General features: G+C 39.5%; 6 protein-coding genes across 8 annotated transcripts; 3 read left to right on the top strand and 3 right to left on the bottom strand.

Moving 5' to 3' along the window:
• Nucleotides 1–9,731: 9,731 nt before the first annotated feature.
• Nucleotides 9,732–11,233, bottom strand: atp6v1f (ATPase H+ transporting V1 subunit F). Its single transcript, XM_056237262.1, has 2 exons — nucleotides 10,968–11,233; nucleotides 9,732–10,563 (listed from the first exon to the last, which is right to left on the bottom strand). Exons 1-2 carry the CDS (start codon nucleotides 11,123–11,125, stop codon nucleotides 10,362–10,364), a joined length of 360 nt encoding a protein of 119 aa, XP_056093237.1. The 5' UTR covers nucleotides 11,126–11,233; the 3' UTR covers nucleotides 9,732–10,361.
• A 149-nt stretch (nucleotides 11,234–11,382) lies between these two features.
• On the top strand, nucleotides 11,383–13,327 carry lamtor4 (late endosomal/lysosomal adaptor, MAPK and MTOR activator 4). The gene is made up of 4 exons (XM_056237263.1): nucleotides 11,383–11,540; nucleotides 11,758–11,838; nucleotides 12,260–12,377; nucleotides 12,516–13,327. The coding sequence occupies exons 1-4, from the start codon at nucleotides 11,538–11,540 to the stop codon at nucleotides 12,611–12,613; spliced, it is 300 nt and encodes a 99-aa protein (XP_056093238.1). The 5' UTR covers nucleotides 11,383–11,537; the 3' UTR covers nucleotides 12,614–13,327.
• Nucleotides 13,328–17,365: 4,038 nt separating this feature from the next.
• Nucleotides 17,366–22,415, top strand: gcc1 (GRIP and coiled-coil domain containing 1). The gene is made up of 3 exons (XM_056237253.1): nucleotides 17,366–17,406; nucleotides 17,968–19,116; nucleotides 20,405–22,415. Exons 2-3 carry the CDS (start codon nucleotides 18,016–18,018, stop codon nucleotides 21,716–21,718), a joined length of 2,415 nt encoding a protein of 804 aa, XP_056093228.1. The 5' UTR covers nucleotides 17,366–17,406; nucleotides 17,968–18,015; the 3' UTR covers nucleotides 21,719–22,415.
• A 909-nt stretch (nucleotides 22,416–23,324) lies between these two features.
• On the bottom strand, nucleotides 23,325–32,780 carry dennd6b (DENN/MADD domain containing 6B). 2 transcript variants are annotated; one of them, XM_056237258.1, is made up of 21 exons: nucleotides 32,545–32,780; nucleotides 32,302–32,340; nucleotides 32,108–32,150; nucleotides 31,896–32,008; nucleotides 31,458–31,538; nucleotides 31,221–31,326; nucleotides 30,995–31,074; nucleotides 30,805–30,867; nucleotides 30,649–30,704; nucleotides 30,434–30,556; nucleotides 29,445–29,540; nucleotides 28,533–28,627; nucleotides 28,366–28,431; nucleotides 28,151–28,215; nucleotides 27,957–28,046; nucleotides 27,820–27,873; nucleotides 27,613–27,716; nucleotides 27,329–27,431; nucleotides 26,241–26,277; nucleotides 26,072–26,146; nucleotides 24,439–24,562 (listed from the first exon to the last, which is right to left on the bottom strand). In XM_056237258.1, exons 1-20 carry the CDS (start codon nucleotides 32,695–32,697, stop codon nucleotides 26,100–26,102), a joined length of 1,614 nt encoding a protein of 537 aa, XP_056093233.1. In that variant the 5' UTR covers nucleotides 32,698–32,780; the 3' UTR covers nucleotides 24,439–24,562; nucleotides 26,072–26,099. The 2 variants fall into 2 exon arrangements, with proteins under 2 accessions (XP_056093232.1, XP_056093233.1); XM_056237257.1 differs by lacking the exon at nucleotides 26,241–26,277 and having other exon boundaries at nucleotides 23,325–24,562; nucleotides 32,545–32,779.
• Nucleotides 32,781–33,980: 1,200 nt separating this feature from the next.
• ppp6r2a (protein phosphatase 6, regulatory subunit 2a) lies at nucleotides 33,981–50,134 on the top strand. 2 transcript variants are annotated; one of them, XM_056237249.1, is made up of 24 exons: nucleotides 33,981–34,331; nucleotides 36,235–36,394; nucleotides 39,125–39,388; nucleotides 40,825–41,011; nucleotides 41,132–41,269; nucleotides 41,683–41,748; nucleotides 41,862–41,974; nucleotides 42,120–42,233; nucleotides 42,362–42,488; nucleotides 43,257–43,409; nucleotides 43,529–43,762; nucleotides 44,572–44,636; nucleotides 44,791–44,906; nucleotides 45,012–45,097; nucleotides 45,631–45,711; nucleotides 45,803–45,900; nucleotides 46,057–46,114; nucleotides 46,219–46,346; nucleotides 46,431–46,570; nucleotides 46,656–46,791; nucleotides 46,938–46,990; nucleotides 47,322–47,493; nucleotides 47,824–47,925; nucleotides 48,011–50,134. In XM_056237249.1, exons 3-24 carry the CDS (start codon nucleotides 39,162–39,164, stop codon nucleotides 48,057–48,059), a joined length of 2,643 nt encoding a protein of 880 aa, XP_056093224.1. In that variant the 5' UTR covers nucleotides 33,981–34,331; nucleotides 36,235–36,394; nucleotides 39,125–39,161; the 3' UTR covers nucleotides 48,060–50,134. The 2 variants fall into 2 exon arrangements, with proteins under 2 accessions (XP_056093224.1, XP_056093225.1); XM_056237250.1 differs by having other exon boundaries at nucleotides 42,120–42,227.
• Nucleotides 50,135–52,531: 2,397 nt separating this feature from the next.
• On the bottom strand, nucleotides 52,532–57,453 carry fam3c (FAM3 metabolism regulating signaling molecule C). The gene is made up of 9 exons (XM_056237261.1): nucleotides 57,372–57,453; nucleotides 56,674–56,778; nucleotides 56,495–56,521; nucleotides 55,827–55,950; nucleotides 55,628–55,686; nucleotides 55,460–55,510; nucleotides 53,237–53,321; nucleotides 53,022–53,148; nucleotides 52,532–52,912 (listed from the first exon to the last, which is right to left on the bottom strand). The coding sequence occupies exons 1-9, from the start codon at nucleotides 57,385–57,387 to the stop codon at nucleotides 52,823–52,825; spliced, it is 684 nt and encodes a 227-aa protein (XP_056093236.1). The 5' UTR covers nucleotides 57,388–57,453; the 3' UTR covers nucleotides 52,532–52,822.
• Nucleotides 57,454–59,045: the final 1,592 nt, after the last annotated feature.

The raw sequence follows: 59,045 nt of genomic DNA on the forward strand, positions 1-59,045 counted from the left end.
AAGTCTGTTTGACGCACCCACCGCTAGCTGCTACTTGGGCGGAGTGATAACCGCAGCACCTGAGACGCGCTCTCTGCTCCTCACCACGGCGCGTCTCAGGTGCTGCGGTTATCACTCCGCCCAAGTAGCAGTGCTTCGCCTTCAGAGAATATAGTTCCCAGTATTTATACGGTTAAAATATGTCTGTGTCTCATGTGACTTTGTTTTTTGTACACTCTGTGACTATACAAATCACAACATGTAAATAGGAAAATGTTTGCGCTATTTTGTCACTTATTTGGATTAGTATGCTAGCTGCAACCATTTACATCCAGTCTTTGTGCTAAGCTAGGCTAGCGGTGGGTGCGTCAGATAAGAGTTACAGCACGCACGGAGATGAAAAAGGTATGTATGGACTTATCTAACTCTGGGGGACAAGGTGAATAGGCTAAAGTTTCAAAAAGTCGGAGTGTTCCTTTAAACATGATGGTAGGTACATGCAAGTTGATGAGATGAATTCAGCTAACATGTATCCACTAACCATTCAGAAACGTCCAAGTGCATAAGGCTGCACTCCGCTACTGGTTATTTCTGAAATTTCGGATGTGTGAGATAGAGGTTTTGTTACTGCCGAGTATCCGAAGCTTGTGTAAATGATCGTTTGTCTTCTGAACGGAGGCGGGGAGCAGTAACTCATATAGGGACAAACACAAAAACGAATCGGTTACCTAACGTAACCTCGGTTCTCTCTAGAAGAGGGAACGAGTATTGCGTAAGCTAGCTTACGCTGCGGGAAAGATTCATCTTTGCTGAGAGTTTGAAGCCAAAAAATTATTTCATAATTTGTATCCATTGACAACGCAGTTCCTCTGCGGCAGACCTAGAGCAGGCTAGCTAGCAGCTCATTGGTTCGCTCAGAGAGAACTGCTTAAGCCTATGGGAGAGCGGGGCTGAACCCGCTGCCAATGAGAAGCGCCCGCGCACTCATTGCATCATGGCCCGCCAGAATGGGCGTGGCTATGGTGTATATAACAGTCTCTCCCAGGCTTATATGTTGATTTATTTCAGCGTGAAGCGAAACGCTAGTAGCGCAAGAATCCCAGAATCCACTCATGAATCCCAGGGTGATACCGGGGGATTTTTAACGTGGAGTGAATGTAATATGAGGCCGGCAGAGCGTGCACATGAAGTATATACATAAGCATCTAAGGAGAGCACAAGGGGCGAACCGGTTGTGTGAGGGACTCCCAGTAATGCAGCTTCTTAGGGAGCTGGTCGTTAGACAGCTAGTAATTTTGCCTGCAAGGCGGGAACTTCCAAGTTGTAAAATCTGACAAAAGTGGACGGGGAGGCCCATCCCGCGGCCACACAAATGTCATGAATGGAAATTCCACAGGACCATGCCCACGATGAGGCCATGCCTCTAGTGGAGTGCGCCCTGATGCCCAGAGGGCAGGGCAGGCATTTAGATGCGTAAGCAGAGGCGATAGCGTCTACTATCCATCTAGACAGTGTCTGTTTAGAGGCGGCCAGACCTTTGGTGCGCCCCCCAAACGACACGAAAAGCTGCTCAGCGCGTCTGAACGCGACAGCGCGCGTAGTGTACAATCTCAGAGCCCGCACCGGGCAGAGGAGATTGGCGTCGCGCTCACTATCGGATGAAGGCAGAGCCGATAGGGAAATAATCTGAGCCCTGAACGGGGTACCAATCGCCTTCGGGACATAGCCATGCCTAGGTTTGAGAATGACAACAGAATCATTCGGTCCAAACTCAAGACACGCGGCGCTGGATGAGAGCGCGTGAAGATCCCCCACGCGTTTTACTGAGGACAGAGCCGTCAGAAAAACGGTTTTGAGCGAGAGGTATTTTAGGTCCACAGACTCGAGCGGTTCGAACGGGGGTGCTTTCATAGCTTCGAGAACTATAGAAAGATCCCAGATAGGAACCGAAGGGGGGCGCGGAGGGTTCATCCTCTTAGCTCCCCTGAGGAAGCGGATGACTAACTCGTCTTTGCCCAGGGACTGAGCGCGTCGGGGTTCAGAGAACGCCGCGACGGCTGCCACGTAAACCTTGAGAGTGGAGGGGGACCTGCCCTTGTCCAGCATCTCTTGAAGGAAAACAAGCAAAGACGGCACCTCGCATGACCGTGGGTCCAGATGTTTGTCGGTGCACCATTTTGAGAACACAGACCATTTAGACGCATAGAGCCTTCTCGTGGAAGGTGCTCTAGCCTGTATGATAGTGTTTCTTACTCCCTCTGGCAAATCGACGAATAGTCGTTGATCACCCATGCATGTAGCGCCCAGCGCCGTGGATGGGGGTGCCAGATCGTGCCGCGAGCTTGAGAGAGGAGATCTGCTCTGACTGGGATGGGCCACGGGGCTGTCTGTGACAGCTGAGTGAGCTCCGGAACCCAATTCTGACTCTCCCAACGCGGGGCTATGAGGAGCACCGAGTGGCGTGTGTCCCTGATCCTCTGAATTACCTGTGGTAGCAGAGCGATCGGAGGGAATGCATAGAGCGGGCGGCGAGGCCATTCCTGGGCTAGCGCGTCCTCGCTCCTTGAAAAAAATATTGGGCAGTGAGCGTTCTCTTCTGACGCGAAGAGGTCCACTTCTGCTCTGCCAAATAGCCGCCACAGTATTTGGACCGTTTGTGTGTTCAGGGACCATTCTCCTGAGGAGATGAGGTTCCTGGACAGTATGTCTGGACCGTCGTTCAGATGGCCCGGCACATGCGTCGCTCTGAGCGAGAGCAGGCGGCTCTGAGACCAAACTAAAATGCGGTGTGTCAGTAGGAAGAGATTCCTGGATCTGACACCGCCCTGACGGTTGAGATAGGAGACCACAGCCATGTTGTCCGAACGGATCAGGACGTGGTGTCCCCGAATGAGCGGGAGGAAGCGCGAGAGCGCGTTCTCGACCGCAAGCATTTCCAGACAGTTTATGTGTAAGGGGCTTTCCTGTGTCGACCAATGGCCGAAGGCCGGTGAGCCCTCGCAGACTGCACCCCAACCCGTGTTGGATGCATCTGTCGAGATGACTTTTCGGCGGGAAAAGGTCCCCATCGTGACGCCCTGCCGAAACCATTCTGCTACTGTCCATGGCTGCAGCGCCGTGAGACATGTCTGCGTAACTCTGATCAGCTGGCGGCCCGTGTTCCACGCGCGGTACACGGCTGTTTAACCAAAGCTGAAGCGGGCGCATGTGCAGAAGGCCCAGCTGAAGCACAGCGGAGGCTGAGGCCATGTAACCCAGCATCCTCTGAAAAGTTTTCAGAGGTGTGCGGGTGCCCATCTGAAACAAGGCGGCCAGTCGCTGAACACTGCGCGCGCGCTGTGTGGACAGGCGAGCCGTCATCGTGACCGAGTTCAAATCTATTCCTAGAAAGGAAATCGATTGACTGGGTTGAAGGGAGCTCTTTGTCCAGTTGACAGAGAGGCCCAGCGTTTTCAGATGGTCGAGGAGAACTGCGCGGTGCGACAGAAGCTCCGTCTGTGATTGGGCCAAAATCAGCCAGTCGTCCAGATAATTCAATATGCGCAGCCCCTGGCTCCGCAGGGGGGCGAGCGCCGTATCCATGCACTTCGTGAATGTACGGGGCGCCAGGGATAAGCCGAACGGGAGAACGGCGTATTGATAAACATGACCCTCGAAGGCGAAACGTAAGAATGGCCTGTGACGGGGATTTATCTGGATCTGAAAATAGGCGTCTTTCAGGTCTAGAGAGACGAACCAGTCCCCCTGGCGCACCTGCGCGAGGAGTTTCCTGGTAGTGAGCATCTTGAACGGTCTCTTCATGAGCACTTTGTTCAAAAACCTGAGATCTAAAATCGGTCTGAGGCCGCCGTCTTTCTTGGGAACCAGAAAATAACGGCCGTAAAACCCCGACTCGGTCATAGATGGTGGGACTCTCTCTATGGCGCCCTTTTGCAACAGCGTCGCAATTTCTGAGCGGAGCGTGCCGGCGGCCAGCGGGCTGACAGTAGATTCGAGCCGAGCGCGCGCACGAGGCGGGCGGCGGCGAAACTGTAGCAGATAGCCGTTCTTTATAATGCTTAGCACCCACGGGGAAATGCCTGGAATGGCTTCCCACGCTTTGGAGCATGCGGCTAGTAGCCGAATGGCTATATCGCCCTGATTGCTGCACATAGCGGGCTGGACACAGTGTGTGGGCGCGCTTTGAATGTGTGTGGCAACGGGATTTGCACTCAGAGAGGAGTCTATGGGCCGTGAAACAGAGCGAGCAGAGAGGGGACACGCGCATGAGCTCGTGGGCGTGTTTATGTTCTCTGATATTAGAGCGGGCTGTGCCCGTTTCATGTGATGGGGCTCTGAGAGAGACACGGGATATGTTATGCTTGTGTGTATGGGTGAACACATGATTGTGGGCACATTTTCTACACAACTGGCATATTTTCTCTTTTTGAGATTTCTCTGGGTAGCCGTGGAAACGGCTTTTTGTCGCTCGCAAGCGGGCTGGGACACCGGCTTGTTTGTGGCGGTCAACACTACAGCAGTCGGCGAAACAACGGGGACTGGCAGAGGGCGAAGCTTTGACGGCGGTCCGGCCACAGCGGGAGAGCGCCGTCGTTTTCTTAACTTTGCTAGGCAGACTTCTGATGATCAGGCTTCAGCGTGATCTTGGGTCGCGGGCCCCGTGGGGGCGGCGGTCTGCGGCGGCTGTCAGAGCGAGAGCGAGGGCGGCCGCCCTGTCTGCGCTGGGCTGTTTGAGTCTGCGGAGGAGGGCGCTGTGGTGGAGCTCTGGCAGGAGGCTGGCGAGAGCGGCCTGCGGAAGAGCTAGCGCGGCGGGGCAGAAACAAATTCATGGCCTGAGTGGCTTTCTGGACCTCGGAAAAGCGATCGACGATTCCCGTGACAGCAGATCCAAAAAGGCCCGTCGGGGAGAGGGGCGCGTTAAGAAACGCGGCGCGCTCAGAATCTCCCATGTCGGCGAGCGTGAGCCATAAGTGTCTCTCGGATACACAAAGGCTGGCCATGCATCTCCCCAGAGCTTGTGCGGCGGCTTTAGTGGCGCGAAGGGCGAGGTCCGTAGCACTTCTCAGATCCGTGACAGCGGGGGAGGGGTTTCTACCGCTCTCGGCCCACTCACGGAGAATATCGCTCTGTAACACTTGGAGGACAGACATAGAATGCAGCGCTGCGGCGGCCTGACCGGCGGCGGCGTAGGCGCGAGCATGAAAGCTCGAGGTCGCTCTGCAAGCTTTCGAAGGAAGCGTGGGGGAAGAGCGCCATCTAGCAGAGGGCGGGCAGAGGTGTGCGGCGACCAAGTCCTCAACGGGCGGCATGGCTGAATAACCTTTTTCGGCGGCTCCGTCCACCGAGCGCAGCGAGGCGGATATATCGGACCGGTTTCTAGCCGAGAGCGGGGCATTCCAGGACTTCGTCAGCTCTGTGTGAAGTTCAGGCAGGAATGGGGCGGCCCGGTTGCACGCGGGGGTCGAGCGCCGATGAAAAAAGCTGCCGTCCATCCGGTTCGGGGCCTGCTCGGGTGGAGGAGACCACTCGAGACCGAGGCGTTCGACGGCCTGTGAGAGGAGGCGCATTAGTTCCTCCTCTATCCCGGCGCGGATCCCCGCCGACTCTCTCGTGGATCTGAGAGATGACCATTCCTCACTGTCTGACGCGAGCAGTGAACAGGAATCCTTCTCCTCCGCGGCGTCATCGGAAGCGACAGAGCGGCCACTCGGCGGCAACTGTATGTCCGGCTGGGGCGGGGAGGGAGAGCGGGAAGCGGGAAGCGGCGGCGGCGGCCCGCATGGTTCCGCAGGGGGCTCCGGCGGCCTCTGGGAGCGGCGTTTCTTTTTACGCGGCGAAGAGAGAGGCGGCGCGGGAGCGGATTTTGCCGCCAGAAGTCGTGCCCGCAGGGACGACAACGGCAGGCTCTCACAGAAGTCGCATCCTCCATCCGCGAGGGCGAGTTCTGCGTGCTCGAGTCCCAGGCAGAGAGCGCAAATGACATGGCGGTCTCCGTCCTCGAGAGGAGCGCGGCAAGAGCCGCAGGAAAAACGAGACATCTTTAAAAAGACGCTCGGCTCTTTTAGATATAGAGAAAAGAAGGATACAGTCGTCGGATGGCGCTAGCTTGCAGGGCGGCTGAAGGTGGCGAAGACGGCGGGCGCTTCTCATTGGCAGCGGGTTCAGCCCCGCTCTCCCATAGGCTTAAGCAGTTCTCTCTGAGCGAACCAATGAGCTGCTAGCTAGCCTGCTCTAGGTCTGCCGCAGAGGAACTGCGTTGTCAATGGATACAAATTATGAAATAATTTTTTGGCTTCAAACTCTCAGCAAAGATTAATCTTTCCCGCAGCGTAAGCTAGCTTACGCAATACGAGAGAACCTCTCGTAAGAGAACGGCGCGTTTTTGCTGACACCCAAAAAGGGGCAAATTTGACAAGCTATAATGAATGATCTGAGTGGTATTTTGAGCTGAAATTTCACAGACACATTCTGGGAACACCAAAGATTTATATTACATCTTGTGAAAATGTGAAAAGGGGCATAATATGTCACCTTTAATGTATATATAATAAATAATAATAATTTTTAAATAATAATTTATTTTATGTTCACTACATCAAGACAATAAAAAGGAAGACACTACAGGTAAAAACATTTTTTTTTATTCACAAATAAATCAGCTTCCACTAAACATATCAAACTTTGCACATATGTTATATTTATGTTATAAATTTATAGTCATTTTTATTAATTTATTTATATGTGTGTGTCAGTGTGTGTAAACATGGACAACAGGGTATTCCTTTTATAGTGTTGCATTTGGTGTGTTTTTGAGCCAACTTGTAATAGCCTATAAAATATATATATATTTTTTATTATTAAAATAATAATCACTTGGCAAAGTTTCATAGGAATCATATTTCATAGGAATGTTATTTTCTTTTTACCCTATTTCACCTGAAGTGCTTCGCCATTAGGTGAACAACATCTACAGTGAGTCCAAGTCTAGATTTTACCCTGCTTATAAAATCAATCATATAAAAAGTGCAATAAATATAATGTTCAATTTTCTGTAAATGAAAGGTTTTACTAAAATTCAATAAAAACAAATGTCCGCTACAGTGGACAGAAATAAACTGCTGAATGTCACTAAAATCATTATACTACATTATATAGAGATTGATAACTTGTCTAAACACAACATGCCTAAATCAATCCTGTTTTTACAGAATTACAGCAAGCCTAAGATAACCAAACACATCTCTTCACTGGAGCACATTAGTGAATATTCAATGAAAACACCATTTCATCATTATTTGATCATTCCGGTTCATGCTTTATTTTTTGCCAATTCCCATTGGATCACTGGCCATGTCCCCAGCAATCTCATTCCCAGTCTGTAGCATAGACCCCAGGTTCCACATGGCACAAGTGGACAGAAAACACATCTTTCTGAAATGAGAGAGAAGTGTATTTCAGGCACCAAGAAACACTGAATGAGGATTTAAATTAATATTCTGTCCGTTTGTCAGAACGGAAATTATTTAAAGGCCATTTGCTGTATAACACAATGAATCTGGTGTGTGTCAAAAAGATAGATAGAAGGTGATGCCGAGAAATGAATGACACAGGAAGAACGAGACAGGAAGTTATTTGTTATATTTTATGGTAACATTTCACCAGACATTTCAGATTTGATATTTCTGTGAAAGGGGTTTATGATAGCTGTCAATGTCTCAATTTTATATTAGCATTTTAGATTAGTGCGGTCTACCAAAGACCAAAAACACAATATAATTGTTATCAGTGTAATTATGAACAAAACAAGCATTCTTTGTCCAATTTTTTTATGTTATGTCATGAGGGCAATTTACATTAATGAACTAATTAACAATTACAATGGAAAGAATTATTCCATTATTTTAAATGCAAATGTTAACACCTTTAATTAACACCGACTTTATTAATATAATATAATATAGAAATAGATTATTATATATGCATTCTTTTAAAAACAAATTAATTAAACGCATGACTTACAGAAATTTTGACCTTTTTGGTATCCCTGTTTCGGATCTATGGAAAAGTCAAGACATTTGGGTTAGATGAGAGAATTGTTTTAGCATTTTTGAGAACTCTATGGTTTTTTTTTTATACGTGTAAATTGGAAAATGTTCTAATACTTGTTTGTTGGATTGGTCTTAATATACTCTGTGGAGTTCCTCACTGTAGGGGAAATCTCCATATGAGATACACTGTTGAAAAGAATAAATCATAAGTAGAATGTGTGGGGGGATAAAATACAACATTTTTGTACTTGAAAATATCTTACCTTGTGTTATTGAAGATGGGAAACGCAAGAGTGTAGCTGAGGATCAGAGAGCTGAGAGTCCAGACAGAAAACATGCTGTTCATCACACCAGCACTGACTTACTGAACAGAGTGAAGATCAATCAAGCAGACCAGAGTTGATTCAAGCTTATATAAAATTCCCAGATCATTCAAATGCTTATCAATCTCTAGGGATCTGAATGTGTGTGTAATTCTCACAGGCCAGAGTGGGTTTTGTCCTTGAATAAGACATTTTTAGAGTGATGGGACCTTATCAACATTGTGAAAATATTTGGGAGCTGACAGCGGTAGTTAAAGAAACCACAGAACGATAAATAGACCTACATTATACCTTGATATAACAGTTTTAAAGTTTTAGTTTGACTTCCATAGTGTGACAACAGTGATAGTATGATTTCCAGGAACTGGCACCAAAGCAATTTCTCATTTCTCATGATTATTGCACAACTAACATCATGCGATTTTAAAACATGGATGATTATACTGATGTGTAGCTGAATGTCATAGTTTACTACAAGCATATATACACAGGTCCTTCTAAAAATTAGCATATTGTGATAAAGTTCATTATTTTCCATAATGTAATGATAAAAATTAAACTTTCATGTATTTTAGATTCATTGCACACCAACTGAAATATTTCAGGTCTTTTATTGTTTTAATACTGATGATTTTGGCATACAGCTCATGAAAACCCAAAATTCCGGTCTAAAAAAATTAGCATATTTCATCCAACCAATAAAAGAAGTGTTTTTAATAGAAAAGAAAAAGGTCAACCTTCAAATAATTATGTTCAGTTATGCACTCAATAGTCAATACTTGGTCGGGAATCCTTTTGCAGAAATGACTGCTTCAATGCGGCGTGGCATGGAGGCAATCAGCCTGTGGCACTGCTGAGGTGTTATGGAGGCCCAGGATGCTTCGATAGCGGCCTTAAGCTCATCCAGAGTGTTGGGTCTTGCGTCTCTCAACTTTTTTTTGCGGTTTTTTTTTTTTGCGGTCCGATTGCGGTTTTGAGTAATGAAACAGGCTGGGAGTTTTTAAAAGCCTCAGGAATCTTTTGCAGGTGTTTAGAGTTAATTAGTTGATTCAGATGATTAGGTTAATAGCTCGTTTAGAGACCCTTTTCATGATATGCTAATTTTTTGAGACAAGAATTTTGGGTTTTCATGAGCTGTATGCCAAAATCATCAGTATTAAAACAATAAAAGACCTGAAATATTTCAGTTGGTGTGCAATGAATCTAAAATATATGAAAGTTTAATTTTTATCATTACGTTATGGAAAATAATGAACTTTATCACAATATGCTAATTTTTTGAGAAGGACCTGTATTTATATATTAAGCCAGAGAGGCTTCTTATAATTTATTATTTAATTTGTTTAAACATCAGACACACATTATTCACACAACACCGATGGAGTGTAAGACTACATTACTTTTAATAAACTGCAATTCACAGTTCTAAAGATGTAAGTTAACATATTTCAATGATATCACACTGTGTACAGCTCAACGTGTCAACCAACACAATGACAAAACGTGCATTTGTAGCCCACTGTATACAGTTACAGATATAGGTAACCTAAAAATGTTAACAGTTAACACAAAGTAATTTGAGACAGATTTGTAAGCGGTCAGTTACTTCTGCAGTCCAATATTATCAGCTTTGAAATGAAAGACATTCCAGAGCTTAAATATTGAAGGTGCAGTATAAGAAATTCCTTTAGCTTAATTTCTTGCCATATATAATGTCTGTTACACAATGGGTAAAATAATACATGTCTTTCTTTCTTATATTATAATAAATATTGTATAGAATTTAAACAATTATGATTAGGAGCAGTAACAAACAATTTCCTCCTCTTCAAACTTCGGGAATGACAAAATACACATCACACACATCACAGAGCATCACATTAACAACATATCATTATATAATCCTTATAATATGGTTTCCAGCTTCAGCAAGATGGATGAGAACAAGAAGTAACCCATGTTTACTCTTGCATCTGCCCAGGCCAGACTGTGACTCCATGGGTGTATCAACTTATCGGAAGTCCTCTGCTGAGAACATGCCCTTGGCCCGTCGCAGGATGGAATCTTTGGAGGCGTCATACGGATGCTCTTTTGAAGGAATCTCCAGCACGGCCGGGATGGACTGCATGTGGGCATCTATAGCATGACGAATCATCTCTGCGATGAACTGGTTGATGAGGATGATGCCAATGTCACTGCGAGCCAGGAAACTCCTGTAAATGAGCAATTGATGTTGATATTCAAGTAAAAATTACATTATGGAATATGGACTATATAATTTAGGCAATCTACAATACTCAGTCAAAATTCGATTATTAAAAAAACCTGGTAAAAGCAATTGGCACATAGTCTGATATATGGAATATACAGGAATGATCTAAATGTTTGTGGTTAAATCAATCAATGTTGAATAATTAAGTTCTGTACGATAGATAGATTACAAAAGAAGTATAGGGAGGCTAGTCAATTTTATTCGTGAATGATAACGTCCTTAGTCAATATGATCCACATATTAATATTTACGATGGCATATTTTTTCTTATTTATTTATGTATTTGATTTTGGATTGTAATATATGATTTTAAATCATTCAGATATTTCAAATATTGTCTCTCACTTGAAGGTCTCCTCTATCTCTGTGATGCTAGTGTCCTTTTCCACCACCAAGAAATTGGGTTTTCGGTTTTTATTGAGCTCTCCAATCCCTCCGAGGAGGAATCCGGTACATGTGTCTTCATCCCCGATAACGGCGATTAATTTCCCCCGTCCAGGCATTGCGAGTTTTTCTTATTTTCGCACAAATAAAAGATAGAATCAGAGGGTGAAATGTTTTCCCGTCCTGTAGAGATCATATGCTTTAATCAGCTGACTAGAGCACTTCCGCTTTGACTAGACCGTAAGCGCTTTATTTAGACAGCTGATCTGGGATCAGAATAAGTGCACGCACAGCCTAAACACTGTAGTACACTGGCAGAATTGTCACAATAAGCAACATTTTAACCATTTTGCCGATAGTATCACATGGTGTACATTCCCGAGGCATAAAAACATAAAAGTGATGTAAAATATACAGGAAAAGCAATCTTTTTCTGCGATGACGTTATATACAGGCGACTCTTGTTTGTCAGTCACGTGAGGCGAGGTGTGAAGGAAGACGACAGTGTAAATTCATCAGCACTGCCTAAAAATGGTAAATATAATTGTTACTTTGGAGGCGCCGCATTTGTCTAAACTAAATGTTTCTTTCAATGAAAAGGTTTTGTTATGTTGTGCGTATGCTTATGGGAAACATAAAAGTTATTATTATACATAATGTGATGGAGAAAGAAGTAAGCTGTAAGGAATTATTAAACATAAATGATCTCTGCAACTGTTTAATTCCTGCATTGCCTTGTGTTGAATTGCAGACCACCGCTCTGACCCAAGGTTTAGAGAGAATACCCGATCAGATTGGGTATTTGGTTATTAGTGAGGACGGTGTACTTGCGGTAAGTTATTAAATATTGAATGAGCAGTAAAATTAATCACTTTACTTATCGCAACTACTGTACACAAAGAGATGACGTGTTGTTGAATAGATAATCTTAAGTTGCAAGGGGAAAAAAATCCAAAGAAAGAATAAGAGAATTGTCCAAACATATAACACAGGGTCTTTGCTGTAATTAAAAATTAATTGTATGCAGGTAATATCTGGACATAAGCATTTTATAATTTTAGATATTGTGTGTGTGTGTGTGTGTGTGTGTGTGTGTGTGTGTGTGTGTGTGTGTGTGTGTGTGTGTGTGTGTGTGTGTGTGTGTGTGTGTGTGTGAGAGAGAGTCTGTGTCTGTGTGAGATATTAGGTGTTTAATTGTGGACTCTTGTTTTTGTTAAGAGGGAAGTTCTTCTGTAAATCTTGTCCTCTTACAGTCCGCAGGAGAGCTGGAGAATGACGAGCACACGGCAGGAGTGATCATGCAGATGGTCAGAACAGCCTGTCGTTTTAGGTTGCACGGAACAGCTGAACCCCCTTTCAAACGCATGTCAGGTAAGAAACATACATGTTTTCGCTTGGACAGCATGATTTTAATCACTTTACTACAGTAAATTATCCTCAAATTCTGTGTTAAGCTAAGCTACTACTTAATAAATATACTGATGTAACTGTGTGATTTCCCCCCCACAGTGATGTTTGAAGACTACGTTTATGCTGTGACCATCTCAGGACAAAAAGTTTTTGTAGTCAAAAGGCAGAACAACCAGCGGGAACCTGTTATTGTGTAGTAAAGAGGATAATATGGACTGATCTTACCCACTTTTACAAGCTCAAATTGGTGCCCTCACATTGAAACAGCCATCGCAACCATCTGATGTTTAGCACAATCACAATGAATTTCTTTTGTAAGAAGACTTTATTACACCGAATTGGGGGCCTTTGCTGGTGTCAGGTGTATTTGACCTGAACCTGAGTAAGTTAATGTGTAAATCTTGAACAACTGCAATGTTACAGACTATGGTCACAGGATTCATCTGATGCAAGATTAAATGCTGTCAATATTTTAGCCCCCATTTATGATTGAGTGGTTTCAATTACTGTATTAATGGAGATGACTATAGATTTGTATTTACATTTAACCCAATCAATATTTTAACATACAGCTTCCTCATAAAAATACAGGCATGTTTTGACTTAAGGACCTGCTCATCACATTATATCTTTATAGCCACGGAAGCCATTTATTTTTGACAATATTACACTGGGTGTTATAATTGTATTATGAGTTTCATATTCCAATCTTAATGTAAAGTATGAGAGCTTGTAGTGAGGCGTTATAATACAAAGTTATTTTCTCTTGGATCTGTGAAAGCAGAAACTTAAGTGCACTGAATTGACTTTTTACAGTCTATTTCCATATGTGTTTAATTAACAGGCTTGAAATCAAATCTTTGAATAACTGCATTAACAATAATATATTAAATAAAGTACTATGCATTTTAGTTTGTTCTTTGTCAAGAATCATCTAATTGTTTGTGGTTAAAACAGTCAATGCTGAATAATTTAATGCTGTACTATAACCTTTATTTTAGAGTTTAAAATGTATCAAGGTCTTAAGCAATATATATATATATATATATATATATTGTAAACAAACAAAAACATTAAAGGAAAAAAATAGATTTCAATGATTTCAATCATAATGTAGATTCAGCATAATGTGGAATAAGGATAGTTTTTTCTTAATTAATTTTTACTGATCTGACACTTGATTTATGAGAGGAATTCTGAAAATTCCTAATCTTTTTGTTTAACAAATCCTTTATGTTTGAATCCCTGTCTTCCTACAAAATACTACAATACTTACCTTCATCTTTGTTTCATAGTAATGCATATTTTTAGTATACAAGGCCAAATAACTAATAAGATGATGAGGTTTTAAAAAATATCTGGAAAGGGCGACAAAGGAACAAGAAATGGGGAAGGAAAATGCAGAAAAGTGCGTTAGAACAGGAACTGATTGCAAAGTCCTTAATGTGAAGGTCAAACCAGCAAAGAACATTTTGACATTTCCTGAACTGCAACACTCATCTGGCGTTTCATTTGTTTATTTAGTTGCATCTGATTTTCAATCTGGTCCAACTCATTAGTAATTCTCCATTTTAATTGCTTTGATAGTTCTTTAGATAGCCAATCTAGTCCCTCATTGAGTCCCGTTCCTTGGGTGGCACATGTGGCTTAAAAAAATCACTGCAGGACAAGGAGGGAAATTGAAGCAATTTCGCAACATTTGTAAAAGCAAATGAGCAATGAAAGAAGATGTACTACTTTTAAGTGGAGACCTAGTTTGTCTGTCAGGTCGCTCACTCCCATGGCATTTGGCTGTTTATTAGCAAAACAACAAACAAACAAAAACAGAGGGAGATGTTTCCAGAAACAGTGCCACTGTGCACAGTTTACTAAAAGGTATCGGACATTAATACACAAATCACTCCCAAAGATTTGCAAGTTTGCTGTGTCATGGATTTTTACACTGCCCCATAGCAAAAATGGAGTGCAAGATGATCCATGGAAATGTTTGTAAAATGGAAAAATAGTTAGATAAATATATTTTGATATTACGTTTTAATTTTGCCGATGACAGAAATTATGATTATTTATCATTTTTGACAGTGTTTAAATAAGAGTAATTTGATGGTGGGTAGAAATATCTAGGTTCTGTGAAACATACTGAAAACCATGACTGAAGAAAAAACAACAACCAGGCCTTTCCGCTCTCTAATGTCTCTCCAGCGCTGTAAAGCTTTTCCATTATTAACGCAAGTCCAAGCTCTTGCCTGATCATAAGCTTCCTTTTTCCAAGTATATTCCTCTTACCTTTTCTCTTTTGTAGTCTCTCAGCCACCTCTTTTCTACAGTCTTTCTACAAATGTCCCTCTTTCTCCCCCTCCTCCCCCATCACGAGTGGACACGGCTCCTACCGCTGATTGGCTACAAGAGTTTTGGTGCTTTATAGATTGGATCCGATCCAGTTTGTTTTTTCTCCTATTTGCACAGCCAGGATGATGTACAAACACTATATTTTTTTTCAGCTCACACACAGAGCAGACATTTAGCAAATATTCACAAAGTCGTTTGTTTGGGCGTTGATTTAAATTTTAAACAGTTTAATCGCTTACTGCACCTTTAAACAGGACCGACCCACGTGCACTCCCAAAATTAAAGGTTCCAAGCTATAGCACACCCTTTCACACCAACATTTAGAACAAAACGGTTGAACCATCCAAACTAATGACAGAAGGAGCATCCTAGTTTTTCTATTATTATAACAACTTCTTTAACAATTATAACAATTTCTTAACAGAAGAAAAAAATATTCTTTCCTCTGTATTTTGTTGTTATGTAAGAACCACAGCTGTTGTCCCATTCGTCAAGCACATAAACTCACACTCTTGTCCTTGTGGTAGTTTGTCTTTATGCAGTAACATGTTAGCAGCTTACATTTAAAATAAATAAATCACACAAAATTTGTATGATGTATGAGTGTGAGTAATGTTACTATTCTGAAAAATTCCAAGCACATATGCTAGTTCTCTTTTCTACAGGTTGTATGACTAAACTGAATCACTTTAGTTCTATGTAAATACTCTTGAAATAAGAAAATGTCTCTGCTGATATCTTTGGCCATCCAACGTGTTGTCTTACACATTGCTCTTGAATTGATTTGTGACTTTTTAATATGTTCATTTTAGGCTTGATGGAAGTCAAAGAAAAAAGAGAAGAACTGCGTGTAGAGAAGGAACCTTTTAGTTTACCCGAGACGGAAAACAAATTATCAGTAAAAAGAACTCAAAAATCAAGAGCCGAGAGATCTGTAACCTGCCCTTAGTGTGGAAAGAGTTTTGCACAAAGGACACCTGAACATTCGCATAAGAGTCCACACTGGAGAGAGACCCTTCACGTGCTCGTACTGTGGAAAGAGTTTCAAACAAAAAGAAGATCACACATTCATTCACATGCAGGAAAGGCAATCACATGCCTTCAGTGTGGGAAGAAAATTTGTAATAAGAACATTTTGAAAAAACAATCTCTGGAGTAAGACCATACAGCTGATCAGTGTGAAAAAACATTTATTTTGGCTTTTCAACTGAAAAGACATTAGACAGTTCATCTAAAGGAGAAGCCGTTCTCATGTTCTTCATGTGGAAAGAGTTTCACACGGTTAGATTGTTTGAAAGCGCACCAGACATTACATACTGGTGCGAAAGATGAATAGCTGTCCTAAAGCCTTATTTGCCGCAGCACCCAAAAAAATCCATACTGGAGGAAAACCTTACAAGTGTTCATACTGTGGAAAGAGTGTCACTCACAAAGGAGACAGAACATGTGAGAGCTCACACTGGAGAGAAGCCGTACACTGCTCATCATGTGGAAAGAGGTGGTCAACAGACCCATATGAAAAAACATTGCCCAGTGCTGAAAACATGTATTGGATTGGTTACAAAAATAAATAATTTTGAAAAAAATAAAGCCATGTTTCTTGGCTACATTCAAGGTGAGGCTATTTTGAGCCCTCTACTTGGAAAAAATGCAATTCCCCATTGACTTCCATAGTAATTTTATACTAGGAAGTCCATAGTGCCCCACAACTGTTTGGTTACAAACATTCTTCAAAATATCTTCTTTTGTCTTCAGCAGAAGAAGGAAATTCATACAGGTTTGGAACATCTTGAGAGTGAGTAAATGGTTACAGAATGAATATTGTTTTTTTTTTGGGGGTAAAATATCCCTTCAAGTGAGAACTCCACATAAGCCTATGTATGTATTCTGATTCATGTATGTAAACCAGAGGTGCAAAATTCAGTGTGTGTGTGTGTGTGTGTGTGTGTGTTTGTTTGCACACCCTCACTAGTTAAAATAGCCCATATTTTAAAAAACTATTATAAAAACATCTTTTGGAAGTAAATATTATTAATTAGCTCATAATGTAAAATTATTTATAGGTTAAGAAGTCAATACAACACTTTAACGTTTGGAGTGGATAAACGTTAAAACTTTAGAGTAGTATAAATGTTCATACTGCTCTTTTCCATAGTGAACGCATAAAGTTTATTCTATTAAGTACAATCACTTACTAATGAACCCAAAGCCCAATGATGACGAACTTTTTTTCCTCCAACCAGTCGGGCTCTATGTTTATCGTGGGATCCGTGAGGCGAGGCCAGCGCGTTTGTTTGTCTTTATTTAAATCTGAATTAAACTAAAAAAAGACACTTAAAAAAAAAACAAAAAAAACAGAGACTTTATATAAAAAGTCCATAAATATCTTAAAAGAAAGAAAACGAAAGAAGAAAAAACCCAACAACAATCGGTTCATCGTTTAGTATGTTATTTCAGTATGTTTTCCCTGCTCGATTCACGATTCATATTTTATAGATGACATTTAAAAATCTAATAATTTTTGCATTTTAATAAACTTGCAATATATATATATATATATATTTAATACTCTTAAACTTTTAATTTCCCCTGAAACGTCACTTCCACACCCGGAAGCGACTCCAGCAAATAAATAGGACACGTAGCTGCTACTCGGGTAAATGCGATATTTCTCTCTTGAAATATAATTAAATGAACAGTAAATGAAACTAAGAGAACATTTATTTGACGTTTTATTCACAATGCTTCTAAGTCTAAATGTCATGATGTGGGATTTGATGTAATGTATCTATTCTTGCACCTTTACAACATGCTAACTAATTAGCTACAGACAACAAATGAGCAGTAAAATATAGTTAGTAAATTAAATAACGGACAAAAGCAGTCTCAAAGACTAACAACAACAAGAAAACGTTAAATGTCAAAGTATGAATGCTTTCCATAGTTCAATCTCTCTCTCTCTCTCTCTCTCTCTCTCTCTCTCTCTCTCTCTCTCTCTCTCTCTCTCTCTCTCTCTCTATATATATATATATATATATATATATATATATATATATACATACATATACAATATATATATATATATATATATATATAAATTAAAGGAATATTTATTTTTAAGAACAAACTCAAAATATTGTGAACATCTGCTTACAGATTTTCCACATTGCACTTCTTTATTTCATATATATTTACTTTGCAGGTGGAGATCATATCAGAGAGTATGAAACCAGCCTGACAGTGATACAGCATGGACAAGTTTGGTATGAGCTTTGTCGGAGGTCCAAGCAAGAAGGATCTGCTGGAAACCATTGAACTGCAGAAGAAACAGCTTGTGAAATATCAGACGCGTTTTAAAGATGTTGTCAGAGCGTACCAAAGCTTAATTAAGGAAAAAGAGGCCTTGGAAGCCAGCCTGAAGGTACTGTCCATATCTCAGGAGGTAGATTTAAGCCAGCGGGATGATAACCTGTCATTTGGTGACGCTACAGGAAATGCTGAACGATCATTGCCCTCCTACCTTGGGGATGACCGATGTTCGCTTCACAGTGAAGACAGCCTGGATACAGCAGCCTCTGCTGAAACGGCCACTAGCGTGACCAGCAACAGCACTAAAGGAGACCAAATAGAGGAGGACCAAAGCTGTGCTGTAGATGGAGCCACCTCTGGAGCTGTTGTACATGCCTTACCCCAGCAATCTGAGGAGGCAAGTGGGTCTGAAAGTGGTATCAGCACCAGCAGCAGTGGATGTACGGAGCCGCAACCACCTCCAGCAGACACAGACCGCCGTGTCATCCAACTAAAGACGCAGCTGTCCACCCTGACCAGCTCCTTATCAACCGTCACTCAAGAAAAGTCCAGAATGGAAGCTTCGTTCCAGGCGGACAAGCGGAAGATAAAGCAGGAACTGGAGGAGCTGCAGGCCAGGATGGAGGAAGATCAGAAGCAGCACCAGATGGAGGTTCACAGCCTGCAGGAGCTGCTGGCGGAGAGCAAAGCCCGTGTCATCACCCAGCAGCACGAACGGGAGCAGGAGCAGGGCGATCATGCGCTCATGCTTCGAGAGCTTCAGAAACTCCTGCAGGAGGAGAGGGGACTGAGACAGGACGCCGAACTCAAACTGGAGGACTCGCGGGAGGCGTTGGCTGAAGCCATGCAGGCAGTAGACCGAGGGCTAGATTACGAATCGCAGCTGAAAGAGATGAGTCAGGAACGAGAGGAGCTGAGGAAGAGTCTGAAGGCTGCAGCGGCGGAGAGGAGCAAACCCGACCCACGTGTGGAGGAGCTCCAGCAAGAGATCGCAGACCTCAAAGCTCACTTCAATCAGCAACTTCAGCAGGAAATCCGAAAGGTACTTTTTAAAAAGGCCATTCATTCTAGCCATCGTTAAGATTACAGTAATTTTCCACTCCACTAAAAACAGGTCATTCTTATTACATTTTCTTATTTATAATGGAATATTGCAGTATTTATTATAAATTATTTATCGTGCATTATTTTATTTAAATTCATGAGCTGTCATAATCTTTAATCAAAGTAACTTCCCCTCCCTCTTGCAACAACAGCTCTTCTCTTCTCTGATGACATTCCAACAATCCAGTCAATTGCTGATGGACAAAATCAAGTCCTGATTATTTTTCTTTATTATTTTTTTTAAGAGGCCGTTTCACTTGGATATACATCACAATAGGGAAGAAAAGACTATCGCAACATCTGTTTCATACTAACTTTAAGAGTGTACTCCCAACAGAAAATTTATAATGCATGATATATCCATACCAACCTATATTAGATTTGGTTTGAAGTCACAGTGTAATGGAAGTAGTGACATATCTTTCTTCTGTATTGTGACATACATCCAAGTGAAATGGATTATCTGAAAAGAAAAAAATGAGACTCGGTTCTACACATCAGTTGTATATTGAATGGAGGCAGATCTGAGTTCAAGCTTGCAGTCGATTGTAAGAAAGGAGTGGATTTTAAGCGGACTAAATGATTGGTGAAGTCCAGCATACGTCACAAGAGAGAATTGTCATTTCGCCGGAAGATTCAGTTATGACATTTTGATAAAAAATGACAAGGTAAAAGGAAAAGAGAGACATGCGTGAAAAAGAATTTCCATTTCACGTTAATATCGGTATCGATTAATATTTGAAGACACTAATAATTTAATAACACTGTTTAATGTAATCTTTAGTAAATCTCAAAAATGAATATCTTTTTTAAATTCTGTACATCAGAACTATTCTGTTCTTTTTTTTAACAGATTTTTTTAACTATTCAAATAAAATAAAGAATTTTGATATCGGCCATTTATCGGTTAATTTGTGCCTTCATAGCTAATCTCAATATGCCTGCTCACTTAATCTTAATTAATTGGCCTGCCTGATATACTCACACCATTCATACAGTCCTGTTTGTGGATAGCCAGTGTCCTGCAGAGTTTAGCTCCAACCTGCTCCAACATGCTTCCCTGGAAATTTCTAGCAATCCTGAAGACCTTGATTAGTTGGTTTAGGTGTGTTTAATTTGGATTGAAGCTAAACTCAGCAGGATAGTCGCCCAAGGATTGGACACCCTTGGTCTATTTGCTTTTTTAAACATTTATTCTTATTTCTTACTCATATGTGTCTATGTAGGTGGCACAGGCAGATGAGCTTCTCCGAGAACAGGCGCAGATGGAGGAGGGACGAGTTGCCAGCCTTGAGGAGCGAGTATCTGAGCTCTCTGAACTGCTGGGTGCCTGCGAGAAGGCCAGACAGAAGGACCAACAGAAGGCTCAGAGGCTCCGAGAACGCATCCTTCAACTCGACACAGAGAACAAAACCCTCGCTATCGCAGCGGTCAATAGGACGTCGATCTCCGATCTAAACATCGACGACGCCAACTTGAACGTGGACGTGTTAAAGGACAAACTCGAGAAGGTAAAGAAGTTACTCCTACTGGCTGCGCAAAGATCTCAAGACCGGAGTCTGGACATCGAAAGTCTGCTAGAAGGAGAAAAGGACCAGGAAATCTCAGAGGGAGAGAAGGCGTCAGCGCTCCACTACCAGCAAGAGCTACGGCAGCTGAGGGAGGAGTTCGAGCGTTACAAAATGAGGGCTCAGGGTGTTCTGAAAAACAAGACCACGAAAGACGGCAACCAGTCCAAAGACTTAGAAGAAGCGCGTGACCAGCTGGCCGAGCTGAAGGAGAAGTACATCAACCTTCGCATACTTTCAGATGAAGCGGAAGCGCAGCACAAACGGGACCTGGAGGAGCGGCAGCAAGGGCTTGTAGCGCTCCAGCAGGCCCACAAACAGGAAGTCGAAAGGCTTGAGGCTCAACACAGGGAGAATTTCTTGCGGCTTGAGGAAGAGCTGCACAAACAGAGGGATCGCACCATGGCCCTGCTTTCAGAAAAAGACCTCGAGCTTGAGCGACTTCGGGCTACGGCGGTGATCAGTTTTGGAAGCCATCAGAGGCACGCTACAAATAACAGCACAGCGATGGAAGGAGGTGACCTAGAAGAAGTTGATCCAGAACAAGAAGAAAGTGACATTGTCGCACAAGCTCTTAAACTAGCTGGGCACAACGAGCCAACTTTATTGCTATACGCCGAACAGCTGGCCCGCAAAGAGGTGGAGGTGGCCGCCTTGCGCAAACAAAAGCATCGTCTTGAGGAAGACTTGCACCAGCTACAAGGAAAGCTGATTGCAAAGGGGGAGAGGCATGAAGAAGAGGTTGCTGGGCTACAGTGCCAGCTGGACAAGCATATTCGGGACCAGGGAAGAGATGGGGCCAACCTCGAGTACCTCAAGAATGTAATTTATAGGTTTCTCACGCTCCATGACACTAGGGGGCGCCAGCAGACACTCACGGCCATTTTGACCATTTTGCACTTTAGTCCTCAAGAGAAACAAGCCGTGCTGAAGCAGCAGCCACACAATTGGTGGACGGCAGGGATGAGATGATTCAAACAGGTGGCGAAGATAGACGTTATGGTTGTACTGTGCTGAGATAAATATTTGTTTATTTTTATTGACCACTTTTTGTGTGCAGTGTGAGAATGTACCAAATCACAGGAGCAACAATGTGGATATGTTTCCAATAATGACGTACTCCCAACTATTGCATGACAGGATACTAAACCCTTTATGAATGGTTTTAGTCCAGTATTTGATAGCGTACATCCCTCCTGTGCAACATAATATATCTTGACACTGTCTTCAATCTGTAAAATCAACAGAGTTGGGTGCAGCAAAATAGTGTTATGATTTTGTATTATAACTGGAGTCATAATGTAACACTTTTTGGATGAAGGGTTTACATCTACAGTATGGGTTATGCCAAAGAAAACACTCAAATGGACTTTACGATGACATTGAAAGCTCCAAGACTTTTAGAGGGAAACTAGCAAGTAATGCCTTCAGACAGCAGCACTTTTCATATATAGTCATGGTGAACTCCATACATATATGTAACACACAAAACTAATTCCATGGGTTTTACTAAGAATATTTCATTAACTTATATATAAAAAAAAACATCGGTTGCTTTGAGTTTGCAAACATATAGCAGTTTTGGTTGGTTCTATTTTTCCTGCCATAGTCTAGGGCATTTGATGAATACACCGTTACCTCTTAATATAAGCTGTATATTATATATGCTTTTTTGTTTTTTTGAGAAGAATTACAGATCATTTTCAGTGTCTTCACGGTTTCAGTCTTCTAAATAAATGTATATTTTCAATCTTTGACCAAAACAATAAACTATTTTGATGATCTCAGCATTTTATGTTTTTATAAATACTATATATATACTTGACTCCAATGCATATGCAACTTTGATACATTTTAAAAATATTTTATTGTTACATTTTCAGTCACACAACACAATCATAATGTTTCCTCAGCTTGTAATCTCATTAAAAATAAGAGAAATTAATCACTTATGGAAATAAAAAACCTTGAAAATTGTTTTCTCTGTACTGCGAAATTCTTAGCCGATCATTATTACAAAAACAGCATGTTGAAGAATGTACAATGTAAAGACTGTTATTGTTAAAAACAGGTGCTTCTTGCATTAAGACAGTGGCTGAAGAGTGGTATGGTCAAAATCCAATACTACTCTTACTATTTCTGCCATTTAAATATATTTGACAGAAATAGTAAGCGTAGTATGCTATTTGAATTCAGCCAGTGTTTCCCAATCTGGAGTTTCCCAACTGCTCATTTTGTACGTGTCCCCATTGATACACTCAATTCAGTTTATTAGCACTCTACAAATGAGAAGATGAGTTGTATCAGGTGCTTTACATTAGGGAAGCATCCTAAAATGTGCAGTGTTTAGGGGTCTTCCAGGTCTAGGACTGAGAAACATGAACAAGCTTACAACTAAAATATAAATAATCAAACACCTGTCTTTACATCCAAGCTCTTACTATAAGTCAGTTCAAACATAGACTTTAATAACACATTCCCAACCATAAAAACAACATTTTATAGAATTGGAAAAAATGGCCAACTTAAATTAAACTTGCATCCATTTTAATAAATAAAAAGAAAATGAACCAAACAATCACAGAATATACACCTACTACATAAACTACCTTAAGAAGTCAAAATATGGGTAAAAAGTGCAGTGTGAGGTTCAAAACTGAACAAAAAGTGCTGTAAAACAACCAAATAAAGTTCAGGTTGTATTAAAAAAAAGGGAAAATTTCATGACTGGGAAACACAATATATACAGAGTATCTTATACATGATGGGATTGTGACATTGAACTTGACCATCTCCAATCACAAAACTTATTCTGAAACACATCAACTGATTCGCTCATGTGACCAAGTTTCACTGCCACTGCTCAGTCCTTCATGAATCCTGGACTATATTATACTCTCAATAATGATTATCAATTATAATCAGTCTAGTTTTAGCCCTGATTGAGATCAAATCTAAATCGTCATACAATTGCCTAGACAATTAACTTGTAATATAAAAAAAAAAAAAACTGGCAAACCAACACTGTAGAGGTGCTTCTGTGCAAATGTTAAAGGTCAGGTAAGGTACATAATGGATAAATAAATGCCGAAAGTGTCAAACGAGTCAGGTTTACTACGGTGCTACATATTGTCCCTAAGTAATAACAAACACTATCACCGGAATAAAATCATTGATATTTAATAAGAAAAAAATAATCCTAAAAGCAACTTAAATGAACACGTCATACATTTGAATATCATTTACTGCATATGTTAAATAAATGTGTAATATGCTAATTAGAGAGTCAATTTGTTCATCCTTTTGACTTGTAAAATAAAGTTCATGTTCATGCAGTGCTAAATGACTGCAGGCTTTAAATACTTGATGCATGTTAAAATGCAATTCAGCAGATGTCTCAAATATAGTATGAAGCCTAGCCGAGGGCTTAAAATGATTTCAATCTAAGAATCAATGTTTTCTGTGTTCTTCTTGTGCCATCTAGAACCTTGTATTGTAGTATCTGCTGTTTCACTTCAGTACTGTACATCCAAAATGAAAGGCCTCGTAGTGGTAGTGTATGGGTTTACCAGAAGAAATGTTGGTTGACACCTGTGCAGGAGTCATGGGTTCATATACGGCTGGTAGATTCTGGACAGACATCTGTGTATGTCTCAGTGGATCTGCTGGTCAGTGTTCACGTGGGTCTGATTGTCATTGTCTGTGTAATACTGTCTGTAGATCCTCTGGCAAGGAGCTGATGATGGTCTGGATGGATTTCTCTAATCTCTCCAGAAGTTCTTCTTTCACTGGAAGCTGATGTTTTCTAGCTCTCATCTGTGTAGGACACATAAATGAAGAGAGAAGCTTCATGCAAATCAGGGCTCCAGACTAACTTTTCCACTGGTTGCACTGGTGCTACCAACTTTCTCAGTTGGTCGCACCAACATATGATTTGGTCGCACCTTTTTTTTTTTTTTTTACATGCCATGGGATTAATCAATGCATGTTGATGAATAGTGGTTTTAATGGACCAAGGCTAGCAAAGGCTTTCTGGGTTGCAGCATAAATACCTGTAATATATTATATAAAAACATTTTTATATTTATACTATATATATTATATAGTATAAATATAATTATATTATATATTACATTTTATTATATATTACATTACATTTTTAACCCAACATTTGGGTTTGTCCATATTTGACCCAAATTTGAGTTTAAACAACCCAGCATTGTTTAGGAATGTATAAATCTATCTATTAACATTTGAATTATATTATATCTATCTATCTATCTATCTATCTGTATCTATTTATCTATCTATCCATCTATCTATCTATCTATCTATCTTATCTATCTATCTATCTTATCTATCTATGTATCTATCTATCTATCTATCTATCTATCTATCTATCTATCTATCTATCTATCTATCTATCTATCTATCTATCTATCTATCTATCTATCTATCTATCTATCTATCTATCTATCTATCTATCTATCTATCTATCTATCTATCTATCTATCTATTATCATCTTCTATCAGCATCATCTTTCTATCTTTTAAAAATCATTAAACATTCAAATGTATGCATTACATTTTAAAAGATTAGAGTATTATAATACGCTGATACAGATTTTCCGTTATCAAAGTTTATAGTTGTAACAAAAATCTGAAATCTCACACTCCTTAGGCCTACCTTCTGCATTTTATAATTATTTTCCTCTGTCGATCGATTACTATCATCTAACCGCTGAAAAGACGTAGGAAGGGGCTCGGTATTTCGTGAGACCGTTTCATTTTTATATGCCTTAATTCCTGAATTCGTAATTTGGCACGTTTCACCATCAGTGTGCAATGCGCGTGACGTGTACGTTCGTCAATAAATAAACTGCACGTGTCTTGCGGAAGAACACTGTAGCCGGAGCTACTTCTCTCCGTTAATGTCTATGGCGAGTCACGCAGGCACTGGGCTACTCCGTAGCCGAGCCGACCCCGGGATAAAATAGTCAGAATATAAACACTTATTATAAGCGTACCGTAGGGATTCAGGATAAGTCAAAAACACCGTTTGGAAAATGGATTCATGATGTACTCGTTCATTTTGAACATAAGTTACGGACTGCAGCAGCTGATACAACGGCGTTCTGTTGCTCAAGCGTCCACTCGCACAAATGCGACCACATACAATTTTAACTCGCACATTCTCAAAAAACGGTCGCATATGCGACCAATTTGGTCGCAGTCTGGAACCCTGCAAATGTCTAAATGTAAAACACAAAGAATGCACTTTAAGCCCAATTACACTCAGAAGGCGGTTGTTTAAGTGTCACTCACCAGTTTCTCCCTCAACTTTAGGATGAGGTCAACAATCTCCACCTCTGATTTGTCTTTGGTCCACGTCAGCAGGTCCTGAATTAATGAAGACAAAACCAGAATCAAACTAATTAAATGACCCTTTAAAGGAGTAAATTATACATGAAAATGATCGTTATTCTTTACTCATGCTCATTTGGTTCTGAACTCATAGGATTTTCTTTCTTCTGTGGAACACAAAAGAAGGATTTTGAAGAATTGTACTGGTCGCGCTTTTCCATGCAACTCAAAACGGACTGAAATTTAAGTGGTTATTCACTGAAAATCTCGACATCCTGCTCTCAATGGTTTCTTTGAGTTCTTTTTAATAATCGGTTGATCCATTTTCACAAAACCCGATTGAATGATTCGTTCAATGAAATTAATCAATAAAATTGTGTTAATAACATCTTAAATTTCAGTCTGTTCCTCACTTAATGTGATCACATAGATTCAAAAGACTAGCACATACACTACTGTTCAAAAGTTTGGCGGTCAGTAAGATTTTTTAAATGCATTTGAAAGAGGTTTCTTAAATGTTCACTAAGGCTGCATTTATTTAATCAAAAGTGGTGTACAACGTGATATATTATTATTATTATTATATAAAATAAGAGTTGTATATTTTAATATATTTTATAATGTAATTTATTCCTGTGATGGCAGTCTTCAGTGTCACATGATCCTTCAAAAAATTATGCTAATATGATGATTTGCTGCTCATTTTCTTATTTTCAAGGTTGAAAACAGTTATGATTCTTTAATGAATAGAAATCATCTCACTCATTTGAAATAGAAATCTTACCATTATAAATGTCTTCATTGTCATTTTGATCAATTTAATGCATCCTTGATGAATTTGAGTATTAATTTCTTTAAAATGAAAACACTGACTGCCCACGAACTTTTGAAAGGCAGTGTTAGTTATATAGACTACTCTTACTATTCTTTTATGAATCATTTTATAGTGCTTTTGTATCCTTTTTGAAGTCTCAGTTTACGTTCAGTGAAATTGCATGGAACAGAGCGACCAGTTCAATTCCTCAGAATTTCTCTTTTTGTGTTAAACAGAAGAAAAAGTCAAACGAGTTTAGAACGACTTGATGGTTATCCTTTTTGGCTGAGCAAATCCTTTAAACATTCTTTATTTGCACTCACACTCTGAAGTGATAATAATAAAGGCTTAAGAAGTATAATGGTACGAGAAGAGACCGAATCCAGATCCAACATCATACTCACAGCCGCACAGATGGCCTCTAAATGAAGGCGTTCCACTTTTTGAGTCATCTCTCTGTGCCTGAGCCGATACCAGCCATCAAAATTAGGCGAACGAAAGAAACGCCTGAAAGTCACATTTAAACAGTTTTTATATTATATGCACAATTTACAGAAAGTTTCAATCATTAGTTCCCAAATGCCCTTTGCTGCGTTTCTCGAAATTATTGTAAACCAAAGTAGAACATTCAGATTACTGGTGCCAATGGGCTTACAGTGCTTTTGTAAACGCAACCCTAGTGTGTTACCTGTACAGGCCCGTCCAATCTCCTTTGAGCGTTAGTTGCGGCCCTGCTTGCTCCAGGGTCTTCATGAACTCATCCTGACTAAAGGACCGGATCTGAGGAGGTGTCTGAGACATAAACACAGACACAACTGTTATGTTTGAGGTCCAACATAATCATTTCAAATGCCCGAATGTCGTCTGAATCTGATCTACATCATCTTGAACCAACCTTCCATGGAGACACAGATCTCTGCGGCGGCATGAGGCTCTCCAAATAACTTTCCTGAAGTAAAGAATGTGTGTGAAGCTCAAGACTGCTTAGCGAATGAAATAAAACCTCTGAACAAAGGTGCAAAAGAAGTTCACCAGTGGAAGAATGAAACTATGCGTTTGCTCCAACAGATGCCGCCTCAAAATGGCACTCTGCGCCTCTGATGGCCTTTTTTTCTGGATACCCTGAAAGAACAATTAAAAACCAAAGCGAGACGTTACACATGCTATAGCTTTAAACTTAAATATTCATTTTTCATGAACGGAGTCAACTGACATCAGCAGCCTACCTTTAAGAGTCGTTTGATGAGGGCTTTGTCTTTGTGTAAGAAGGTCTTGTATGCTGTGTAAATACCTTTATGGGAAGATACATTTTATTTTTATTTAAATACTATATATATATATATATATATATATACACACACACACACACACACACACACACACACGTTCATGTGTTTGCATTATTCAGCACATAAGCTTACAGCAAAGCCTTGTTGTGTACCTGTTTTAGTATCCAGTGATTTTAACTTTGCCAGTTTCTTGAGCTTCACTTGCTTTGGTAAATCACCTGCAGAGAAACTCCATTCAAACCTCTCTCATGTGCAATATGCCGAAATCATATGCAATCAAAAAGGCTGTCAGAGGAGCCTAAAATGGAGCATTATTTACCAGTCATCTTAAGGTCTCCAAGGCGAATAATGTGTGGCCAGCACTGAAAGGTCTTTATGAAGAAAGGGTTTGTGACACCCAGTATCACATTGGGCCTGAAAGCAGAAAAAAATACTTATTTCCTGACCTGAAAATTATATTTTCTACATGGGTGAAACCTTGACTAGATGTGAGCTACTTTCATTAGCTCACATCTAGTCAAGGTTTCATCCAAAAATGAAAATATGACTTTTTGCAGAATATCCTGGCTCATGTTTCCTTGGACTTGAAAGGCTTGTCAACTACTAAATGACAAAAAACACCATAAAACAAAAGCATCATAAATGTGGTCCAATCAAATTTCATGTCATGACAGCTTTGTTGGAGGAACAGAATGGTGCTTTTTGTCATTCTGCAACTTGACAGTTCCAGTCCCCATACACTTTCATTATATGGAAAAGAAAAACTTGGATCATTCTTCAAAAATTAATGAGTTTGGATCAACATGCTTCTTGATTTTCCCACAATTGTAAAGATACTTTTCAAAGGTGATTTACTCTATTTTGGTAGCTATCGTAGAAATCAGTGTTTCTTTCCAAAATATAAACATTTATACCAGTACCTCTGTAATGATATTCATTATCATAACACAGAACTAATGATACTGAGTGGCTAAAAAGTCTGTGAAGCTTCATACCTCAACATGACAACTGCTCTCTCTGGCTCAGCAGCAGTGCGAACGCAGATTTGAATGTTCACTGTAATTGTTTAGACATAGACGAATCGTTGTCGTTTAGGAATAAAGCGCGTGGGTGTCTGAATCGCGATTTTAATCTTTTAACAATTAACCGTGTTGCTCTAGAGTACATAATTACAGAATTTTCATTTCTTGATGAAGAGAGACTTTAATGTGGAGTGCGTGTATTTGCTTACGGAGCCTGAGTCCTGGTGGTGTACTCCTTAAATTCACTGTCATGAATGGTGAAGTACGGTCGGTAATCACCACAGTAGCGCAGTGGGGTGATGGAGCTAAATAAACAACAACAACAAAAAGTATACTTATAAACTTTTTATACTTATAAACTCGAGTGATAAAGCATGTTTATGAGCTGTATAATTCATATTATGTAATTGAAATTTAAAAAAATTAATTAAAAATAATTAATTAAAACTAAATCCATAAAATGATAGGAACCTCTAAAAGGTTCTAAGAAGCGCCTGACAGAATTCTTTAAGTTTCCATGTACACTACTGTTCAAAAGTTTGGAGTCGGTACGATTTTAAATACTTTTAAAAGAATTCTCTTCTGCTAACCATGGCTGCGCTTATTTGATTAAAAATACAACAAAAATCAGTTATAGTATTAAATATTATTCCAGTGTAAATCAGCTGTTTTCAGTGTGAATATATAGTAAAGTGTAATTTATTCCTGTGATCAAAGCTGAATTTTCAGCATCACCAGTGTCAGTGTCTTCAGTGTCAAATGATCCTTCACAAATCAGTATAATATGAGGATTTGATGCTCAAGAAACATTTATTATTATTATCAATGTTGAAACAGTTGTTGGTCTGTCAGTTGTACAGTTTTTTTTTTTTTTTTTTTTTTAGGATTCTTTGATGAATAGGAAGTTCAAAAGAACAGCATTTGTTTGAAATAGAATCTTTTGTAACATTATAAATGTCTCTACTGTCCTTGATAAATAAAAGTATTGATTTCTTTCCTCCAAAAAATAAAAATAAAATTCTTACTGACCCCAAACTTTTGAACGGTAGTGTAGAACATGTTCTTCTAAGAGTGTGGATTATCGATAAACGTATGCATAAACTCTACTAAAAAACAGACCTATCTATTGTCACTATTATGAGTTCCTCAAAATAACTTTTGTGTATGCGCCTCTGCTTTGAGAACGCAATGTCCATACCTGACCAGGGCCAGCACAGTCTCCGAGGAGACGGTTGGAGAGGGTGCCATAACAACCACGGGCTCTCCTAGCAACATGAGCTCCCAGAACATCTGCACATGAATCAGGACTGACTGGAAACATCTGATTAGATAAAGGTCAATTAGGGCAGCTATTAGTGACGGCTGTAAAATCAACAGATGGTTTAGTAATTACAGAAGCAGCGTAATACTCACTTAAAAAGATCCAGCTCGTGAACTGATGGAAGAACCGTGGGGGCAGGAAGCAGATTCTGCAAAAATGCAACCACATATCAACCATTTGTAAAAATAAATAAATAAATAAAAGCATACAGTATGTGAAGGATTGCAATGGTAAAATGAGTTAAGCACCTCTGTTTGTGGCTGTTTTAGAGGGCTTCCTCCTGGCGTTTCAACTTTTGAGGGAATTCTGACCTGCAAATTCAAACCCAGCATTTCGAGAAGTTCAATTGATGTTTTTGATAAATGATTTAGATAATGGTGTGATCAATCGCCCATCCAAACACCAACTAACAAGTTTTTCCATCCATAATATTCTTACCTGCATCACCACACCCATCACAGGTAAGTTGAGGGTTTGCCCTGGTACTGGTGCTGGCCATTGGTCAATCTCGTTACAAACTGAAACACATTAATCAATATGATTGAGGATTTCAGATCTGTTTTTTTTTCAGATCTATACATATATTTCCATGCAGCTTTACAGAATGTCAAAATAATTTATATATATACAGTGTAAATACATATTGAAGTCAAGGTGGCCTCACCTGTCTCCAGACAAGGTTCGAGCTTTTCAAAGTACTCAGGAGCAATGACCTGCAGCAGCGAATGAAACAGGTTCACAAACGGCAGTCTGGACACCACCACCAGGGACTAGGGATATAGAAAAACTGAAATTATTTACACCATTCAATTAAAACTTCATGTTTTCATGTAAGCAGAGCACAACAGCTCATTGTGAAAACCCAGAACAAACATTTGTATCTTTCAGTTCAGTTACACACCTTCTGAAAGTAGCCCCTTTTGACAGACGCATCTTTCACTTGCCTGAAATACACATACCCGTGGAAATGTGCGTGCTCCTTCTAAAAAATAGGAAAATAATTGACATGCACACTTTATTTCTGGAATGTATTGGTTCAAGCAGATGTTAATCAGTGGTGATGCTAGGAAATGTTTCAATTATATACAGTAAACCAGTAATATTGTTAAAATTTAATACAATTTAAAATAACTTTTCTATAATATATTGTTAAATATCATTTATTCCGGTGATGTTCAAGCCAAATTTACTGCAGCCATTACTCCAGTCCTCAGTCTCACATGATCCATCAAAAATCATTCTAATATTCTGATTTAGTGCTCAAGAAACATGTCTTATTATAGTTATTATTAATGTTGAAAAAGGTTTTGCTGCTTAATATATCAAGTCTATTTCTAACCTGCAGGGCCACAGGTGCATCCTTGTTGTAAGCATCCTCCTGTCCAAACCAATAGCTACTGCGGCCCACCGACTGCCGCAGTCTGAAGCTGAACTGAGTGTCCCCGAGGCATCCTGGGATAGACATGAACTCATGTGACTGAACTGTAAAGCTCATGTTTCAGCTGTTTATCATGATAACACTGATGAGATCAGTCTTTGCCAGCATATTACCTGAGTATGAGTCAGGAAAGGATAAGTAACAAATACTTGTTTTCTAAAAGACAGAAGGAAGCGAAAGATTTTAGTAGTTTTAGGGGCATTTTATAATGAAATTAATGTTTTAAAATTGTTGTTACACAATGCATTTATAATACTGTAGCTGGAAAATTAATTAAAATTAATTAATTAAATTTAATTGACCTTACCTCCTTTTCCGTGAGTCTGACATCATAGGGGTAAATGAGCTGATGATGACAACATAAAGAATGTTATAGATACACAGTGATTCTGCTGTTGCTGTGATTACAGTGTATAAATTTGCAATCAAGGCGTTTCAGCATCTTATCACAATCAGATTATTTGCTGTAAATTGGTTATGCGAGTAACTAATATAAACAAACAAGCAAACAGATGTTAGGGGTGCATGCACATCATTTGTGTAACGTTACCTCTATGGCTTGTCCGAGCTCGAGGTCGAAGGTAACGACGCACACACACTCGAGCCAGGCAGAGAAGCGCGACCACGGCTCCGATACCTCTGTATCTGTCGCTGCAGACCTTGATGGCCCTTCCAGAGAATCGGCGCTGTCAAACGGATCCATTTTGACTTAAGGATCCATTTGAGATCCGCTTGCTTTTGTGAATGATCACGTCCTCGGTCGTCGTTCAGTAATCACTGAGGTTGAACAGCGCCCTCGCGCGGGGAGGACTGATTTATTACTACTCCCATAGTTAATAATATTGGTTCTCAAAAAGGAGGCCGCAAAATAAATTACAATTATTTTAAATAAACTTTAAATTATGTTTAAAGTATGTATTATCATATTTTTTACTCTTTACACACAAAACTGATCTCTAACTCACATTGCACTGCAGTGTACCAAAAGACGATAATGTTCTGTTTATTCTAAGCGATGCTTGTCTGTGACAATGACTAATACATGATGGATTCTGATTGGCTGTCAATGTTTTTATGGTTCATCGGCTGGATAAAATCGTTCTGAACGTGATTTCAACTATGTCGTTTTTCTGTGCCGTTATTGCTGTGGTGTGAGAACGATTTTTTTAGAACAAGGCCTATATCTTTATCGTTATCGTTTTCTTTATAGTTATCGTCGTCCTTGGTGTGAACAGGCCACCTAATAAAAAATAGTGTACACAAACGATGATGTTAAGAAAGAATGTCAAACACTGTTAATTTGTTTTGACCGCTTTCTTATTAATAGACGTATTGAAAGTGTACGTAAATAAAATAAAAAAATCAAATCTTGCTCAAAGTTATTAAAGTGGGTTTTAACCATTTGCGTATTAACATTTATGAAAGTAAAATTCTCATAAAGCCTTCAAAACTTTGGTAATGCAGAAACTTGCCAGTTGTCAATTATTTTGTCATTAAAAAAACAAGCAAGCAAACAAACAAACAAAAATATTATGTCTAAGTCAGATAAATATTATTGACAATTAACTAAGCAAAATGACCATTCAATAAATGAATTATAGTTTCGGACAAAGCTCCTCAAGACGTGTCAGATACAAAATCTTTGTTTTATTTTGTGTTTTACATTTTGGGATTTCTGTTTTATATTTATTTTATTTTAGGAGACTGGGTAGTGCGTTTGGTTTATCTTAATAAAAGTATGAAAACAATGTTATGATTTCAACAAAAGTATGAGGAAAAATTCACATTTATATTATTTGGTTTATTGTGTTTTTACCTTGTAGTTTTCTTTTATTTTCCCTTTTTTCTTTAGGCCTACGTACTTCTATTATGATTGTTTTTATTATTATTATTATTTTAATCTATGTTGATCATGTCTAAGCTAGTGCAATGTACGCGGGGAGCGCGCACCCGATGCGCAGGCAACAATCTGACAGCACGCGTACGCGCGCGTCTATGACAGTGTTTCGCCATTTTGAATACAAACATATGAACGATTTTTATTTTCCGATCCCTTTTCCCTCGCCGTGCGTGTGAGTGGCCGAGATAACTCTGCGTAGTGTTTCGCCGCAGAATAATTTCCTAAAAAATTATCTCATACATAAAGGAAAGCAGAAAAACAACTTTAGTGAGGACGATGGCTCGCGCTTTGGGCAGATAGTTGAGAGGAAAACGGTCTCGTGGCAGCAGCGGGGTTTCACAGAGCGCGCGGGGCAGCAGCGCCACTGCTCCACTGCACGGGCCAGACCAGTACTAACCGACAACCAGTAGCCCGTTCTACAGACACTCATAGCGGGGGTAAGCTTACATGCACAGACTGTTTACTTGCGCAGATAGCACTGCTGGAACAGACGGTCTCTGTTTTACACCAAACCGTGCTTGTTCATGAGTATTTTGATTAGAAAATGTGTCGTTTTAATTCCCATCAGAGGAGAAGAAACTTCTGTAACAGAGATTCAGCTGAAGTTAGCCAGACGAGCTAGCAAACAAACCGAAAACATCCCAATCTTTAGCGTTAAATAAAGCCAAGCGCACTCTACACATCTGTTAATCCATTTTGAGTTATAAACGAGTTTGCATTTGAGTTGTTTCAGTCGAGTTTGGGATTGTTATGAAAATACGGAAACCAGTTGTTGTCGTTAATGTTAGCAGCTGATGCTAACGGCTGCTAGCGGGGCCCAGCTGTTAACATGCGACCATCGAGATTTTCTGCTGAAACTGTTATTCTGCACTTAAAATCATCGTCACGTCTTGTGTGAGTTTGATAGGAGAACGTCTTCTTTAACCGTCCCGGCTTTATAAGGTGTGAATGATGCTCTGGTATGTTCTTGACGCCTATTGTAAACATTGGATTCAAATCATGTTGTCATTAGCAGCCACATGAGTAATTCAGAAGTCCTCTCTAGCTATTTAACTATTGAGTTGTACAACACGATCGTTCAGTATCACGACTGCAATCTCATTTGAAGTTCTGTAATGCTATGAACCCCCTCTGGGGTCCAGGGGTCAGGACAAGTTGCTGGATCAACTTCCTAAGTAGGCAGCTTCTGGACAGTTGTGCAATCAATGGCAGCTTATTTGACCTCAGCTGCTGCTGTCAAGAGATCCCATGCAACATCCCCGCTCGTGTCTGCTTTGTGTGGCAGGTTTGCTGCATGCAAGGGCTGCTGCCTGTTACTATTTTTGATGAATTGTAGAGCAGAGACATTTGCTTTCCTGTGTAGAGTTCATTAGGGAGTTCTCTGGTTTGTATTGTCATACTAAGCTCTGCACGTGCACACAATCATGTCCACTTCCACATAAAAGAAGGAAACAAGTCCTCTTTTCTTTTTTTTTGGCCACTTTTCCCAAATGAAAGAATTGCTTCAGCTTGCACAGCTGCAGATCAATGATAAAGATTCTTTCCGGTATGTATTCTCTGTGCTGTTTGTCATCAGATGAATATGTTGTGCTCAAGGAAGCTGTTACCAGCTGCTGCTTTGAGTGCCATATGTGTACAAGATGTGGCGTTGCAGGTCCGCATTTCATTTAGGACAGTATATTAAGTGGATCCTTCTATTTTAACTTCCTAGTATCTGGTCTAAAGGTGAGGTCACATTAGCGACATTTTGCGGGCAAAAAGATCATTTGTCTATAGTCAAGCAATAATGTAGAAATGTATGAAACGAAACCAAGTTGGTCAGAACTGCAAATCTTGAATTTGAACCTGTTCCAAAATCTGTGTGAGGAAATTGTTCGCCCTCAGGTGAAATTCATGATCGCGTGGACTCCTATTGAAATGGCTAGATTTTTACGAATTTTGAAAATTTGCCGAACTATGGGAAATGTGACCGTGCTTAAAATCTGAAGCCTTGAAATGCTTAAAATAACTGTGTATCTGCTAGTAGAGAGTAAGTATGGGGGTGAATGTTTATGGAAAATAATGTGTATGTGCATTTGTTCACTGTTGGCATGGAAATTAATGGTTGTACAAACACTACGTTTTCAGTTTACAAGACCTTCCATAGTTCTGATTTTAGCCTTGCACATTGTTTCAAGGTTTCTATACTGTATGATGCAGTGTGTTTTAATGCATTAATGCTTCATCATCATGTACTTACTCTGTGCATTGTTTGTCGCATTGGTTCAAATTGTTTTTACACCATGCCTGCATTGATTTTTGAAGGGTTTGCACTTTCTCATACTCGATTCTTTTCCCCAGTGTCAGTCCGTCTGAGGCGTGTATTCGAGGAAGGCCTGGTGGGAAGTGGACCTCATGCAGATTAATGCTAGGTCATTCTGTGCTGTCTGCATTCTGCCACTCAAATGCCTGTCTGCCTGTGGAGGAGGTGTAACTAAGGATTCACACGTTTCATCAGCTGGTAAAAATATATTTACTTAACAAATGCTATCAATGTTCCAGTGCTTGAGTTCCTGTCTGAGGAGTCTTTTATATAGCCTCACTAACAGATCACATCTCTTTGAGCAAGCAAAGCCTATCAGGCTGTGTGAAATGTATCGCCCAGGGTGTGATGCGTGGGTACCAGTCATCTTGTGGGAAAGGTCTGCTTTGTTCATGACCAGAGTTGTTAGAAAATCTTCACAGCACAGGTGATTTCAATCAGTATTGAAAGGAAAGTTGCTCTTCATGTTCCAGTTGCTTCATGTTTTGTTTTGAGTGGGATGTGTTAGTTGGACGCTTTAAAGGTCCATCAATTATTTTTGTCCCCTTCCTTATTCTCCTGTTCTCCAGATTCTCTTTCATCGGTTAGTTCTGCTTTCCATCGCTATTCTTTCCCCCTCCCCTCCCACTCGGCCTATATCTTTGTTCCAAAACCTATTAGGCTGCCTATATAGACAGCTGCTTTTTAATGCTACCATCATGTAACTTTATAAGCGAGTGATTTGAAACACACTACACATCAGTGGTTCTCAACCAGGGGACCGAGACTCACTAGGGGGCTTCAGCAAACTTCCAAGGGGGCCATAAGATGACTAAAAGGTATTAGAATATATAAATTATCACAAATTTTAAATAATCTCAAAATTAAAAATGTTAATGTAAAATGTATTTCTTATATAGTATTATAATAATAAATATTAAAATAAAATATTTTTATTAATTTATTAGTTTCAATTGAACAAAATACAATTCTTGAAACTTCTGAAATAACAAAATGAATTGTGGTTAAAGCTGCAGTCCGTAGCTTTTTTAAGTTAAAAATAATCCAAAATAATTATATTAAAAAAAACTTATTCTGCCAGTGGTCAAAACTATCTGCTTGCCATAGCTAGATTCAAAACGGTTAGCTTGGAATAATGATTTTAATTCCAGTGGTACTGGTGGGTTTCCGCGGGAAATTCGAGCATGTCTTTGCGTCATTACGTCACACCCGTACACATAAAGAAGGAGTTTCGGCTAGCCGGCTATACTGCGCGTGACGAGATGTTTAGATGTATAGGCTTTTCTCGCAGCACTTTACATAATTAAACTTATGGCATCCAGAAAGATCCAAACAACAATCATCAGTGTCAACTGGAGATTCAGCAGTTATAAAACCCAAAAGACTTCGTACTTCGGATTTAAGGTGGCTAGAGAAAGAGAAAGAAACCGTCTCATGCGAACACAAGGATTTAAACATCGGCGGGGCTTTTGAAAAGTGCGTGAACTCCGTGTTTTGAAGGGGTTCAAAACGGAAGAAGAGACGGCTTTTTTCTGCTGAACAAGTAAGTTAAGATATTTCAATAGTTCAATTGTGTAACAGTACGTTTTCTTAATTCACACAGTTATGGAGTTTCCTTTGTTGTTCCTTTCTCGTTTTGCTATTATGGAGAATATGAATTCTGAACTACACAGCTAACCATAAAACACATTAAATTTAACATTAGTCACGCAATGCTGATGTGATGTTGTTAACATGAACAATTTGAGAACAAAGTAGGCTATAATTTGCACGGTTGCTGTAAATCGCGTTGATTAAATCTAACGAAGCTTATCATGTCGAATGCTTTTTCCCCCTTAGTTGGTCAGAACAAAAATGGATGTTACTTACTTGTTCAGAAGACATTTTCTTATGAAAATTCTTATGTTGGTCAAACTTTTCAAAAAGTGAATCTGTGATTCTGTATGACAGTATCCACACAGCGCGGTGACTGACAGCACCACTCGCCTCAAAACACTGTTCATCCGCGCTGTTTCATGCCGATTTACAACCCACGTAAAGATGATAATTCCGCGAATCACTGCAGTTACAGATTTCGAACAGAGAGATGGCGACAAAGAGGAAAAGCTACGGACTGCAGCTTTAATTAATCTAATATGTAAATACTAGGGTTGGGTATCGTTTGAATTTGAACGATTCTGAATCTGATTCTGTTTATCGATTCCTAATTTCGAATCCAATAAGGGACAAAAATCTTGGATATCATTAACATTTATTTTAAGTCTTATTGCAAAACATTTCATTGTACCTGAATACCATGGACAAAGATCAACAGGCTATAGAACACTTAGGCCTACACTTTTGGATGAACTTTTGCTTATGGTTGAAAAATACCATAGCAAAAACAACTATAGCCTAACTAATATAAATTTCATGCATTATTGAAGACAAGTAAACACTCAGTAATTAAAAAAAGAGCAAATAAACAAATTAGCAATTGCACAAATAAATACGACTGAACAAAGATATGATTGAAAATTGAAATAAACAATGTTAACAAGTATTGAAAACAAGTATCCGATTCCTGACCTTAAGTATTCAATACCAGAATTGGAATCGATTTTCGATTCCCAACCAAAAAAAAAACAAGCAGATTTGTCATAATTATGCAGAAATACCAGAAATGACATATATCAGGGAGCCTTCCAATATTGTGTTGGACAACATGTGGCATTTGAATAAAAAAAGGTTCAAGGCGGTTCTTCATGCCTGCATTTCATTCAATGCATCAATCACCTTGGATTTGTATTTTCATCATGCTTATCGCAATCTCATTCGGAGTTTGCTTTCTCTGCAATAGATATTTAATTTTAAAAAACAAATCCTGTGCACTGTGTGTTATCAATCGCTTGTTTTCATGTTGTCCTCACTTTCATGTCTTCTATTTAGGCCTGGGCTTCCTGCTGCAGCTGCCACCGCCGCCATCATGTTCTGGAAATTTGACCTGAACAATACCTCCCATATCGACCAGCTGCTGGATCGAGAGGGCGTGACTCTGAGAGAGTTGATGGAAGAGGAGGATGTCCTGCAGGAGTGCAAAGCACAGAACCGCAAGCTCCTGCTCTTCCTCTCCAAGGATCAATGTATGCAGGAGCTGGTCACCCTCATCACAGAGGAGCCCCCTGCTGATCTGGAGGAGAAAACTCGCTTCAAGTAAGAGAAACACAGCTTTGCACCTTATTTTGCTAGTTTGGGCCAAATGAACACCGCAACACTGGCTCAACCAATCACATGAATTTGGGACGGGGCTACCCGTTTCATCGGCAACTCCCAGATGCGGAGGTGTGCAGGAAACCTGTTCAAAACAGCCTTTATTTTCAGTTTCGCTAAGTAATGCTAATGGGATGGAAATTACACACTTTTTTTTAAAGTTTAAAGGTGCGATCACATTTACTGCTCAATTTCGTGCAATCTGGGGTTTTGCATGAGGGTGAAAAAGTTCCAGATGCAGAATTTGCTCGTGTTCAAGTTGGTCAGGCGAAATTGCTGCGTTGACCAATAGAAAGCTGCTTGGTTTGAAAGTGACTTCTGTGTGAGCGTTGCTTCATACATCGCTACACTATTGTCAAAAGACAATGAACCTTTTTTACCTGCAGATTTTTGCAGAAATTTCTCTAATGTGGCTGCACCTTAATTGTTTATTCACTGCAAATTACCTATAGCCTACATGTAAATATAGCTGGCAGTAAAAAGTATTCCCACTTGTTAAATTATGATGGTAGGACGTTTGTGTTGTTCACTGGCGGCCCTGCATGCTCGGAGCTCCTGGTTACAGGAGAGCTATAAAACTGACTGTAAAGATGTAGAAGTGGAGAGAAGTTGAGGGATGTGCATTTTAAGTTGACAAATGAAGAAAGAGAAAAGAGAAGTGATTTAGTTAAAAGGTGATGTGTATACTCATGCATAACATTTTGCTTCTTGTGTTTTAAAACAGAGTTGCTCTTTGTGAGGGTTGTGCAGTTCAAGGCAAACTATGTCAAATACTCTCATGTTCTGAAGGGTTGAAATCAATCAGTTTTAGCGCTCTCTGTTGGGAACATATGGTTAGAAGGAGAGAGAGAAAAAGAGATTACGGTTCATTTAAAAGTAAAACTAATCATTTGGTTCTCTGTGTGTAGGAGGCAGAATCATTTGTCTTAAAATGAGCAAGTGGATTCACTCAAAATGTCTTTTCTCTCCAAGTATTGTGAAACGTTATTACATTGAGTGAATCAGTGAAATATGTTCTCAGTAGCACTGATCCAGATTTTTTGCTTGGTGATATTTTTGTGAAATGTGGAATCCTACAATAGGATAAAGGCACTGACGCAGAGTTTATTACCCTCTCTTGTGGCACTGACAACACTGCACCACTGAGCTGACCAGTGTTTACTTTAGTGCTATCTGAGTGACAGAAGATAAGTAGAGCTACAGAACAACTTTGTTACTTTTGAAATGCCTTCGTTGCAACCACAGAAATAGGCTTTGCTTGTCATGTTAAAGGCCAAGACACCACAGACTTTTTTGGTCTGGTGCATTTACTGTTTGATAGTATTGTCACATGTAACTTGAAGGTAATATAGACTTTTTGTTTTATTCTGTTTACCCAGGTATCCAAACATTGCCTGTGAGCTCCTGACCTCTGATGTGGCTCTTATCAATGATAAGCTGGGTGGAGATGAATCCCTTTTAGAGAAGCTCTACCACTTTCTGGAGCAGGAGCCGCCCCTTAATCCCCTACTGGCCTCTTTCTTCAGCAAAACCATCGGCAACTTGATTGCACGTAAAACAGACCAGGTACGCACACCTGATCTCACATGGCTCGGAATATGAATGCATACCAAATAGCACAAAGGAAATACTGAGTTATTTGTTTGATTTGTATTGTCAGTAAGTTGTATGTTATTCTACATGCAGGTAATCTCTTTCCTAAGGAAAAAACACAACTTTATCAGTCTGGTGCTGAATCACATTGATGCCTCGGCCATGATGGACCTATTGCTGCGCCTCATTAGCTGTGTAGAGCCTGCCCCTTTGAGGATGGAGGTCCTCAATGTAAGCACACTAATATTTCCATATATATAAAAAATGAGATTTAACAGATTTCTACTTTTTAAGGGACTACTTACGAGCTGCATTCTGTTTCTTTTCTTGCGTCCAACTATATTTGAATGCAATAACATGTTCTGTGTGAAGGGTCCCATGTGTTGTTGACTCTATAACAAGTGAATTTAGAGGTTCATGTGATGGTTAATCTTGTTCAAAACCATTTTACACTTTTGGCCCCTAGGAGCATGAACCTTTTGTAGAAACTATGTCTTTTAGAAATGCTAGTGAATGATTCAATTGCTTAAACGAGACATTGACCCACGTTTACCCTGATTGTTATCCTCCAAGCCCTGGCTGAATCCTCACTCGTCATTGCGGGGCTGTGATTCTGATCTGTGAATGAATGTGTGTGTTTGCAGTGGCTGAATGAGGAGAGACTCATCCAGAGACTCACAGAGCTGATGCACACAGGGAGAGATGAAGAGGTAGAAATATCACTCACTCTGCTGAACGTTTCACCTCCAGCCCACATGATTTTAGTAATGGAAGTTTTAAAAAAACATCTAAGTACATTCTTTTTCACTTAATTCTTCTGCAGAGACAATCTAATGCATCCCAGACTCTTTGTGACATAATCCGTCTCAGTCGAGACCAGGCCAATCAGCTTTCAGAGGTCACAGAACCAGACCCCTTACTCGCTGTCCTGGAGTCGTAAGTGCCCAATCTGATTAGCTAAGATCACAGTCATGTAATAAGAATCTACTCACTCAATAAAGACTGATGACCAGACAGTGCTTGTTTCTCTGATGTAATCGCTGTTTTTGTATCTCATCCACTGATGTTGATGTCTTTGTAGACGAGAGAATGTGGGAGAGCTTTTGAAGAACATGTTTGAAGGGGAAAGGACTGAAGCGTCTGTCGTCAATGGAACGCAAGTGCTTCTTACGTTACTGGAGTCACGAAGGTCAGGGTGAGTTCATCCATTATAGGGCCTAATTAAACCTAAAATAAACAGCCGTGATCGGACACTTGCTGTTCTCCCTTTTTTTTTAAAATCTTTTCATGACCTTCTGTTATCTCTGTGTCTGGTGTTGTTAGGCTGGAGGGTCTGATGGACCTGTATTCTCAGGGATGTGAAAGGTCTTACACTGTCAACAGCAGTATTTTACGTGCTATTGAGCCTCATTTAAAGGACTTCCAGCAGCTCCTACTGAACCCTCCTATGGTACAAACACACACATGCAACTAAACTCCATCTGTGTATAAATGTCATCTCAGGCTTTTGAATCATTTTTCTGATTTTGTTTGTATTAAAGATAAGGGCAAAAAGTTTTTTGCACAGATGACTCTTGCTCTGTTTCAAAACTTAAGCTGCCTACATAACTGAGGTGAAACCTTGTAAGTCACTGATTTTGAATACACTACATAGGTGACATCCCCTTCCTGTCACTTAAGTAGAACTCGTCACAATAAGCTCATTGAGAGGCCTGATTGCGATAAAATCAGATGCATAGTATATTGATCTTATTGCAAACGATTCATCTATGCTTGTTTTAATTTTTTATTGCAGTGTAATTTGAAATCAAAATGTCATAACTCGCCCCACCCCTCCACAATCAACTGCAAAGCTCATATTCATTTTGGAGTGCAATGCCCACATCACAAAATCCAATCAACAACCAATGGCTAGAACCAAGTCTACCCTTTTTTTTCTTCGATAATCTATTACGCTTGGATGTACGTCACATTTCGGAAGGATGTTCTGTTGCAAGAAATAAGCTACTTCATGTTGTGACTTTAGGGTGTCTTAGAAGGTAGCATAATATTGCTGCCGACCTTTTAGAACAGGAGCATCATTTTAATGATGCCTTAAAGTGTGTCAGTCTATGTTGGCTTACTAAGTTTTGGAGCAGAGCTACTGTCTCAACAATCACTGTGCAATGGGATGGCCCTCTAACAATGCGTAACTCTCCTTCCACTTGCTGTAAAACAGAGAAGTGCAATACTCACCACAGTGGGCGTTCTGGAGCAGCCCCTTGGGAGCGCCCGGCTTCATGTGGCCAGACTGGTGGCTTCTCTGCTGCAGACTTGCGACCTCAGCATCTGCCAAGAGATCTGCAGACTCAACACTATGGACCTGCTGTTGGTAAATCACTTACACACACCCACACTGAATATCGCAGACTCAACATTATGAGCTGGCTGTGGGTGGACGATCTTGTTTTTCATCATTTTCATCCTTTCTCCCTCACTCTCTGGTTGCAGGATTTATTCTTTAAATACACCTGGAATAATTTCTTGCACTTGCAAGTGGAGCTGTGTGTGGCATCCATCCTGAACCACTCTGTCCACACGGACTTCCAGAACCCAGGTCTGCAGAACCCAGAGGAGAGACCACCAGCTACTGGCTCAGGCACCCAGGCGGAGGAGGGAACACCTGGCCAGAACAGCAGCTCAGATCCAGCAAACACACCAATTCAAGATGCTCTTGTTGCCAATGTAGGCCATCTGTAGTTCATATCTGTTTTCGATCATGACCGCTTTCTTACAGCGCTTGTCAGATTGTCAGATTATCTTAGAGGAAACAGGGTAGTTGGGCTTCACTGCAAATATACTATCAATCAAAAGTTTGGTCACAATTTTTATTTTGTATTTTTTTTAAAGAAATTAATCTTTTTTTTTTTTTTACCAAGGATCCATTAAATGGATCAAAAGTGACATTAAAAACACGTATAATATTACAAAAGATATCGGTTTCAAGTAAATGCTGTTATTTTTTTAACAAAAATATTAAGCAGCTCAACTGTTTTCAACATTGATAATTATAAAATGCACCAAATCATCATACTAGAATGCTTTCTGAACGATCATGTGACTCTGGAGACTATAGTACTGGCTGCTGAAAATTCTGCTTTGCCATCACAGGAATAAATTACATTTTACAAAATATTAAAATAGAAAACAGTTGTTTTAAATTATAATAATATTTTGCAATATGACTGTTCTTCAAATACGTGTTTAAAAAAGATGAGAACATAACCCTAATCTTTGGAATGGTAGTGCATTGCACATACTTCGGTTTAAGAATCTGAACAAACCACAAAGCACTGAAATTTTACCTTTAATTCATCCTGGACCATTTGTGCTACAGCATGAAGGATAGCTCAAATCTTGTGGTTCGTTGAGTATAGGTGTGTCACTTTTGTTTGCTGCTCTTTCTCGTTTCTTTTTACACTCTCTTTCTCTTACACTCTCTTTGTGTTTCCTGTTGTTCATTATTCACAATGTTGGCTGTCTGCTTTCCTCAGCTCTTCCAGCATTGCCGGCTGGTTCAAAGGATTCTGGATGCTTGGGAAGAAAATGACAAAATCCAGTAAGAGCTTCTCCTCTGTTTACTGTCATTGATTTATATACAGTGGGTCTCTAGCACATGTGTGCTAGTCCCATGAAGCTCATCTTCATACCCATCATTATCTCAGTATGTGTTTGATATCTGTCTGTTGGCTGATTATAGTTTCTCTACCTAGGGCTGAAGGGGGCAGGCGGAGGGGAAACATGGGTCACCTGACAAGAATTGCAAACACTGTTGTTCAAAACCTGGAGAAAGGGCTGGCTCACTCTCAAATTAATGACCTAATTAAAGGTTTGTAGTGCAGGAACATGTCAAAAGAACCACAGAGTTTATGCGGTGATGATGGCTGAGATAAGAGTGTGGTTACTGGGATCACAAAGACTTGTATATCCACAGAGCTGCCAGAGGACTGCAGAGGCCGCTGGGAGAGTTTTGTGGGTGAGACTTTAAGAGAGACCAACAGGAGAAACACAGTGGATTTGGTGAGGAATGCATTCACGCACACATTTCATTGCATTGGGCAGATGAATTTTAAAGTTAGTCAATGTAATGGAAATTTACATCAGATTTTAGTGAAGAGAGTTCAGTTTTAACCCTTCTGATGCATGAATTATTAAATCACAAATTATAAATACTAATAAAATATGAATCATAATATAACTATTAAATATGAATTATCTTTTGTTTATTTTAATTTCAGAGCAAGAATATAATCATTCCAGGTCTTCTTTTTCTCTTTCAAAATGTGTTTTGAGAGAGTTAACAAATCTGTGTCCACAAATACAGATGATAATAGTAAATATTCCAGAGATGCTTAGTGCTTCTTCACTTTCCTGAAACATAAAGATGCAACATCACACCTTGAATCGTCAAAATGGCTTTTAAAGCTCTGTTCATTATAGTAGACACCAATCATCAGGGTTACGTTTTGAGGTTTATTTAAATAAATGTCATTTTCATAGAATGTTACATGGTTTACCGCTGATTTCAGATTGGTTCTCATCCTGTGTTGCAGGTGAGCACCCATAACTTGCACTCATCTAGCGAAGATGATGACATGGAGAGCCCGTTCCCCAATGATCTGTCTATTCAACAGGTAAGAAGCAACAAATAAAGAGCCAGCAAGAGTCTACTTTAAGCTCCTTACAGCTAACTGGATACGTGTGATATTTTTTTTTGCCTTTTAGGCGTTCTCTGATTACCAGATTCAGCAGATGACCGCCAACTTTGTGGATCAGTTTGGTTTTAATGATGAAGAGTTCAGTGAACATGATGAAAATATCAAGTGAGTGCTAAAGAACGCTTCTCAGATCCAGTGATAAGTGTTGAAATGCATTTCAGAATGCTGCAGAGACTTGCATTGATGTACTGCTTTGATATATTTTGTGGTGAAGGTTGTCTGTCAGTGATAATCTTTAAGAGTCCTCTTTAAATCTTGCAGTGCTGCATTCGATCGGATTGCTGAAATTAACTTTAACATAGACGCAGATGATCATAGTGTAAGTGCCTGCCACTGAAAACACCATTCATTATTCAAACTATCACTAAACCCTGCTGTAAGTGTTTGTTTTGATGCTTTATTCGGGTTTTTGTGCTCCTGTAGGCCAATGCTGCAGCTTTTGAGGCGTGTTGTAAAGAAAGAATCCAGCAGTTTGATGACTGTGAGGAAGAGGAGGATATTTGGGATGAAAAAGAAATTAACTATGCAACACAAATCAAATCCAGATCGAGGTACAGCACACAGTTGATATGCTTGAGGAAATAGATTCTGCTGTTTTGTTTATTGAAGTTACATTCTCTATTTATTGTTTCCAGGTTTGGGGTGTCTCTTTCTTCAGATAGTTCACCCAAGAGTGCCGTGAGGAATGGGGGTGGAGGCCGCGGGTCGGCCTCTGAGGAAGAGGATGTTGAGGAAGAGGCCAGTCCTCAGCAGTCGACAGCAGCTCAGACTCAGAGTGAGTGCTACATCATCCCCCACAAGTCTGAATCTTTCAGCTGAATTCATTCAATGAACATTCTTTGTATTTGTATTGTGCACAGACTCAGGCTGGGCAGCTAGTTTTGGTGAGACGGAGGTGAGCTCCTCTGGTGCCTGGGGTGGCTCCCCTCAGCAGGGCAATGCGGGTTCGCAGGACACAGGCTGGGCCACCTTCACTGAATTCCAGCCTTTCAGCAGGTAAAGACCACTAAAGAGCGCTTCATGCTACATATGACACTGTTTTAGAATGTTTGTTAAAGCGAGCAGAAAATGTTGGTTTGTTTGGATATTTGAATTATGGGAATGCCTTTATCTCTCCTAATCCATTGGCCTTTACATTACAGCACAGAGTCCGGCAACACTGAGGGACAGTCTCAACAAGGCCATGGGAAGGACTGTGAGTAGCACTGATTTTTTTGTCTTAAATTTATCTGATCGGATTTAAAGTGGTAATATTTTTGGGAATCATGTTTTCCTTGATCTTTTGAGTACCAGTAATATGTACTGTAACTTTTATAACTCAACTTCCTCTCCAGTCCGAAAAGCCCATCTATAGAATCTGAGCTGCAAAATTTAAACCCCAAAACATTGACACATGATTGCCTACATTTACATTTTAATGGCATGGTGCAGTAATACTGTTAAAGTAGATAAACTAGGAAAACTTAAAGAGGGTTGAAATTTTGCCGTTTGGTACCTGAAAGTGTCTTTATATATTTTTTTTTCAGTGGCCGGCAGTGGTTCAGCTACAGGAGGATGGGAAGGAAGTCCTGAGCAAAAAGCCCCTCTGGTGGCCTCAGACAGCAGCTCATCTGGAGGCTCAGACAGTGAAGAGGACCCTGGAGAACATAAGGCTGAGGGTACTCCTAAACCTGCCAACCAGATAACAGCTCCCTCGAGGTAAGAACACTTGCACACTATTACACAAAGTAATAGCAGCAGCGTTTGATGCGGCCATTCTAATAAGAATCCACGCAATTGGGAATTTCTGTGACAAAGATTTCACAATGGATTCATATTTGTCGCACAAATTTGCAATGTTGACCAACAGAAAGCTGCTTGGTTTGAAATTGACTTCGCTGTGAGCCGTGCTTCATACATCGCTAAACTATTGACAGTGGACTGTTTTCGCCCACAAACTTTAGCTAATGTGACACCACCTGATTTTCGAAGAGTGATTATTGATGTGTAATAATCATTGTATTTTGCGGCTGCACTTTTTCTCTGCAGCGAGGTGCCTACTGACGCTCTGGAGAAGCTCAGCATCACCGACAGTAGCGAGTCTTCAGCACCTACAGAAGAGTCAGACGCCACCACTGTGACGGAGACGAGGTAACAGTGGATGTAGTAAGCTGATGTTATATGATGGATACAAAACTGCCTCCATCCTCTCTTACTCACTCTCATGCCTCTACAGAGTCGAGGCACCCACTCCCGCTGAGGTTACGCCTAACGGACCGGTCTGAAGGCTCTGGATAGGAGTCCGACCCACTCTCCGCCTCTTCCATTTTGAACCCCCAAACCTCAATACCACTTTTGGTGTTTAAATAAAAGAATGCTGCCATGTTATTGGTCCTGGATACTGCCAATCAGCCCATCATTGGAGGAGGAAGACAGGGGCATGTAACACAAACCAGTAACCAGTACAGTGCTCAGAGGTGTTAGTCTTTTAATCTTTTCAACTTTGTATGGGATATGCACAGTTTTAAATGTAGCAGTGACCGCGTGTGATTACAGGATCTGTCAGGACTTCTTTTTTTCCTCGGTTTGTGTCCCTCCCTTAATTTTTTTTTTCTGGATTCTTTTTCGCTCGCAGCCTTGGATGGTAGAAAACAGGGATGTGAAGGTCATGATTGGAAAGCACAGGCTCATCCTTCACGGCATAACGTCTCGAACATCCTCATGCAAAATCGAAAGCCTTGTTGCCTGACAACAGCCTCTGTGACAATTACTGTATGTTGAAGCACAACTGAAGTGTTCTGTAATGCTTGACACTTTTCTGCACAGGTCACCGCCCCGCAAAGTTCACTTTTAGGATTTTTTTAAACATAATTATGGCCTAATCTCATTAAATCATGTATTTGAATGTTCTGAAGTGCTTTGGGGCAGAAATGTATGAAATTAGAGTTGATACTCTGACATGGTGTCCATTTTGGCACTTGTGCAATAACGTTTAGCCATTTAATTTAAATTCGACTCATTCGTAATCTATACATTCATGATGGGGGTGGACCTAATTGAATTTTTTTTTCGACTTTTTCTTTTCATTGCATGCAAGATGTTATTTATCAAGCATATACAAGCAACTGTTTTTTCCAACAACGCTCTAGGTAGTTAGTCAAGACCTTCTGATTGTATTCAATTACATTCGTCCATTTTTTCCCCTCTTAGATCAACTTTCTAGTGCATTTTCTGTTCAAGCTTTCTGAAAATTTAATCATGGGTTTAAAGCTAAAAGTAATCATAATGACCTTTGCCTTAAGTTACAAATCCTTCAAAATCCCTGTAACAGGACAGAAGGGTTTGCCTCAAAGCAAACAGGCTTTTTTTTGTCGGTTTTAAAATGTCACCTGGTCACAAAAGAACCACCACCACAATTTTATTTGCATCCTTATCAGTGCCAATGCAGCACATGATCCCCCCCAGAGGCCAAGAAATTATGCCCCAACTTCCTAGTATGCTATATAGTACCCTAATGAAATACCCACAGGACAGTGTTATGCATCGCCAGATTTTTTTCTAATCAGAACTTGTTATATGCTGTCAGAAAGACTTTTTGAACTTTTCTCAGAACCTTCCGGAAGTTCTCGTTGGAAATACCAAGATCCTCTTGTAATATTTCATACTGAACATCATGTGATTTTTTTTTTTTTTTTTTTTTTTTTTTAGGAATTTTTTGGCTATCAAAATTCACGTATCATATCTCTGCAAGCTTACAATGGTACCAAATCTGTTGGATTACCGGATTGGGATATTGCATTATTTATTTTGCACTTATTGAGGTGTTAGTGTGGAGACCTGGTTTCCCATCATGCATTGGAACATGTTTATTTCTCTCTTCATGGTCTTTGCCGCTGGAGTGTAAAGTCTCCATTGACTCTGCTTCATATATCTATGACATGTTCGAATAGGTTTGTTTCCAAAGCCAAGCGTATGTATTTGCCTTTTTTTCTTTAAATGTTTAAAAAAAAAAAAATCTTATTTTTAACTTTAACCGATATTATTTTACATATTGTAGAGATTCTAATTTATGTGATCCTCAGCAACCAAAATATTGCTCTGTTCAATTCTGTTCATGTGTCTGGAGTCTGGACTGTTTCTGTACATCACAGATTGAGTGTTAAGAGCCTTGCCTTCATCCTCCCATTGAGAGTCTCAGTTACACAGATAGATATTTAACAGATGATGTATTATTTTCAAGAGCTGCCAAAAAAAAAACTTAATTTGAATGACTGTTCCGGGTTCGATTGTATCAAAACAAAATAATTTTGATTCGTTCCTCGGATTGTATAAACAAGCAAACGTCGTGTTTCCAGTCATCCATCCTTCTTGTGTAAGTTTATTTTAAGACATTGCTCTGAAATAAACTTTTAAATTGTTTCTAATGTATATCATTAGGCATTGTTGTAAAGACTGGACACGTGATAACGCCACTTGGAATACTCGATTCTGATTAGTCAATCGCTGTCGTCAATAGCAAGTAACGTTTTCGTTTTATACTAAAACGCAACTGGCGCCATCTAGTGTCTCCGTTATCACTTCTAGTGGGGGGAAAAATCAGGTAATTTCAACTCAAATCGATATTCTATTTCCGTTTATTTATTTTCTTGCTAAATAGCCGTGTACTAAGCAGGATAATGTACAGTCAAACGGTCATTATTACTAAACAAATTTGACTAGGACCGTAGCCCCATTGATAAAATACGAATTTGACAAATACAGCTTAAATAACACGTTATTTTTTTGGTTATTAGTAACTAAAGGGGTCGAAATTATTCTGTGGTAACTGACAGCATTGAACCCGGAACATTTTAAGGAGTTCTACAGCTGTATACGCTCCCTCCCATTCTCAAATCCTCTCCCTCTGGATGTGTTTTATGCACTTAAATAGTGGTTATATTTCGACATGCCATAATGATGATGCTGGATTTGAGCAGGTGGAGGGGAAGGACACATGCTGCAGGATAAATGAATTAATTACCCTGTTTCAGAGCACTTCACGTTCAGAACTTCCCACTAGTCATTTGTTTTAAATCATTCAAAAATGGAGACGAGGAGATACAGTTTTTAAATGACTTGTCAGAATATAAGGTCTTCATTGATGGCATAAAAAGTAGTTCTCAGCCAATAACAAATTGACATTTGTATAGACTGGGTCTGTACATTATATTGTTGCCTACATCAGTACCTATATATATTTTGATATTTTCAGAATGGAATAAATCTGTTATCGAGAGAAATGATTTTTATCAGTTAAGCTGACAGTGAAATTCCCCATCTCTTTCTTGTGCAGCTGTGTACTTTGAAACCTTCTCTGGTCTTTTCTTAGGCCAATGAGAACCGAATGGATGCCTTCCTGAAATCTACAATTACTTTATAAACACATGCATCAATTTGGATGTGTGCAGCATGCTTTGATGAGGCAGAACATATGCTAGGGTTATTCTTGAGGGTTCTCAGCCTTAATCTAAACAGGTAAGACAAAACCCAGGAATGAAACCAACGACCGTTTTCTCAACTTTTTTTTTTAATATGAAACGTCTTTTAAAAAAAATCATTGAGCCTTTAGGAAAGACTGCAAACACACAATGCACAAATAATTTGATTTAAATTTACTTTGTACTAAAGAAAAGCTCAAACCAGCTTCACGTATAAGGCAATGGCGTGCAACATTCCACACACACACAAAAACTCTTACACAAAATCACTTAGCATCTGATCATTGTAAAAAAAAAAAAAAAAAGGCACAAAAAACTTGTTCTTACAAAAGAAAGGGGTTTCATTCCACAACTTCACAGTATATAGTTACAATTGAATTGTGCCGTGAATTATAAAATTAACAAGTAGTGATGATGGTTTTGCATTCTAATTCCTCAATAATTGTGGGACATTTTACTAGCTGGTAGGAAAGCACACTACAGAAGGCACAATAAGGGATGAAAGCAGTTATACTGTATGATATTATTGCTTGATATGAACATTAACTGCAGGTACATAACAGCTGCTAGACGTACTGCTCAAGTAATCTCAGAATACGCAGATACCAGATGAACTATCACCCTGATGGGAATCTTTGAATGCGATGACCACCCCAAATGTAACAACATTCCCAAAAGCTTTTAAAAAGAACAAACAGCATACAACCCGAGACAGTAGTTTAACAGTAGACAGTCTAAAATAAAAACTATGCCATCACACCAGAGATATGGGCAGTTTCATAATAAAAAATAAAAGTTTCTACACTATCTTTCATCAGTACTAAAGCCCAACAGTCAAAATACTGTTGACAGAAGAAACATAAATATACCTACAAATAAAAAAAGACGTAAAATAAAACATTTTGGTGACAGCAGCCCATCGGCCATTTATATCAATCCAGTCTGATCAACATTTAGAGTGTCATAGTGCAGTGATAAATAATAATAATAAAAAAGAATGAACTCTCTACCTTAATTTTCTGGAGAAAAAAAATAATAAAAACAGCACACGAGACAAAGTAAATTTGGTTCAACATCTCTCTTTCCCTTATTACACTGGAGCCTCACAAATGGCAGAAAACTTGCTGTTTATGGACCAGTTAGAACAATAAAACCTAGAAATCAGGCTTCCCACAAGCATGGAACTTTAAAATAGTGATTTTCAAGGCTGGATTGACAATGATTAGTGAAGTTGTGGAGTTCTCTATGGTAAATACAACTTTTTATAATTATTTCTGGTAAAATATTTCACTGGCAACATATTGCTCTTTGTTAGTTGAATCCACTTAAAATGAGTTTTCAAATCCTTATCTAGTGATCATTGGAAGTAGTGGAAATTCAAAAAGAGTGGGAACCCTGTTAAATAAATACAAATATAGAGCAGCAAATACTCAGGATCTCTAATGGTAAGATTTAAGACTTCAAATTTAAAGTCTAGTCTACTCTTACTTTCGACTTTGTCAATGCCAATCAAACATTGCATATGTTCAATTGCGTGTTCTTCAATCTTCTCCAGGCTGTATAAGTTGATTTCACTCGCGTTTTATTGGAATGCATCCTTCCATCTCCAAAACTTCAGGCCAGCCTTCATATTTGTTGGTCTCTGCGCTGTTCTTGATGTGCTGGAGACACACATGAGATGGTTTATTAGATATTTACATTGATATCAAATTTTAACAGGACATGCTCCCGCATTAGTGTAGCCTGAAAAAAAAGACAAGGCAACTTTACCTGCTCAAAGGGGCTCTTTGTCTTGATCCCTTTGCCTCCAACAAACACCCAGTTATCTCTGAAGCCCAGTATGCTGATGCTTGTGCTGCCCAAATCTGCTATCAGATTTCTGGCCTCTTCATTCAGCCTGTACATAATAATAAATAAATGCAATAAATAGACAAACCGAGACAGATCTGTAAAAGTTTGACCAAAAATGTAGTGAAGCGGCTCACTTTGTTGCAGGATCGTCAAAAGTGGCCATCATGACAATGCTTCCATCTTCTATTTCCTTCAAGTATTTGATGAGCGCGTTCACATCTAGACAAGAATGAACGTTTAAAATGAATATTTAAAAAAGATTACGATTTGTAAGAGACTCAAAGGGAAATTCACATACCAACAACAAACGAGCTCTTAACAATGAAACCGTGACACAGTGACCCTGTTTACAACTGGTATTAATATCAGTCTCTTGTGAGCCAAATAATACAGAGGTTCTCAACCAGGGAGGGGGCCTTAGCACAAAGTCAAATTTAATATAAACATTAAAACTTTTTTTAAAGGGGTCATTTAATGGTACATGCACTTTTACAAGTTGATTGTACTGAAATGTGTGTTGGCAGTGTCTGTACACAACCATCATATGATGATAAAAATCCATCCAGTGTTTTTGTTTTAATCTCCTTATATGTTTTCCCCTGCCTCAAATCGAGCCGTTCGAGCCTGTGACGTCACAAGCTCGCACGCCCCTCCCACGATTGTTGATTGACAGAGCGTTTCAACACAGACCCGCCCTCGCTCATGAGGGAGCTGTCAATCATAGTCTGCGCGGCACGGACCGGCACAGTCATTGTTGATATGCTGGAGCACTGTCTATGAGCAGAATGGCGTCTAAGCGATTGTGGTGTTCTGTTCTTGGGTGTAATAATGAACACAGCAGTCATTTTGATGTTCCTAAATCCGAACCGCTTAGACGCAGTGGCTGGGTTTGTTTTCGAAGGGAATATTCCCCATGAGCAACGTCAATGCTCTCATGTTTGCGCAAATCATTTCTCACCAGACTGCTTTATAAACGAGGGTCAGTATAAAGTTGGATTTGCTAAGAAGCTGCTCATGAAAAAGAGATCGGTACCAGATATTCGTGTTCCTGCTGAACCTCCAGAAGAACGGAAGAGAGTGTAACGTTTTATTAAACTTTATATTAATATATTAATCTTTGCAAATCGCTAGCTGCACGCTTCACAATGAATGCGTCTAAGGTTTACACTCAGGGTACATTACGGCATGTTTTCTATGTATGACGTTCTCAATATAATTCATAATCCCACGTTTATACTGAACAACGCGTTATGGTTATTGTGTTATTGAGTTAAAAATGGTGTACGCACAGAACAGAGAGGCGGAGTGAGCAAAGCTCATGATCATTTAAAGTCATATACACTGAAACGGCGTGCTGAAAACAGAGCTGTTTTTGACCAGGTAAAATAAGTGTTTTCTTACAATACTAATGAGAATTTTTAATTAAAGTATATTACAAACTTTTAATTTAGACCCTAAAGAATCATATTAGCTTGTACAAAAATGGCATTATATGACCCCTTTAAATATTTTTGTTCAATCAACAACTGTCATTTTTTTTTAAAGAATAAGGTCTTTGAAAACCATATGAGGGAATTTTAAAAACGTGAAAAGTCATGGAAATCATTATAGTTAATAGAATTTTTTTCTAGTTAGGTCAGGCACTCAAATATTTTGTCAGGTAAAAATTGTCAGTAAAGAATAAATAAAAGAAAAAACATCCCATAATCACGAACGACTGTAAAAGTCATTGGTCATAAAGAGCGTGAATGCTGAAGAACATTCAGTTCTTGAAATGCCTGGAATAATGGAATTTAATTATTTTAATTTTAAAGGGGCTATATATAAGATTGTTCATGTATTAATCACTTTTTTATAGCCAATGTGTGAACAGCTTGTAAAGAAACTAAAAAAAAACAAGACATTCCCCAACTTCCTGGGTTGTCTATTAAACCCTGTAGACTTTTGTATTTTTATATGAAGGACTCTGGATGTTTTTGCCAGGAAATTCAAAAGTGTGTGACATTCACATGACAAATGAAACAGATGCTTATACAATGTTCAGGATGATGCAGAAAGTGTTATTCTGTACTGTCATGTCCATGTGTGATGCAAAGAAAAGGGATTCATTCAAACTATAGTCTCAAATCTACATCATAATGAAACAATCATCTGTCGACATGATGCCGGTGAAGATGTAGAGCTGTGGTGCAAACATATCATAATTTTGAGAAAGCACTATGCACTAGTGACTGGATCACCCACAGTTTTACATTTTATTTAAATTTATTCATTTAGCAGCCGCTTTCATCCAAAGCGACTTACAGTTGCAAAATCTGTATATGGAAACCAGATATGGCGTGTAGAAGCAGATTTACCTCCAGACCACATGTCAAAGAAATCAGTCCTGGTCATCTCACCAGTCTTCCCTGTTGTGAATTAATGCAGTTCATTTTCTCTCAGTATCTACTGGATATGACTTCACGATACATACATTAAAAAGGTTTCAGCATCAACATGTTTCTGAAGACAAAAAGGAGGCGTACCGTTGATCAATGCGATGTTTATACCACGTCCAATGTTGTTCTTCACTCCGCTCATTAATCTGATCAAAGAAAGAGTTCAAACTGCAGCCGTCAAATTCTTCTCATGCACCCAGCTAGAATTCATGCAGGAGTCAGGATTTGTATTTTTGGATAGTGTTAACGCAATAGTGTTGTACAATAAGATGCGTGTAAAACCTACACATTGTCCTGAAAACACATTTTTGGGCCGACTACACTGGCTGCTCCACTGGTGATCTTAAAGGCGAAATGGTCCTCGGGACAGGATTTAGAAAGGCCGCATTTGTGGCGCGGTGGCCTGGTTGCTGAAAACAACATCAATACATACATAAACAGAGATGTCTGTCTTATTTAAGAAAAATCATTTTATGCATGTTCTTGCCCTCTGTCTAGGCTATTTATTAATTGATTATCTATGTAAACAATAAACATACACCAGATCTTCATGCGGAATCAAGTCTTACTGTTTATTTTATCTTGTGACACATTTCTCAAATAATTTATAAAAAGACCACACCTACTTTATCAAATTACTAAGTAAATGGCAGCTGAACAACACATTCAGTGTGACAACTACAGAACATTGTCCCTGATATCAGGAATCTAACATTTACATACTATTCATGTCACACATTAACCATTAACCTACATATGAATCATTCATATTGTTAATACTCTGCGTTAATATGCAAGGCTATGATTGAGTTGTGCACAGCTCCGTTTGCTATTTTATTCCATTATTATAACTGCATGTTCTAACAAGTTCAGGAAGAGCTAGGAAGGATCGAGGAACATAACTCATTCACAATCCTCAACTCTCATAAAGACAACCAGTAAATATGTACTCACGGGCGGTCTCTCCAGGTGCATATCGTGCTGTAGAGAAACAGGTGTCGATTAGCCAATAGCAACATGCCATGTCAAACACTGAAAGATGAAATCTAGGCTATTCTTAATTAAACAAGCCAATGAGTTTACTTTGCTAACAGGAAACTGTGTGTGATTGATGCTGCAGAAGATTAACTCACCAAAGACTTTCCCCATATTAAGATTCATATGATTCTCTAATAGCTCAAAGGCCAGGAACACAGCCAGAAAAAAAATAGAAACTAGCACAGTGAGTTTCAAAACTCCTGTAAAAAGGGGGGAAACAATGTTTAATGCAAATAGTACACTGAGAATAACAAAAATATGTAGTAACCTAAATTGTCAAAACCAAACTTAGCATATCCTTAAAGGGATAGTTCACCCAAAAATGGTAACCAGACAGTTGACGGCACCCATTGACTTCCATAGTATTTTTTTTTTTTCAACTATAGAAGTCAATATGATCACTTCTTATTTTTTTTTTCAACAGAAGAAAGGAACTCATACAGGTTTGTAACAACTTGGGTGAATAAGAAATGACAACATTTTCAATTTTGGCTGAACTATCCCTTTAAACATTTGAAGTCCATAGTCATGGGCGTCACTAGGCCTTTTTTAGAGGGGCTTCAGTTTAACTGACCATAGTTATTAAATTATAATATAATAGGATTATATTATACTTCATTTTAACTTTATTTTTGTATACTTTTGTAAGGTAAACAATTACTGGATTAGGAGGATTAGTCTAATTTTCTTCACACACATTTCCAAATCATATTGTCAATGGCAACTGAGCAAATATTTGCCTTTGGTTACATGTAATTATATACTTCCAAAGTTTGAAAGAAGGGGAACAAACCTCCGGCTCGCATCATCCTGATGGCTCAGCAAGCACCTGTAACCACATTGAGATCAGGACAACTGACGTGAGATCAGATATCATCATATAACAAAAGCCTGAATTCCTAAATATTTAACATTAATAACACGAATGTAACCAACAGGAATTTAATGCAAATTCTCAAGATGTTTGTGGGGGGAAAAAGACCACCAAAACACCAAACCAACAGCCAGGCACAATTTTTAATTTCAACTATTTTAGTCAATTAAAAAGTAAATATAATGTGTAAAACCAGTGTTTAGCATTAAACTTATTAAGATATCAGTATCAGCATTGGCCATTTATATTGGCCATATATTTATATATAGTAATACCCCTATTTGTATCGTGATTGTCATGATGTCTGAAAACGATTCTGGTCAACACCAGCCAATTAACCATCCAAAAAAAACAATGTTACTGAATGTTAGCTTTAACTTCAGCTCATGACTTATGCTGTAAAACAAACACATACAACCTGAAAACCTCTTATTGTGGCTGACAAAGACGACAGAAGCGAATTCAACGGTGTAACGTTATGTGTTAGTTGACAGCTGTAAAGTGACAATAGCCGTTAGCATGAGACGAATATAAAAACAAAACACAAAAATAAACCTTCAAACACAGAAAACTGAGTGTAAATTCAAGAAAAGCATGCAACCCAGCAGACCTACTGTTAGAAAGATATTGAATAAAGTAGGGGAGTACAGGGAGGAGTACCTAGTGCCACGGCGACGTGTAGTGCTGAATATCCCGACACATCCGGGTTCACATGCAAGGTGGAGCTCTGACCATAGACTGTAAAAAATGGCTCTGACCAGTGTGTACACTACGTGTGTTTGAGAACGAAACGTCACGGTGGGGGCGTGTCCTACAGGAGGCCCGCCCACCTGCGTAGACAGTACATTTGTAATCAGTTGAGCCCGGGTTGAGCCCAAGGGGGTAATCCATCGACCGGAAGTTGAAGCCGGCCGGGTACCGCCATCTTGTAGCAGAACTTCACTTGCGTTAGCATTTCCATTGACTACCATTCATTTTGACGTCACTTTGACAGCGAATAACTTTACATCTGAGGCGTTTAAAGACTCCATTTGTCCATTATTTATTTCTAAAGAAACACGACAATGTATAAAGGGCTCCATTACCTTCTATGTTACATTATGGCCCCGTAGAAACAGTTTTAGTAAAAATAGGCTAACGATTGCGTCATAACCACTCGACTCTCTGTCGCGCTGTACAGAAATTACCGTTACAGACAGGAGGAGAAGCTCGCAGGCAATCGGCGGGACGTCCCGTCAAGGGAGAAGCCCATAGATAATGAGTCCATAAAAGCAACGGAATACTTACTCCTGCTCACTCACGATAAAGGACTCTTTGCGCAAGTTCCCCGTCTCTGCAAGATTAACGTTGGCAATTTTCACGCACAGCTACTAGAAGAGTAACGTCTGTCAGACAGGTTGCTCACGTCATCAAGCTTAGTTTGAGTCGGTTTGAGTCTGCGCGTCAGAAATACCTCATATGCTCAACCTACATTGTCTTTGAACGGCATTCAATTACTTGATAAAAAATGTAACAATAAATACATTCGTCGAATTTTGCAAAGTAAAAACAAAGTTCTTCCAAGAGGAAAATTTTACTGGAACTCACAGCTGG

The sequence above is a fragment of the Rhinichthys klamathensis genome, unplaced genomic scaffold (genome assembly GCF_029890125.1).
Source record: "Rhinichthys klamathensis goyatoka isolate OS25496 unplaced genomic scaffold, OSU_Roscu_1.1 h1tg000485l_1, whole genome shotgun sequence".
Taxonomy (NCBI): domain Eukaryota; kingdom Metazoa; phylum Chordata; class Actinopteri; order Cypriniformes; family Leuciscidae; genus Rhinichthys; species Rhinichthys klamathensis.

Bases quoted from the DNA above. Each gene is read 5' to 3' on its own strand.
- atp6v1f (XM_056237262.1), bottom strand. From the start codon at position 11,125: ATGCCTGGACGGGGGAAATTAATCGCCGTTATCGGGGATGAAGACACA. The intron at 10,564-10,967 runs GTGAGAGACAAT...GCTCATTTACAG, and splicing joins GAGATAGAGGAGACCTTCAA to GAGTTTCCTGGCTCGCAGTG.
- lamtor4 (XM_056237263.1), top strand. The intron at 11,839-12,259 runs GTAAGTTATTAA...GTCCTCTTACAG, and splicing joins GTGAGGACGGTGTACTTGCG to TCCGCAGGAGAGCTGGAGAA. The intron at 12,378-12,515 runs GTAAGAAACATA...TCCCCCCCACAG, and splicing joins CCCTTTCAAACGCATGTCAG to TGATGTTTGAAGACTACGTT.
- gcc1 (XM_056237253.1), top strand. From the start codon at position 18,016: ATGGACAAGTTTGGTATGAGCTTTGTCGGAGGTCCAAGCAAGAAGGAT. The intron at 19,117-20,404 runs GTACTTTTTAAA...GTGTCTATGTAG, and splicing joins TTCAGCAGGAAATCCGAAAG to GTGGCACAGGCAGATGAGCT.
- dennd6b (XM_056237257.1), bottom strand. From the start codon at position 32,697: ATGGATCCGTTTGACAGCGCCGATTCTCTGGAAGGGCCATCAAGGTCT. The intron at 32,009-32,107 runs GTAATATGCTGG...TGTCTATCCCAG, and splicing joins CTTTCCTGACTCATACTCAG to GATGCCTCGGGGACACTCAG. The intron at 26,147-27,328 runs GTGAGTATGATG...TCATTAATTCAG, and splicing joins TAGAGGCCATCTGTGCGGCT to GACCTGCTGACGTGGACCAA.
- ppp6r2a (XM_056237249.1), top strand. From the start codon at position 39,162: ATGTTCTGGAAATTTGACCTGAACAATACCTCCCATATCGACCAGCTG. The intron at 43,410-43,528 runs GTAAATCACTTA...CTCTGGTTGCAG, and splicing joins ACACTATGGACCTGCTGTTG to GATTTATTCTTTAAATACAC. The intron at 46,991-47,321 runs GTGAGTAGCACT...TTTTTTTTTCAG, and splicing joins ACAAGGCCATGGGAAGGACT to TGGCCGGCAGTGGTTCAGCT.
- fam3c (XM_056237261.1), bottom strand. The intron at 56,522-56,673 runs GTGAGTTAATCT...GTTTCTCTACAG, and splicing joins TAATATGGGGAAAGTCTTTG to CACGATATGCACCTGGAGAG. The intron at 53,149-53,236 runs GTGAGCCGCTTC...TATTATGTACAG, and splicing joins TTTGACGATCCTGCAACAAA to GCTGAATGAAGAGGCCAGAA.